Source organism: Malus domestica, chromosome 01 (assembly GCF_042453785.1).
Source record: "Malus domestica chromosome 01, GDT2T_hap1".
Lineage (NCBI taxonomy): Eukaryota > Viridiplantae > Streptophyta > Magnoliopsida > Rosales > Rosaceae > Malus > Malus domestica.
The window spans coordinates 26,828,069-26,888,781 of record NC_091661.1 but is presented as its reverse complement, the minus strand read 5'-3'; the positions used below and the strand labels follow the sequence as shown (position 1 = coordinate 26,888,781).

Genomic DNA, 60,713 nt, shown 5'->3' with positions numbered 1-60,713 from the left:
CATATTATTTACCTATATTCCTCTCTCTCTCTCTCTCTCATGTTCATATCAATTTTCTCTCTCCACTCTCTTCTCTCCTCACCCCTCCCCATCAACTTTATCTCTCATATCTCCTTTCACCTATTCTCACTCCCTCATGTCACTCTACTCTCACATGTAAACAAAATACTTTTTATTTTTTTGTTTTATTTGAACATTGTTTCATTATTTTTTTAGAACAAACTAAATAATAATATCACAAAACCAAATATGAAGAAAATTTTTATTTTTCATTTTTAAAAGCAATGCTAATTTTAATTTCGAAATAATGGTTTTAACTTTAGTTTGGATAAATTATTATGTTTGTGTCATGTCATATGAACACTGACCATTTTTAGAATTGAACAATGATTATTTCTATAATTGAACACAAAATATTTTTAGAAAAATTAATTAAAATGATTTCAAAATTTTGAATTTTAACTAAAAATCACCTAACAACTTTATTTAATGATAAGCACCAAAGAAAGAAAAGAAAAAAAATTCAACCAAAAGCACATGCAAGGTGCACACCAATCTGTGTTCAGTTTCAGAAATAGTGTAATTCTCATATTCAGTTTTAGAAATAGTGATAGTGCTAGTGTTTAGTTTAAGAAACAGTGATAATACCCATGATCAATTTTTAGAAATAACCAGTGTTTAGTTTTAGAAATAGTATTACCAATATTCAGTTTCAGAAATAGTCAGTGTTCAGTAGTCAACTGTAGGGATGGTTTTTTTTATAGTGTCATTATTTCTTCACTACAAAAAAATGCAGATGTTTTTTTTACATTACAGCAAATTAGAATTCACCCTTGTCCAACATAATTTAGCATAGAATGCAAGATGTAAATTCGTGGGTTCACAAAATGTTTACCATAAGAAAATATTTATATTTGTAAAGTATGATGGTTTTTCGCTTTTACAATTACCATTTGTAGCATGATATCCACAATAATATTTGAATGCAATGAACTCAAAAAACCTTTAATAATCTTGAAAATAATGAATATATATTCGGTCCATCATAATTGAAAGGGACTTGGGAAATGAAAAACACAAATATTTGTAATTAAGGTAGTGCATTCATGTAAACTTTATGTAAACACAAATATTTGTCCCGTTAGATGGATGGATGTGGGGTCCCATCAGAACCGTCCATCACTTTTTATGAACTAAATGACTATAATTATTGGACAAAACTTTGCTGCTTAAAAATTAGCAGGAAGTCCTGCTGAACAGCCACTGTGGCTGCTTACCAGTTTGACATCTGTCCATTATTTTTTTTCTTTCTTAAGAATGTTATGTAATATTAAAATATCAAGTAAAGGACCAAAATACCAGTTTGACATCTGGGTTCGGTTTGAAACGGTTCGGTTTTTTGCCAAAACCGAAATCGAACCGAAATTTCGGTTCGGTTCGGTTCGGTTCGGTTCGGTTCAATTTTTTTTTGGTTTTTTTCGGTTCGGTTTCGGCCCGGTTCGGTTTTATTTTATTTTATTTTATTTTTATAAAATGTAAACTTTCATTAAACTTACATACATATCAAAAGCCCACAACTAAACACAAACAAAAAAATGGGCCAGCACAACAACCCAACCCAAGGGTTGAGCCCGAAAAAGAAAGAAAAAAACTGAAAACCTAGCTGCTTAGTTCCCTTGCTGCCGTCGAAGCAAGCTCTGGCGACCATGAACCAGCAATCCAACAAACACCAGAGGTGAAGACCATGAATCGCGATATCCAATCATGATTTCCTGCCTTTGACGACCCCTGAGCACAAACAAACATAATTTTCCTTCAGCTTATGAATTAACAATCACAAATTTTGCACCTTTATGACAATAAAAACATTATTTCCAGTGTTCAAATAGACTGAAACATATAATAGAACCAACCAACAAAGCATGTAGGTCTGATAGGAGCATATTTATGCGACTTAGTTAGCTTGTTCTTGTGCATTTATGTTGTATTTCCTTAGTTATTTTAGTGTTCAAAGTTATTTTTGTGTGTTTTCAAACTCTAAGTACAAAGTATGCAAGAAGATGCATTTTGGAGGCCCTTGGAGCATGTTTCGGGCTTAGAATGGATAGCAAATGCATGGGCCAAGTGGATGGACGAATTTGAGAACTAAAGAGGCCAAGAATATGAAGAATTATGGTCCAAAAGATGAAGAAAACAGCCCAAAAATCTGTCACCCCAACTTGCATTCCTTGCCATGCAAACCACATAGAATTCCCTTTGGATTCCATGCCATGCTTGATCACTCTTGTCCCCTACATAATTTCTAATTTCATGCTTCAATTCATTTAATTATTACACTCAATTGCTTGATATCTCTTGTTCCCTTCACTCATTAGATTTTAGACAACATTTACATCCATTACATGCACCAATTGATGCTCCATCATTCACATTTGGAATCCAATGCCATGTGCAACACATGTTGTTGCACCTTTGACCCATTTGTTGACACATTTCACCTCCCTTTCCATCTCTATGCAATGTACACAATCATTCATGCTCCCTAGCTACAACACCACTCCATTTTACCCTTCACACTTTGCATCATTACTTCATTTTCACCCTTGGACCATTGCACACCACACACACAAATTGCCATGCATTTCATCCTTAACCTAACCTGATTTTCTAAGGTTTTTTGGGGCCTATAAATACATGTTTACACCCCTTGGCCAAAGGACAATCCCCCATATTCATCATTTTATCACAAAAATTCGTCCATACACACCCTAGGAAGCAAAACACCCCAAAAACACCATTCTAGTGCCTAGAAAACATAACAGCCACTCCACCTTCTTCCACCCTCTTTGCCTAGTTCTCCACCACCCTCCAACCATCAAACACTCCTCCACACTCACCCTAAACCCTTCCATACCATTCCCCATCCATTGTACATCATAAAACTACCCAAAATCTGTCCATAACCCAATCTGCCGCAAGCAAGGGAAATGAGGAATCTTGGATGCACTTGCTACCAAGTTGGAGCATTTTAGGTGTTTTCTTTCCTTTGATTTTAATGTCTAATTTTATGTATCTTTGCTTTGTGAGTATGAGGAACTAAACCCCTTTTAGTTAGGGGGTGATTCGAAACTATGTTCATACTTGCAATATGATTTGATTACATCCAGTTGTGATTCATAAGTTGTGAATTCAATTTACTTATCCGATCGTATAAAAAAATGATTTTTGTATGTTGGTTGAGAGTGCACGCTTAATTTTCATGCATGAATTTAACGCTAGAATATAAGGGAGTTTCACCTAATCGTTATGAACTTATATTCACAAGTAGTGAAGGTTGCTAGTCACAATCACGTTAAGTAAATTCTTGGCATAAGTTTCATGCAAATCATAGTAACGAGTGCCTCGTCAATGCTTATGTTTTTCATAGAACTTAATGATTCTTGCTTGTATCTCTATTATGCAATTCATGTAGGGAACTTGTAGGGAATGTTTTGGGTTGTCGTATGCAATCATCCAATCCAATAACTTGTGGAAAAACTGAGGGTTAATTAGTGCAATTCACGGTTAATTTGGGGCGTTGAGTATTCATAGCTTATCGAAAAGCAACTTGAAATCGTTTTGTATGCAAGTGTGACATGTGTGGAGAAGAACCTCCTAGCTAGCATTCCATCCATAAGTTTCATTCAAATTCATTTTACAATCTGTTTTGATTCACTTAAATTTGTCTAAGAATTTGTTTACTTTGTTCTTGTCTTAATTTAATTATTTTCGTCCAAAATCAACCCCATCTTATTTCTTTGAGTCATATTAATTAGAATTTGTCTTAGATTATGTTTTTAAGTATTTTAGTTCATTAGAAAACCAAAATTCGTCCAAGTTTGTGTTAGAGTCCCAAACCTGCCCAGATTGTGTGTTTAAGGTAGTTTTGAGTGTTTAGGGGCTGTTTTGAGTCTTTTGGTTTGTTTTAGTGTTTTAAAGTATAGTTTTGCATTCTTTGAGTCTAGTTAGTGTTTTAAACTTTGTTTTTACGTTTTCAAGTCAGTTTCCAAGTGATTTAGCAATCCCTCCTAATCCCCGGCCTAGAACGATCCCTACTTACATACTTTACTACAATTGATAATAAGATGTCAAATTGCAAACCAGGAAGGAAGGAAGGAAGGAAGGAAGGAAGAGATGAAACGAACCGCATCGGCGGAGGAGTTATCGGCATCCATTTCGGGGCGGAGCTTGGCGTAGAGTTGGGGGCTGCGGTAGACGGAGCCGGGGGCGAGACGACGTGAGATGACGGGAACGACCTTGAAAGAGGCACGCAGCAGAGATCGAATCAGTAATCCAAATAACAATTGAAACAAATATCCAAATACACAAATCCAAAAACCAAATGCAAAAAAGGGATTATAATTGTCAGATGCATACAAAAATCAATAAATCATCGAAATCACAAGCCAAAAAATAAAAGGAAAATCAAGGTTCAGTGAAGGGAGAGAAGATGAAATTACCCTGCTTGTGACCGGCGCCTTTCTCGACGGTATGGCACTGAGCGCACTTGGTCTTGAAGATTTTCTCACAGAGAGTGATTGAAGTTGAAGACCGAGAGAGAGGGTTACTGGGTTAAAGGGTGTTGCGGCGGCTGTGGCTGCCTAGGGTTAAAGAGTTTAACACGAGAGAGAGGAGGAGAATGAAAAAAAAAAAAAAGGTGTGGCTGCTGTGGCTGGCTAGGGTTAAAAGGGTTTTGTTGATTTCTCAAAAAAAATTTAAAAAATTCTTTGAAATCTTGAGGCATGAGGGTTCGAACCCATGCCCTGCAGTTTGAAAAGCTTCACAGAAACCAACTTGGCTACAGGTTATGTTTTGTTATGATTGTATGACTAAACTATTTATAATATTGAAAAAAAAAAAAAAATAAATATATATATATATATATCGGTTCGGTTCGGTTTGACAGTTTCGGTTCGGTTTTTTTTCGGTTCGGTTTTTTTCGGCCTCGGTCCGGTTTGGTTTTCGGTTTTTTTCGGTTTTCGGTTTTTTGAACCCACCCCTACCGTCCATCACTTTTTATGAACTAAATGACTATAATTATTGGACAAAACTTTGCTGCTTAAAAATTAGCAGGAAGTCCTGCTGAACAGCCACTGTGGCTGCTTACCAGTTTGACATCTGTCCATTATTTTTTTTCTTTCTTAAAAATGTTATGTAATATTAAAATATCAAGTAAAGGACCAAAATACCCTTATACCCCCGTTCAATTTGTCCAGTCTTCTCTCTTTCCTCTCCTTTGTTCACAGACCCCAACTTTGTTTTGTTCCTCTTCTTGGCGAAAGCACATGCACCCACCAGTTTTAATTTTCAAGTTTAGGCAAATTTAATTAATTGGTTCTTTAATTTTTTTATGCAATGTTAAAAATACTTGTATAAAATATTAGAATAACTATTTTAGAAAGCAGTTATGCAAATTCAAAGACAATTACAAGTTATTTTAACTTAAGATAGTACAATTCAAAAGGAAAATGGTGCAACCTCTACTTCAACTTTCTATACTGCACAAAATTTGCCAAAAACAAAAAGAAATATCTTCCAATTTTTTCTTCATGTTGCAGGAAGCCAAAATAATATGTGGGCACTCCACACCTCCAATTTTCCATTTTACAAAAAAATCTACAAATTAAAATCCTGCTCAATTTCCATTTTGTTTGGCTCTTTCATCTTGTGACAAGGCATGAAAATTTGTTGTTGATTCCTACAAACAAAAAGTCAAGCGGCTAAATATATGATAGGATCAACATTTTGTACACATCTATATTTGTTTGTATGTATTATAGTTGTCATATATGTAATACTCACATTAAGCAGTTGAGTGAAAGAGACATTTTGTTGCCAACATGTAATCTCGTCCAAACTTCCAGAAGTTAAAAATGAAATCTTGGTTCCCCTCGGTAAATCCTATGAAAGGCAAAAGCAAAAAATAAGCAAAAGCAAAAAATAAGTGTTGAAATTAATATATTAGAAATTAAAAACGAGATAAAAGAAGTTGACAAGCTAAAAATTCTTTCAGAGTAAAGCAATACATTGGTGCACTGAATTCCCTGTGTAGCTTGAAAATGTTGTTTTGAACCAGTACCAACATTGACATATCCCTGCATTTATGTTTAAAGAGTAAGTTTGAATTCTCAAGCTCAACTCTTATGTCTAGAAATTAAATTTTGATATAACTTTATTAAAATTAAAAGAGTTTAAAGTCCTTACTTGAGGCAAGCTATCAAATAAATGAGCCTCATGTCCTACACCCTGGAGTGTTGAACTTTCACCTGTGCAAGTAAATTCCTACAAAAAATTTTGACAAAAAAATTAAATTATATTTGTAAGATAACACATTAATCACTTATAACATGCACATAATACAATTTATGTACCTCCATAGCTATTTGTCGTCTTGCAGGAGTTTTTTTACTCTTCGATGTCGACTTAGACTTTTTTTGTTCAAGCGGGTTCTTCAGTCGACCGCATGGACGTCCAACTGTAGCTTTTCTCTTAACTCCACAAACAATTGTTTCACAATTATTAGGCTCAACCATTATCTCAACATGTTCTTTACCAGTTGAATCAACCTTGCCTTTCAAATTTTGAACACCACTTGTGCAATCTTTTTCACCAAGGCTTTTCTTTATTTCTTCCAAGCCTTTAAGCATCTCAATTGAACGATGATGTGCGTACTCAGTTAACTTGTCATGTTCTGCAGCTAAGGAAGCAATTTCACGAAAATTGCAACGCAAATGGCTATAACGCTTTACCATGGACTCTTTAGGATTATCATGAGCACCCACTCCATGGTAATCTTTCATACTTCTAGCCTTTGCCGCTCTTGTCCATCGATTTAATATGTAATGGGATGAGATTTTTTTCACATTCTTCTTATCAAGCACTTTGATTGCATGACCACATAAAATCCCAACAAAAGAGAATTTCATACAGCTACAATTAACTATTTGTGTTGAAGCTTCAAATTTAACCAAGTGTTCTTGACGTTTACTAGCACAAAATACTATGTACTCCGTACTCGTCTCGGACTTATCAACTTTGTGAATACTACAACCAAGAAAGCATGTATACTCTTTTTGGAAAAGTTTAAATACCTCAGGGGTATAAACCTTCACCGCTTGCTGCAACATTTCTACATTTGCTAATAATATAGGACTAGTCTCCATCATCTTGAAATCAGCAAGTAATTCTTGATATCTTCGATCTGCCAACACTATCTCATAATGCTCAAAGAATCGTAGAAAATCATGTTTAGGCTTCAAATATTTTTTTAAGACATTGTTCATAGATTCACTACGTTGTGTGCTTTTCATGTCTGCAGTGAAAGTATGCCGCCCATACACCAAAGCCCACTTTTATCACAAGTTAAATATGTCACGCAACCAATTGTTGTCTTGAAGGCTATATTTCTCAAGCATATTATTCCATGCTAGTAGCCACTCATTTTCATTTTTATAATCATATACACATGTGCTGAAATCATGAGCAAATTCTGTTGATCTATGAAAAACATGGCTCAAATTCTTGGCTGCATTTTGATAAATGTGCCAAACACATAATCGATGACAAGTTTCAGGAAAGACTTCAAATATTGCCCTTGACATTGCAGCCGATTGATCTGTAAGAATTGTTCTTGGTTGTTACCGAAAAGAAGTTGTAGTTTCATCATACAACAAAGCTGCACCAAACACTACAGTTTGCTTATGATGGTTAACTCCAACAAATGGTGCAAATGGTCGACCATATTCGTTGGTTAGATAAGTGGTATCAAAGCACACAACATCACCAAATAGATTATAATCACTTACTGAACGTGCATCAGCCCAAAATATATTTGTGATCATATCATCATCATCAACTTGCATCGCATAAAAATAGGAAGAGTTTTCCGAGTGCATTTTTTGGAAATACTGCAATATAACACCAACATCTCCCTTTTTCATTTTAGTCTTTCGCTTGCTATGTATATAATTCCTATAATCTTTATCCAAAAAGCCAAGATTGTCACGACCTCCAACTTCTATGCTCATTAGGTCCACAGTTGCTTTAATAGGTAATCCTACATTTTCTGCATCATTAGCGTGTGCTTTTTGAGCCTCAGACATACTTCTATTGATCTTAAGCATATGCTTCATTGGTGTTGCAATCAAATCATGATTATGACCTTCCTCAAACGACACAACCCTAAATTTTCCGTTCTTCTGAAGTAGACAAGTCATATGTGCTCGGCAACCAACTCTTGAAATTGGTTGCGAATAAGTTACAACTTCACGCCGTTTGTCTTTTTGTCGGTAACCTTCTTTTGAGCAACAATAACTTACTCGTGACACCAAATTCATCTTGTTTTTTGTCTGGTGATGTTTCCGTACATTGAAACCACTTTTTCTACCATAATCTACATAAAACTTATATGCATTATCACACGAACTAAATTCCCTTCCCAGTACATCTACATGAACTTTCGGTCTATATAGATTATTCGCAGGTGGATTATCAGATTGAGACTCACCTTGTAAATCAACTCCAGAATCACCACATGACCCATTGATTAAACGTGAAGTATCCATCTCTAGTAATCTGAAAAACAAAAATATTGTGAACAAATGAGTTTATAAACTTAAACAGCCACACATGAGTATTTTTTTTTCAAACGTATTGCTTGCAAATTGATGAATCAAAAAAGACAACTTTGGATTAACTACACAACCCAATGATTCAAATAAATGAAAAAGAATTAGCCACTTTTCAAAATAATAGATTATGGGTTTGTATACGCACACTGTACAGGGAACAAGCATCGAATGAAAAGAAAATTAGATGCTTGGAAAACAAGTGAAAGAACAGTAACCCTAAATAACAAGAATTAGAGTTGTAATTCCTAAATATCAAAAAACCCACTAATTAAATTTGCCAAAACTTGAATTAAAATGGGTGCATATATACCTGATGTTGTTGATGAGATATGGAGATTAAAGAGAATCCATGAGTAAGAGGATTGGCTTTTGTCTAAGAAGATGAACAAAAGAAAAGTTAGGGTCTGTGCGAAATTCCTAAATATCAAAAACCCACTAATTAAATTTGCCAAAACTTGAATTAAAATGGTTGCATATATACCTGATGTTGTTGATGAGATCTGGAGATTAAAGAGAATCCATGAGTAAGAGGATTGGCTTTTGTGTAAGAAGATGAACATAAGAATAGTTGGGGTATGTGCGAAACAAAAGAGAGGGGAGGAAAGGGAGAAGACTGGAGAAATTGAACCGGGGCATAAGGTTGTTTTGGTCCTTTACATAATATTTTAATATTGCATAAATTTTTTAGAAAGGAAAAAAAATAGTGGACAAGTGTCTTACTGGGAAACAGCCACAGTGGTTCTTCAGCAGGAGATCCTGCTAACTATTAAGCAGCGAAGTTTTGTCCTTATTATTAGTCAGGTAAAATAAAGTAAACATTAAAGAAGTCACTTAGTACTACGGAATATTAGTATTCCTCTTCACTTGTAAGTTAGAGGTAATAGGTTCGATTCTCGTCAAATACGAATTTGAACCACATATATTGTTAGCCCATTATGAGGCTTAGCTCATCATCTTCTCTTAGTATAAATAATATCGTTTGCTTTCTCACCAAAAAGAAAAAAGAAAAAAGAAAAAAGAGAACTTGGCATAGGATGATGATGCCAAAATAAATAGCCCCATTTAAGGATTGGTTTTGCACGGGCATTTAGTTCGGATTTTTTTTTCGTCTTGTACTTATCATTAAATAAGGTTATTAGATGACTTTTAATTAAAATTCAAAATTTTGAAACTCTTTCTACTAGTTTTCCTATAATAAGATCTTGGAATTCACATGTTAACAAAGAATGTGCTATCCACTCACCCATTGTTAATTTCTGTCATTTAATTCATCCGATATGATGATCGAAAATTAAAAAAATGTGTGAGAAGTAAAATTGAGTATGTGGATATCTTCTGTAATTTTCCTTCCAAAAGAACATTTAGTGGTGGGATTTACCAATGCGACCTGTTTGAACTGCTAAAGGACCCAAATTTTATCTCCTTACTGCATACTCGTTGAATTATGCTTCGATGCTCATTAAAGTTGAACCACAAATCGAAAGCTATAATATGTGGAATCACCAACAATAACTCCCCACCCTACCAAGGGATGAAGTCAGAAATATGCATGGATAGGAGAATCTTCAAATAACAAAGTCACAAATTAAAAAACTTAAGAATGTATTAAACAAACACTTATATATTAATCCTTAAATTTTTCATACAATATATTACAATATCCATCGACGCGTTTTTATGTTTTGTAAGCGTTATATGACAATCTCATTATCAATACCATCAAATATCTCTCTCTATAAAAATATTCATGTTATCATTTATCCATTGATCTTCCATATAATTTCACAACCGATCTTCAAAATTTTCATGGCCGAAAATGCTCTTTCAACGATGAAAATATCACATAGAAGAGTTAATACTAATAGCACAAATAACTAAAGGGTAAATTACATAGTAGCCCCTCAGGTTTGAGCTCTATTGCAATCTCATACAACATTTTTAAAACATTTCACTTTCATACCTCAAGTACTATTTTATTTCAATTTCATACAACCGTTAGATTTTCCATCCATGGATCTGTTAAATGCTGACGTGGCTACCACATATATGACACGTGGCTGCCAAATGTCTGCCACGTGGCAAATAAAATAATTTTTTAATTTAAAAAAAAAAAAAAACATATCTGCCACTTTTTTTTTTTTTTTTCTTCTTCTTCTTCTTCTTCTCCCTCCTCCTCCTCTTTCTTCTTCTCTTCTTCTGGGTTCGGTCCCTTTCTTTTTTTTCTTTTTTTTTCTCTTTCTTCTTCTTCTGGGTTCGGACCTTTTTTTTTTTTTTTTTCCTTCTTCTTCTTCTTCTTCTTCTCCCTCCTCCTTCTCTTTCTTCTTCTCTTCTTCTTCTTCCTCCTTCTTCTTCTGGGTTCGGTCCTTTTTTTTTTTTTTTTTTTTTTTCTCTTTCTTCTTCTTCTCTCTCTTTCTTCTTCTTCTTCTCTTTCTTTTTCTTCCTTCTGGGTTCGGACCTTTTTTTTTTCTTCTTCTTCTCCCTCCTCCTCCTCTTTCTTCTTCTCTTCTTCTTCTTCCTCCTTTTTCTGGGTTCGGTCCCTTTTTTTTTTTTTTTTTTCTTCTTCTTCTTTTTCCTCCTCCTCCTCCTCCTCTTTCTTCTTCTTCCTCCTTCTTCTGGGTTCGGACCCCTTTTTTTTTTCTTTTTTTTTCTTCTTCTTCTTCTTCTTCTTCTTTCTCCTCCCTCCTCTTTCTTCTTCTTCTTCTCTTTCTCTTTCTTCTTCTTCTGGGTTCGGACCTTTTTTTTTTCTTCCAATTTCAGGTTTTAAAAAAAAAATATATATATATTTTATTTGCCACGTGGCAGACATTTGGCAGCCACGTGTCATATATGTGGCAGCCACGTCAGCATTTAACAGATCCATGGATGGAAAATCTAACGGTTTTATGAAATTGAAATAAAATAGTACTTGAGGTATGAAAGTGAAATGTTTTAAAGATGTTGTATGAGATTGCAATAAAACTCAAACCTGAGGGGCTACTATGTAATTTACCCATAACTAAAAGAGCACATTTTTTTCACACAAAAAACCTGAGTGGGGGCATCCGCCCCCTCTGAACTCAAGGTGGCTCCGTCCATGACCCTACCCATAAAAACAGAATATACAATTGCAATTGTTTCAAATGCACCCAAAAAAAAAAAGGTACCAAAATTTCTATTTAATTATTCAATAGCAACAACTTCGTCAGTTTCATTTGTTTGCACACGAAACTGATGAAATAAAACACATGGGCCACAAATTGAAACACCAACAAAAAATAACTGCAAATCCCTCAAACACAACAAGAAGCAAATTTCAGCCAGAAAAATAGACAAAAGCTCCAATGATGTAGCTTATTGTATCAAACCATCCAAATACCGGAACTTAAGAAAAAAGGTGATTAAATAAGTACATAAACTCATACACTAATCTGGTTTTCATATATGGGATGAGATATATCCGTGATTAAATAAGCGTCCTCATTTGTCACGTTGGTTGTTTTGTTTTCATGAACTCAACCAGCTGCAAATGCCGCCACCTGATTTAGCTCAAGGGCTTTCTTTCTCATACACTTAATTGGCATACTTCCAGTTGATGACTTTCCATATGTTCTTCAGATAATCTGGTCTCACATTCTTGTACTGCAACTCGAAAAACAGATGTGTCTTAATTCAAACTTGCATATTGCATGATACACGAAAAGGATAGCAAGAAACTAAAAATATAGACAGCTAACAAGAGCAAACACCACTGACATGTATTCTACAAAAATCATCATTTGACTTGGTAAAAAGTGATGACAGTTTTAAATTGAATAAACGATGAGCTTGTTTTAGGTCTCCGTGGCATTTCAGATGCTAATTCAAGTACTGACAGAAAAAGATGGAGGCTGTGTACAGACACCAAACATAATAGGAAAAGAGAATCGGTGTCACTTCGTTAGTGTCTGAAGGAAGGCCTAACTATAAACTTTTCATCGCACGGAAAGACCTATCCCTCGTAAACAATTCAACTCCAAGGAGCAAAAACTGATTTGTCCTTCAGAAAGACAGTTTTAAGAACCCTCCTACCCAATCCACTTGTACTCCACAAAATACACAATATCTTAGACTTCCAAGGCTCACCAATTAGGCAATTAAGAGAGTGTATCAATATGTATTGACTCTTATATACTGCACTTACAAACTGATAAGTGAAAATAAGTGAAGGATATTCCTATTAGGAAAATATAGATGACGCAAATTGACTTTGCTCAAATTTACCTGTAAGTAGTACGCATGCTCCCAAACGTTATTAAGGATCATAGTGTAAGAGATAAAACTTAGAAGTGTCAATTTGTAAATACTTCTATAGTTTGTTATAGTTGTTATTGTTTAGGCTGTAAGGTTTTGTTGTAAATGTGCTGTCAATCATCTGTGTGATGAGGTGTGTATAAATACCTATCTGTAATCTTATTTGGAAGTTAATGAGAAGATAATTTTCCTATCATGGTATCTCTCGCCTCTGTCTAACGACCGACTTATCCTTCTTCTTTGTCTTCCGCTTCCTCTATTTTCTTCTCTAAAACCCTAAATCGCAACCATGGTGGCTACTGCTTCTCCTTCCTCAGGCTCCGACTCTCAAGCACATCCATCTCCAGTCACAAATTTGTACCCTAATTCTTCTGGCACTTATCCAATTGCGTCGATCACGATCCAAAATATTGGTTCCATGGTGCCAATCAAGCTCACAACAACCAATTATCTCACATGGAGTGCTTTGTTTGCTCCGATCTTTCGTCGTTACAATCTCATTGGAATCATTGATGGATATGTGCCTGCTCCGCCCAAAATTGTTCAAGATTCTTCTGGTACTGCAATCTTGAATCCTAATTATGTTGTTTGGTTCGAGAATGATCAAAATATCCTCATTTGGATCAACTCGACTCTCTCTGATTCTCTGATTCCGTATACGATTGGTGTTAATTCTTCTCGAGAGCTCTGATCCAAGCTTGAATCGCGACTCGCTGCGGCTTCACAGTCTCATGTACATGAACTTCATTCAAGACTTCGCACAATCACCAAGGGTGATTCCACCGCAGTTGCATACCTTCAACAGATTGAGGAGATCATTGATGCTCTTGCCAGCGCTGGAGCTTCAATTGAAGATTCTGAGCTTCTCTCTGTAACGCTTCATGGACTTCCTTCTGATTATGACTCCTTTGTCGATGCGATCCAGTTTCGTCTTGGATCTACAACCATTGATGAACTTCATGGTTTACTACTGAGCAAAGAAATTCAACTTGCAAATCGCAAGAAATCAATCGCCTCACGATCTTTTCAGGCTTTCAATTCCTCTTTTGGATCCTCTGCTGGAATTCTTCCTCTACCTCCTTAGAACCCTAACTCTCAGGCGTTTGTTGCTCAAAATTTCCCCAATTTCAATCCGCATCAAGATCGTGGTCAAGGTCGTAATTTCAATCAACATTTCTAAAACCCTAGGTCCAACAACCAACGCCAGAATTACTCCAACAACAGGTCTACTAATCAGCGCACAAACTACTCTCGCAACAATTATTAGAGGAATAATCGTGGTGGTCGATTTGGTTCCAACTTCTCTGGACACAGGCTTACATGTCAAATTTGTCGTCAACATGATCATGAGGCGGCTGAGTGTCCTCATCGCATAAATCCTCAATTTGGCTCTACGACATCTCACTCTGCAATGTGTGCTAACACTGCACCCTCATTTGCTACTCCAACTTAGCTTCTCGACTCTGGTGAAAGCTCCCATATGACCAATTCAGTTGCAAACTTGCAGAGTTCAAACCCTTACACCGGACCCGAGTAAGTCTACATTGGAGATGGCAAAGGTTTGCCTATTCTTAATTTAGGTTCTTCTACACTTTGTACTCCTCAACATACTTTTGCTCTTCGAAATGTCTTGCATGTTCCTGGTTTAAAGCAAGATCTGTTATCTGCAAATCAATTTACAATTGATAACTGGTGCTCAATTACTCTCTATCCTTTTCACTTTATTATGAAGGATCTTTCTTCGGGGAGGATGCTTTTTAAAGGTCCTGTGAGAAATGGTTTTTACCTCTTCACTGCCTCTAATCCAGCTGTTGGTCATCATCAACTCTTTGCTGCAACAGTCAAAACTTCTTCTGAGGTGTGGCATCAAAGATTGGGCCATCCCTCATTCAAAGTATTCAATAAAATAGTCTCTAAGTCTAGTCTTCCAGTTTCAACTAGCATGACTCAGTTTTTTTGTTCAAATTGTGCAATGGGCAAAAGTTCCAAATTTCCATTTGTATCTGTCTCTACTACTACAACTCGACCTCTGTAACTTCTACATACAGATGTATGAGGGCCTTCTTCTGTCATGTCTGTCTCAGGTTATAAATATTACCTCATATTTGTTGATGATTAGCCGACCCCACTTAGTGGGAAAAGGCTTTGTTGTTGTTGTTGTTGTTGTATTTGTTGATGATTACACTAAGTACTGCTGGTTTTTTCCTCTCAAGTGTAAATCTGAGGTTTTTCAAAACTTTCTTGAATTCAAAGCATTGGTTGAGAACATGTTGAATACTTCTATTGCTGTGTTAAGATCTGATTTTGGTGGAGAGTTTTTAAGTTCTGTATTTACTCAGTTTCTTAAGACTAATAGTATTCATCACCAACTCAGTTGTCCTCACACACCAGAGCAGAATGGGTGTGCTGAGCCCAAACATAGGCATTTAGTTCAGATTGCTCGCACTCTTCTGACTACATTTAATGTTCCTCGCACTTATTGGGTTGAAGCATTTTCAACAGCAGTGTATCTCATTAACCGGTTGCCCACTATGACCAAATCTTCTCATTAGGAACTCTTATTCAAGCAACCTCTTTCTTATGTTACTCTCACAGTATTTGGTTGTCGATGTTTTCCCTGGTTAAAACCCTATACCACATCCAAATTAGAACCCAGAAGCAAACCTTGTGTCTTTCTAGGTTATAGCCTTAACCATAAAGGGTATAGATGTCTTGATCTTTCCACACGGCGAGTATACATATCTCGCCATGTTATCTTTGATGAGTCTTATTTTCCATTTCAGCGCCTTTCTGCAATCCCCACCCTACCAACTTTCTCCATCTCCTCACCTTCTTCAATTCCTTCTACATTAGTTTTTCTTACTCTCGGTTCTTCCCCATCATCACCACCTGCACATTCACCTGTATATTCTAATCCTATACTCCAACCTGCACATTCACCTGATTCTGCAGTAGCACATTCTTCTGCCTCTGAACCTAGCACTAGCTCTCACCCTTCTATCTCATTCCCTCCTATCCTTTCCATAAACACTCACCCATGCAAACCCGATCCAAGTCTGGTATAGTCAAACCCAAAGCCTATGCAACTACCAAACATCCAATTCCTTCTCATATCTCTGCTGATTTCTTACCTACCACTTATCTACAGGCTTCCAAACACTCTCATTGGAGACAAGCCATGCAAGAAGAATATAATGCTCTTCTAAATACTGGAACTTGGTCTCTTGTTCCTTCACATCCTTCACAGAATCTGGTGGGCTGTAAATGGGTATTTCGAATCAAAAGGAAAGCTGATGGCACAATAGATAGGTATAAAGCTAGGCTGGTTGCTAAGGGATTTCACCAACAAGAAGGTTTAGACTACATTGATACCTTCAGTCATGTTGCCAAGCCTGTTACAATTCGGCTTCTTCTGACTTTGGCAGTCCATTATGACCGATTTCTTAACCAGTTAGATGTCAGCAATTATTTTCTCCATGGCTCCCTCTCTGAAAATGTTTTCATGTAACAACCATCTGGTTTTCAGGATTCCACTAAACCTACACATGTTTGTAAACTCCATAAGTCACTCTATGGTTTGAAACAAGCTCCTCGAGCTTGGTATGAGAAACTGCAAGGTGCCCTTCACTCTCTCGGGTTTACTGGATCTCAGAATGATCATTCATTGTTTGTGAAAAATGCTCCGGTTTTAGTATGTGTTCTGGTTTATGTGGATTACATCCTCATCACAGGTCCATCATCATAGGCATGTCAAGACACAATTGCACAACTCAGTGCCTTATTTCCCATTAAAGATCTGGGTCCATTACACTTCTTTCTTGGCATTGAAGTAAAAAGATCATCGGCTGGAATTCTCATTTCTCAGACCAAGTACATTTTGGATTTACTAAAGAAAGCCAACATGGATGGAGCAAATCCCTGTTCTACACCATTAAGTACTTCCAAACTGGATTATACTTCTCATTTCCTCTCTAATCCACAGGACTATAGGTCTTTTGTGGGTGGTCTACAATACTTGACATGGTCTCGACCTGATCTCTCTTTTGCGGTTAATCTTGTCTGTCAATATATGCACAATCCTAGAGAATCTTATTTTCAGGCAGTTAAGATAATCTTAAGATATCTAAAGGGTACTCTTGATTTGGGTCTCTGGTTCCCAAAATGCTCAAAACCTCTCAGCATTAATGCATTCTCTGATGCTGATTGGGCTGGTTGTGCCTTAGACAGAAGATCCACAGGTGGCTATTGTATTTTTCTGGGAAATTCCCTCATCAGTTGGAGTGCTAAGAAACAGCCAATAGTGGCTAAATCCTCCACTGAAGCTGAATACAGATCCTTAGCTAATACTGCAGCTGAGATCACTTGGATATGTAAGCTGTTTGTTGATGTTAATCTGGTTTTTCCTTGTTTTCCTAAATTGTGGTGTGACAACATTTCAGCTATCTCTTTAGCAAAGAATCCCATCTTCCATGCTAGAACTAAGCATGTCGAAATTGACTATCATTACATCCGGGAGAAAGTTCTTTCCAAAACTGTCTCAATTCACTACATCTGCTCATAGGATCAGGTTGCCGATATCTGTACAAAGTCCTTCCCTAAACCAAGGTTTCTACTTCTCAGAACCAAACTATCTCTTCAGTTCCCTCATATTAGTTTGCGGGGGGATATTAAGGATCATAATGTAAGAGATAAAACTTAGAAATGTCAATTTGTAAATACTTCTATAGTTTGTTATAGTTGTTACAAGCAAGTGTACCCGCGCGTTGCTGCGGGGTTTAGAAAATTGTTGAAAATGTAGAAAATGTAGAAAATATATGTGTTAAGGAGTAGTGTTTAATATGTACATATATTACATTCGTGTGTTCTGATGTTCTTTACAAATATATATATATATATATATATATATATATATATATATGAAAATAAATATTCATGATATTGCATTTAAAATAATTAATTAATTACCAAAAGCAATACTACACATTGAGTGACGATTATATCCCTCTAAAATAACTGACTCACTAACTGCCTCTTGACACTACACTGAGATGGTTTAATCTTGTAACACATGCTACCATCTTCATATGACATTGATTGAACCTCACAAACATATAGACAAATCATGTGACACTTGGAATCACCTTAACTCTATATACTCTAACAAATTGAACCCGAAAATAGAAGGCCTTGAATTTCAGTGAAGTATCAATAAGCTGTCCACAAAGTAGGGTGATCAAAGAACATATATAAAAGCATACTAAAAATTGATATACCTCCAAATAGTTCTTCTCGTGGAAATAATTGATTTCAAGTGCCCGCATGCTTTCTTCCCACACATTGCTTAACAATCCATGAACCCTGAGGAGAGAAGAATCAGTTAATAGTTAAACCTTGAATTTCATACGAATCATCCCCCTTGATAAAACTCTGTAGCAAGGGTGTATCTTCGACTGGAGAATTCATCATATAGTATAATGCCAAATCATAAGTAGTTGAACTTGGACCTAGTTCACATAGATAATTTGGTAATTAATGGTAGGCAACAGGGAAAAACTGCAAAGAATAATAGAAAAACCCATGAAAGACAGATTTACCTGAATGTTCACTGGTATATTAAGATTTTGTAAACAGACACACTTCACTCGCACTGGTATATTAAGATTTTGTAAAAACGCTTATTGCTCATATCCCAGCCGCTTTCTCTATCTGCACAAAGCATACACAACTTTGATTGAGACCTGCTGATGAAAGAGTAATGAAAAACATATATATGTTGGATTGATTCTGGGAATATGATCAAAGATCGAAATATGAACTAACTATCAAGCAAGAGAACAACTTTATGAACTGCTTTAATGTATGAGCCAAAAGCACTTTCTGGTCTCAGCATGAACTGGAAGTTGCAATGCTATTTATGAAGCGTTTGATACTCATACTCAAGGGTCCAAAATAAATTAACTATAAAATACGGATCTTTTGGGGATAATTTTTCCAACATGAAAACTTAGGGCTTCTAATTGAAAATGATCAAAGCTAGTTAAAGTTAAAGAGATTATCATAATTCATTCAAATCTTTTAGTCCACGATCAAAGGAGCAAACCCTTCATAGATTTTTAGGCAACAATCAATAATAAATAAAATTAAGAGGAAACCAAATAAAAAAATTGGAGACTTTTAAGAACCAACATAATCTACAGAGAGTTTAGAGAGAGAGGAGAGGGAGGGGGCTTAACATCCTTCAGAGCAACCAAAACTTTCAGATAAAATCACACCAAAAAACCCACAAATTTAACGAAAATTTGAGCACAACCCAGAAATTTGAAGGAAAAAAATACGAAAAATTAAATAAAACCCATTTATATTAAATCAAATATTTGAAGCAGAATCTTTACATACAATACATGAAGAAGGTACCTGAGTTGTTGAGGAATAGTTTGAGACCAACATCGACGCCGACCTTCGCCGGAATCGTCGCATAAACGCAGGAAAACTTTGAGGAGTATTAAAAAAATCCTCATCGAAACCGTAACGAATTGAGGCATGCAACGGGTGTTTCTTGTTCCTGAGATGAAAGGGAGACGATCGGTAAAACGTTGAGGTCTGATTTGCCGGCTTTCAAACAGAAATAGCCTGTCGTCGTCAGCTGAGTCACGGAGGGAAGAGATATGGAGACTTGTAATAACACAAACTAAGGGAGGAATGGAGGAGCCCTCCAGACTCGGTGGGGATCTTTTTGGTTCAAATTGAAGTGAGCAGGAATGAACAGATGGAGGAGGAAACTGAGTTTTCTTGCTGTGATGTCGAAGAGAGTGAACGACAGCTCAATAACTCAACACCGAATGGCAGACATGTAATAACACAAACTAAGCAAGGGCAAAATCGGAACTACACTGTTCTTATGAACAGTGATTCAGTTGTTTTTGGGTTTTAGTATAGATTGAATGAATTGTTTATGAACAGTGATTCAGTTGTTTTTGGGTTTTAGTATAGATTGAATGAATTGTTTAGGCAGTAAGGTTTTGTTGTAAATGTGCTGTCAATCATCTGTGTGATGAGGTGTGTATAAATACCTATCTGTAATCTTATTTGGAAGTTAATGAGAAGATAATTTTCCTATCAAACGTCAATACCAAGCAATGGAACCAAAGATGCTCCCTTAGTAACCAATGGGTCTTGTCACAAGTTAATCAAATTAAAGAATATTCAGGCGAAACAAAAACCATAACTGTGTGCTGCATATGATATCGGTCAACTGCTACCTAGTTCTTTGGACAAAGCGATCCACAACAGAAACCTTTGTAAATCCCAAAGTCCTTAATGTTGAATAATTCTTGAGATGGGGTAACAAGAAAACAACTAATCTTCAACATGAGTTCTATTCTGGAGCTAAAGTTTTAGATTAAGTCTAACCGTCATAAATCAACAGCCAACAGTAGCCTACAAGATTACTGGAAAGAAGATATACCATTCCGTAAGGAACTAATAGTAACAGTTCATGAGGAGTCTAAACTACATCGTTCTGAGAGGCTATCATTGTTATCAATGTAAGACAACAGGCAGTATGGATTTGTGCAATTTGAATATGGCTAGAATTAATGTTAAGTAGACCTAAAAGGAAATACTGAATTACCAGGCGTAGATGGTATTGAAGTGAATATTTTGGGGTTTATTTGATTTGCAAGGGTTTCAACCACAAGTTTCTTCAACTCTTTGTCTAGAGCAAGCCGCTGCCAAGAAAGATCAAACAAGCATGTGAACAGGTTGAATATCGATTGAAGCATCTAGTTGAATGACATGGAATAAATGCTGTAAAATCAAGAAGATGCCATCCAGAACCTGCAAAGCAGCGCCTTCTGCATTGATCTTTTGCACCAATGTTTCAAAAGATCCAAAATTTGTGTCAACAGCGCAGCCCAGGTTACCATGACGGGGCTCCCCACCACCACCATGCTGCCATGTCTATATTAGAGTTACACACTTGTGTGTAGCGTCTCATACAGATTAAGGATTGCAGAGATTGATTTCAATAATACTTGTACACTAATAAGGAGAGTGTATTATTAGGATTTATAACTAAAGCAATCCTGATACGATTAGTAAACCTAATCAGATATGAATACTAAAGTTTAGGTGATAAAGTCTTGTTCAAATAGAATTACATGATGGGAAGTTCCCTACTCGGATTCCACCTCTTTTACCATATAACAAGGGTCCCTACTCTCTCACTTGATACATAGAAATAACCCTTCTAGCCCCCATTGAATAGAGTTGTGATAAGGTGAGTGAAAGAGAGTAGAATATCATTTGTCTATGCTATGGAGTTGTCACGATACAAGGAGAAATGCAGACACTCAAAAGATTGCTCAACGGAGGTTGTAATTCAGATAAGTGTTTTTAGTTGATTATGATTTCTTTTTTTCATGTGGTATTAGAATCACTCATAATACGACTAAAGACCTATTTGGTAAACCCTAAAATTTATTGTTGACTTTGTATTTTAGGTAGGATTCCTAATTGATATCAATTTCGTGTAATCTCGTGTTATTAGTTTTCTTCCTATTACATTAGGGTTGTACACCTTGTATAAATACCTCTTATTGAGAAGAATAAAATTATCATTCAAGCATTTTTTTTCTTGGTATCAGAGCCAAGTAAAAAAAAAATCCTAGCTACGATATCATTGCTGCGGCTCAGCCGTGTTTGATGCGCCGTCCTTGATAAGCGAGCGACTATTGTCGTTGCTACCATCTCTGAATTCGGAAAAAAAAAACAGCGAGCGACGCCGTCGTTACTGACCCGAATCCGTCTAATCGTTTCACTCTGTTGTGTGACACTATCAGACCAGTTGGCCTGTTTGCTTCTGATACTGATCTAAAACCGTGAAGGATTGCACGGATTACAGCCCAGACGACTTGTCCCATTGCACAATACCCGACTCGAGGTCTGACTATCCGAACGCACATGACCATCAACTCATACCCGCTCCACCTGCAACACAAATTGCTGCACCGCGAACCAACCTCACCTGCTATCCCTTATTTTTTGGTCATCGTCGATACTCCTTGACAGGGCTCCTACTCGGCCAAAATCTTTGTTCTCCTAAAAGCAATGGTTGAGCCGCACCGCTAGAAGATGAAAAGAAAAAAAAATGGCAAAAGACTATTTACTATCCTCAAGTTTCGTGGTTTTCAACATTTAGTACATCAATTTTTTTTCGTCCCAGAGTCATACCTAAAGTGTAAATTTTGGGACATTCTCATACATCCGTTAGTCAAACTGTTAAGTCTTCCGTTAAATGATGACATGGCGCTCAAGTGGACAGTGATTGGGCGCCACGTGTCAATAAGTGTTCCATGTGGATATTAAAAATAAAAAAAATTAAATTAAAAATTACAAAAAAAAAAAAAAAAAAAAAAAAAAAGCTGTTCTTCTCCTTCACCCACCACAACCTAAACTATGCCTCCCCCGTCGCCTTCCTCACCACCTCACTAGAACCGAGCCCTCAATTTTCCCCCTTTCTCTTTCCTTAACAGCTCTACTCCTTTTCGGACCAGCGACAGAGATCTGCGATCACTTGAACGCGTAATTTCACATCCCTAACCCTAATTTCTGATTCCCCTTCTCGATCTCTCCGATTCGATTTGAGAGCAGCTGAAACGACGTCTCCGCGATGGGTGATTTCAACCTCGCACTCGTCATCGTCGCCATTGTTCTCTGCATCATCATCTTCGTCTTCAATGTCTACCTGCTCATCAATTACCAGATCTCGTCCAACCCACAACAAATTACCAAAATTTAGAGCAACGCACCTGACGATTGAGTGTGGTGGGGTCGTGCCTGGACCAGAAGAGATCGAGCAGGCTCTTAAAGTTGCACTCTTTAGGATCGTACTGCACTCTCACAACCTCCGAATGCTGGGTGGTGCCAGTACACACGTCCTCGTAACTCGGGTTGTGCAGAAACCCCTGGGTGTACCCAACCTTGGTCTTCATCATGCCGGGTACTCGCTGAAACTCCAGCTCGACACCCTGGAAGCACTGTCTCCAAAATGAGTGAACTGCTGACCCGTGAAGACGCCGGAAATAGTGTGCGCACTGGGGAACGCGTTCTCCACCCACATGAGCCAGAAAAGCTCAACAACGATGAGAGAGGAGGCTCGAAGACCCTGCTGGGAGTAGCCATTGGTGAGAGAGTTCCAGGAGATGACGTCCTTGTCGGAAATGGCGTCAAATACAAGGTGAGGTCCGGGCAAGTCCCCGCATTTGGCGTAGAAGTTGAAGACGGCGTTGGCGATGTATACGCAAGATATGGGACCGACTTTGATGATGTGGGCGTGGACGGACTTGCCCTTTTAGCAGGTGAATTGGACGATGACAGGCTGATGAGGGTGTGCGGATGAGAGAAGGGAGGGAGAAGGTGTGCCCAGAAACATTTTTTATTTTTTTTTTTAAATTGAGTGGGTCGGGGTTAAGGGAGGGAGAGGATTGGATTTGCACATATGGGTGGAGGCCGATAAAGGAGCGATAGGAGGACGAAGAGGTGGGCACGGGTGGGATTTGGGGAAGACGAAAAGGTGGGTGATGGGAAGGTGGGATTTGGGGAAGATGAAGTTTTTTTTTTTTTTTTAAATATACATTTTTATTATATTTATTTATTTTATAAATAATTTATTTTTAATTTTCACGTGGATGACACGTGGCGCCCAGTCGTTGTCCACATGGGCTCCACGTCACAGTTAACGGAAGACTTAACAGTTTGACTAACGGATGTATAAGACTGTCCCAAAATTAACACTTTAGGTATGACTCAGGGATAAAAAAAAAATTGATGTACTAAATGTTGAAAACCATGAAACTTGAAGGTAGTAAATAGTATTTTGCCTAAAAAAAAAAAGAAGGAAATTTTTTAGCCCACAAGTTGTTTTGTTTTGAGGCCCACACGGGATATTTTTTTTTAGGTTTAAATCCTATTGTTTTGTTTAGGTTTCAAGTTTGACTTATTTTTTGGAAGCTTGGGCCTTATCAAGTTAAATCCAGATCACCCCGAGAAATGACAGTCCAGGCAAGTGCTCATCCAAATCGAACTGATCAAACTGAACAGAGTTGGGCCATTAGTCACCGGCTCAATGCTCTTGGAGATTCCTCCTATAGTCTGCTTAGCACATGCCCTCATTGCAGCCTGAAAGGACATTCGATAAATCGATGTTTCGAGCTTATTGGCTATCCTGATAATTGGGACAAGTGTCACATCCTAGCCCGGGACGGACCACTTCTCGAGCCCGCTCCACCACCGTAGCATGATATTGTCTGCTTTGGGCCCCGACCACGCCCTCACGATTTTGTTTCTGGGAACTCACGAGCAACTTCCTAGTGGGTCACCCATCATGGGAGTGCTCTCGCGCGCTACTCGCTTAACTTCGGAGTTCCTATGGTCCTATGGAACCCGAAGCCAGTAAGCTTCCAAAAGGCCTCATGCTAGGTAGGGATGGGAATATACATTTAAGGATCACTCCTCTGGGCGATGTGGGATGTTACAATAAGACTCGTGATCTCTGATGTAACAAGTCACGTGCATTGATTGTCAAAGCTAAGGTAAATTTTGAACATACAAGTAATGATGGTAAGGCTTTAATGGTTTCTGCATCTGTTAAAAATAATACATGGATAATCGATTCTGGTGCTACTGAACATATGACTTGTGATTCTAGACAGGTCGAAACCCTAAAACCATCCACCAAAATTGTCGTCAGTGTCGCCAATGGTAATCATGCCTCTATTATTGAGGAGGGAACCGTTTCCCTTTCAGATACCCCTAGTCTTGATATTGTACTTGTTGTTCCTTCTCTTAACTATAATTTATTATCTGTTGCTCAAATAACTGTCGTCCTGCATTGTCTTATGATTTTTTGGCTTCTTTTTGTGTTTTTAAGGACATTCGGACTCGCAAGACGATTGGTTATGGTATTAGGAAAGGGAAGCTCTACTACTTGGAGCTGACATCAAACAGTTCCTGAATGTTGACTTAAGCTCTTGTAGTGGAAGGAAATCTGGGGGATAGGAATAAAGCTTCGGAGATTTGGTTGTGGCATCGTTGACTTGGACATGCTTTGTTCGGCTATCTGCTGAGGCTGTTTCCTAGCCTGTTTGGTAAGCATGATATTTCTAACTTTAAATGTGGTGTTTGTGAAATGGCTAAAAGTCATCTTACTTCGTTTCTGCCTAGTTTGAATAAAAGTTCAATCCCGTTTATAATCATTCATTCTGATGTTTGGGGACCATCTACAACTGCTACACTTGGTGGTGCTCATTGGTTTGTTACTTTTATTGATAACTACACACGTATGACTTAGGTTTGTTTGATGAAGTCCAAGAGTGAAGTTACTTCTTTATGACTTGGACTCGATCGGATTTATCCTTTGCAGTTAATCAAGTATGTCAGTTAATGCATGCTCCAAGGGAAACTCATTTGTAGGCAGCCAAAAGAATCTTAAGGTTTGTTTAAGGTTCTCTCACACAAGAATTATGGTTTAAAAAGGGTTCATTTCATCTCTCTGCCTTCTCAGATACTGACTATGCTGGCTGTCCATTTGACAGAAGATCTACAAATGGTTATTGCATTTTTCTGGGATCCAATTTGATTAGTTTGAGTGCCAATGAGCAATCCATTGTTGCTCACAGTTCCACAGAAGCTGAATATAGGTCATTAGCTCGCACTGCTGCAGAAATCACTTGGATTTGCAAAGTTCTTAATGATATTGGTCTACCACTACTTAAAGTTCTTGATTTATGATGTGATAACATCTCTGCAATCTCATTGGCATCAAATCCAGTCTTCCATGCTTAAACTGAGCATGTCGAAACTGATTACCATTATATCAGAGAACTTGTTCTTGTTCATTTGATCAAAGTCCAATATGTCTGCAGTCAAGATCAACTTGCAGACATTCATACTAAAGCTTTGACAAAACATAGATTTCAGTATTTGCAGTCCAAGCTTCCTCTAGGTTCTTTTAACGCCAAGTTAAGCTTGAGGAGGTGTAAAGAGTAATCAAATAATAGGTGTAATGTTCTTTCTCTTCTGTATAGTTGTTATACTTGACTATGTAATTCTTAACATTACTGAGGGTAAATATGTAAAGTGTTAGTTCTATTAACACTAGGCCATATCTTCCCCTATATCGACGATATATCCCCGATAAATGCGATATCTTCAATATTTTGCTGATATTCTTGATATTTCTTGATACCTATAACAAAACCCAAAAAAATTCAAAAGTTTTGAAGCAAATTGAAACCCAAAAGATTTTTTGGAGGTATGTGGGCAGTGATTAGATATGTGTGAAAGCTTTTGGCAATATCCAATTCAAAAGATTTTTTGGAGTATCCGTTAATTATTACTATAAAGAATCTATACACAATGAATTGAGGGGACATACGTGTCTTATCTGAAGAGAAAGAAATACACAAATCCAAATATTAAATTTCTGGTCAAATATATCTTTAATACCCGCAAGAAAACGATGCACATGTGTCTGAGCTTCTTGTGGAACTCTTTATCATTTAATATTTGTTTTGTTTTTTGGTTGTTTCTTTTTCACTTTTTGAAGTCAGGCAATTGGCAATATGCAATGCACTGCCCATATACCTCCAAAAAAATCTGACTACCTTTATTTCCATCAAAGCCAGAGAATCATCCAAATGGAATCCATAAAATAAAGTCTGCAAAGCCCATATACCATTGTCCCCCAACCCCCAAAACTTCCCATTGTTATCACGAGAGAATCCCTCTTTAAATCAGAGGCTGTTTTACTTTTTTTGGGGCACCAAATCTTCACTTCTCTTCTTTCTCTGCGAGCTTTTCAATTTTTATTTAGTTTGTGAGCTTCTTTCCTTGTTTGCAAGTTCTCTTTGACTGCTGTTTCAGGTATGTGGCTCTCCCTCATGGTCTGTATTATTTTTATGATAAATTTGATATTGTGAGTTAATTTAATATATTTAAGTGTGATAGATTAAAAATGGCAAGTAGTAGTAGACCGAGTGAAGCTAGTGTGCCTGGTGGTCTTGATGTGGCATGGAAATATGCTCATCCAATAGAAGGCAATAAGCATGGCACAATATGCACATTTTGTGAATCCACATTTCAAAGTGGTGGAATTACACGGTTAAAGTATCATTTGGCCGGATTTGATCCACATAAGAGTGTAAAGAAGTGCAAAGAAGTACCACCAGATATTAAGAAGGAGGTAATTGCATGGATAAAGGATAAAGAGTCTAGCAAACAACATAAGAAATCTGTTGAAGAAAACATAAGATCTACAGCAAGATGGGGATATATGGGCAATAAAAGTAGCAATCCTGTTGATGATGATGAGGATGGATATGTATATCCTTCAGACATGCACCCTGCGGAGAAAGAAGATTACCTTGCTGCCATTAGAGCGTCGAAGGAAGAAGAATGGTTTAGACAAGGAGGAGTTTACGGAATGGGAAGCAAACGATTTGCAAGGGGAGCAAGTGGTAGTAGTCAACCGCAATACCGTCGCACTCAAAGCCTTCGAGACCCACTCCGATCTCGTCCGGTACCAATGCCACACAAGAACACTAGAACAAAACAGAGAACAATCAAATGCATGATTAGAAACTCGACAGAGGTACTTGGAAGATACTATAACAAATTCTTCATACTTGAGAATGTGGTTCCTCAAAAAGCAAGTTCCCCTCATTTCAAGAACATGATTGCTGCAACCCAATAAGCAAGTTTTGCTTTATTCCTTATGACTTTCCTTTCTTGAACTTAAATATTCTAAACACACAAATTACTAATATGAGTTCGATTATATTAGGTCAAGGCGTAGCCACACCATCGCCGTATGAAATAAAGCATAAGTACTTAGATATGGAACACACAGACATGCAAGCCTATGTGGAAAAAGTAAAGGAAAATTGGGGCATGTATGGATGCACCATCATGAGTGATGGATGGACTGGCCCGATGAGGTTGTCTATAATAAATTTCATGGTCTACTCAAACGGGAAAACAATTTTTTTGAAATCAGTGGATGCTTCAAATAAAACTAAGGATGCAAAGTACATCGCCAAATTGTTGAAGGATGTCATAAAAGAGTTTGGGCCGTCGAATGTTGTTCATATTGTCACCAACAATGGTTCAGCCTTTGTTAAAGCTAGAGAGATAATGATGGAGCGGTATCCTATTTATTGGACTCCTTGTGCTGCACATTGCATTGATCTAATATTTGAAGATATTGGGAAGCAAGAGTCGGTGGCTAATGTCATAAATAAAGCTAGGAAATTAACCAACTACATTTACAATCATGGTTGGCTATTGGCTCAGATGAGGATCTTCTGTCAAGGAGATTTGTTCCGACCCGGTGCAACTCAGTTTGAGATAAACTACATCACCATCAATAGCATCTTAAATAAGAAAGCTGGGCTGAGGCAACTTTTTACAAGTGAGGAATGGTATAATAGTCGATTCAATGAATCAGAAGAAGGGAAGAGAATTGAAAGTCGAGTCCTTGATCATAGATTCTGGGATGCCATGAAAGGAGTGCAATCCATCTATGAGCCTTTGTATAGCATCCTGCGAATTGTTGACACAGAGGTAGTTCCTACAATGCCTATCTTATATGATATGTTTCACATAATGAAAGAGAAGATTTCTAAGTTGAAGGGAAAAAAATGGATTCTCAAAATCATCAATCACAGATGGGATGTCACATTATCTCGTCCATTACATCAAACTGGTATGTTTTAATCTCTTAGTAAAAACGTGCATCAATTTTTAAATTTATACAACAGGCATTAACTAATCTTCATATTTGTAGCCCACTACTTGAACCCTAAATATCAATATGAAACAGGGGTTGGCCATAATAAAGAGTTACTTTCAGGACTCCAACGCGTATTTGAAAGGTTGAATCCAACTGCGGATAGAGGTTTGCAAGCATTTGGGGCCGAGGTAAGTGAACACAAAACAATGTATTCCTCATTAAGTTTAGTTTTATGCATACTGAACACAAAACATTGTGAATCCAGGTGATAAATTTTAGAGACTGTAGAAAGACATGTCACACTGAGATGGTTGTCAAATAAAGAAAATCGATCCCCCAGCAGAATGGTGGAATCTTCATGGCGATTCTGCCCCGAACTTGCAAAAAATTGCTATGCGTATATTGTCACAGACAGCATCATCATCGGCATGTGAGCGAAATTGGAGTACATTTGCTCTTATTCACACGAAACAAAGGAACCGCCTCGCATAGGCTGGAAAAGATTGCCTTTTGCTATTATAATATGAAACTTAAGCTACGTGATGAAGAGGCCAAAATGAACAAGGTTGCAGAAAATGACTACATAGACCTTCTTGACATTGCAGGGCAACCATCTGATGATGATAATAATCCAATTCAACAATGGATTATGACAGCTCACTTGGATGATGAACAAGGCAACCCTGATGCCGTTATAGCACAACATGCTACCCAAGAAGGAGTTGATGTTGATAGAGTCATATCCGAAGATGTTAGGAGTTGAGATACTTCATCATTTGAAAGGGATATGCTTGGCACTCAGCAAGGTCAAAGACGTCCCTTGAGAGACGACGCCGGTACTAGTAGAAAGGAAAGTTCATCCAATTCGTTAGATAATGATGGAGGAAGTAATGCTGGATCATGAGGTAATGAAGAAGGAAGACAATATAGCCCATTTACTATCGAGGCTAATTTTACTCATGCCACCCAAGATAAGGATCATGGATGTAGAGAAGCTGGACCAGGCATTGGCGCAATTGAGAAGCAATACTCAGGGAAAAAAAGCCAACCAATCAATCCATCTAAAGATGACATGGCGATCAGTTTTGGATCTATGAACATAGGAACTAGACCTAGTACTAACTCAAATGAATCTTATGATGGCTATGGGTATGTTATGTCTGATTATAGTAGAACTAGTTATGGAGCTCAAGATGATGAAACAGACTATAGACCTACTAGTTGGGTTAATCCTAACTATCCCATGTATAGGAGGACATTAGGGAGCTCAAGAGAGACATATGTGCACCATGTTCAAACATGGCTTACAAACTGCTCGGGGTTACATGACTTGGTATGACTATTGTATGAATCTAGATGGTTGTTCCTCATTGTTTGAACCTCATAGGAGCTCTTCATTTATGTAGTTGGATGATCGGATCATATTTATATATATTTTTACTTCAAATTCACTCGTCTTTTCTTAGTTAGTTCCTTATATTTTTGAGCTATTTACGTTATTTTTGTGTTTATAGGATTTGTTATGCAAAGAAAATAAAAAATAGAACAAGTGAAATTTTATGTAATAAATTCGTCAAAATTGTCTGTGTAGATCAGCTTTTAAATTAAATTAAAAAATATATAATAATAAATAAATAATAATAATGATGTTTGAATGTTTTGTAAAAGAAAAGAAAGAAACAGAAATAAGAAAGGGGAGAGGGCACGGACAGAGTGGAGAAGGTAGGTGGAAAGAATAGAAAAATAGTAGTGGGGAGTAGGTCAGAAATAAAAGAATAAAAGAGTGGGGGAGCTGAGCTTCCCGGGGGCTTTTAAAAGAAAGGAGAAAAAGAAAATAGAGAGGGCAAGTCAGAGGGAGAGAAGCAAAAGCTGCCTTGCGGCAGCAGAAACCGAAGGGGGAGCTGACGTGCAGAGTCCACACGGACAGAAGTCAGCGGGAGGACAGGGGTCAGCACGCGAGAAGAGTTGCCTTGGCAGCGTGAGAAACCGAGCAGAAATAGGGAGGAGAAACAGAAACCGAGGGAAGGCAGCAAGGCTGCCAGAAAAAGAAAATAAAAAAAAGACCAGGTCAGAGGTGCAGCAAAACAAAGCAGCACGGGGGGGAAGAAACTGACAGTAAAGGCAGTGAGGACTGACGCAAGTCAGAGGGAGACGGCAGCAGAAGAAAAATAAAAGGGTTGTATATTTTCTCAAACTCATGTTTTATTTCTGTTTTAATAATGTGTAACTAAATTTATTTTGGCTAGAGGTTAATTCAAAGTCATGTATATATTTGTAATATGAATTGATTACCTTCAGTTGTGATTTCATAAGTTGTGAATTCAATTTACTTATCCGTTCGTATAAAAACTGATTTGTGTATGTTGGTTGAGAGTGCACGCTTAATTTACATGCATGAATTTGATGCTAGAATATAAGTGAATTTCACCTAATCGTTATGAACTTATATTCACAAGTAGTAAAGGTTGCTAGTCACAATCACGTTAAGTAAATTCTTGGCATAAGTTTCATGCAAATCATAGTAACGAGTGCCTCGTCAATGCTTATATTTTTCATAGAACTTAATGATTCTTGCTTGTATCTCTATTATGCAATTCATGTAGGGAACTTGTAGGGAATGTTTTGGGTTGTCGTATGCAATCATCCAACCCAATAACTTGTGGAAAAATTAAGGGTTAATTAGTGCAATTCACGGTTAATTTGGGGCGTTGAGATTTACAATTTATTGAAAGAACAACTGAAAATCAATTTAGGTTGCATATGTGTCATGTGTGGAGAAGAACCCTCTAGCTAGTCCGTCATTTATCATTTTACCTTAATTTTATGTTTTTGTCAATTCTGTAATTTAATTAAGTTTAATTTACTTTTCATCAAAACCAAACACCCATCCATTATTAAATTATATTATTTAGTTAGTTTTCTTTATTGTTAGTCTTTTAATTTAATTTCCGTCCATTTCAGTTCCTAGTGTCTATTTTGATTGTTTTTATTATTTTGAGTCATTTTAAGTGTGTTTCGAATTATTAGAGTTTTTAGCCTAGTTTTGTGTCCTTGAGTCTTGTTTAATATTTTTAACTTTGTTTTTTATGTTTTTAAGAGGTTTTAGCAAGCCCTCCTAATCCCCGGCCTAGAACGATACCCTACTTATACTTATACTACAATTGACAAAAAGAGGGTTTAATTTGTGTGTCAAGTAATTCTCACATCAAATTTTGGCGCCGTTGCCGGGGATTAGCAACTTTGCTAATCCTTTTATTTTTGTTTTTGCTTATGTTTATTTGTGTTTGTGTATGTTACTTTTGATATTTGATTTATTTTTCTTTCTTTGAATTGAGGTACAAATGGAGCAAGACCTGGATTCTACTAGCATTCAAGATCTATTGGCACAGCTCACTGCTCAATTAACTCATAATACCGAACGGACCACAATGCCAAGTGTCCCTACACTTGATGTGCCCTATGGGCAAGGATATCAAGGTCCTCAATTTTCTGCAAATGAAGATGTTTGGGGATATCAAGGCCATAACCAATCAAGGGGCAACATGTTTTCCAATGCTTACAATTCAGATTGGAGAGATTATTCAGATTACATGTGGGGAGAACCTCAACAATTCCAACAAGGTGGATATTGGCAGCAAGAAGACGCGTTCTATTCAAGACCTATGCAGCCACCACAGCATCCCCCACAACAATTCCAATCGAATCAAAGTATGCCCGTGGATTATAATCAAATGCTTGAAGAATTAATTTCTTCGGTACAAGGTTCACAAAAAGAAGAACAATTGCCGCCATCGGAAGAGTTCTATCAGTGGCCATATGAACCGTCACAGCCACCACAACAATCAACCCAATTCAATTCAGGTACATCCTTGGATAATGATACACTTAATAAGTTACTCACCTCTTTGAATCAGGGAGTAGAAAATCAAAACCAGGAGATGCAAGACCGAGTCAAAAGAGTGGACGAATTGGAGATGCAAGTTGGGCAGATTGTGGAATTCATGGCACAGATTCGAGATCAAAGCGAACTTTCCAACTCAAACATTGCAAATTCAAAGGCAGAAGTTGAAATCGATGAAGCTATCACTTTGGAAGGTGACATGAAGGATGAAGCTGTCCCAGAACCATCCAAACACAGCCCGAACATGGATGAATTGCTGCTGCAAGCAGAAGAGGAGGAGGATGACCTGGGACAAGCCACAACTATCATAGTAAACCTGGTCAAGTTCAAAGTCCCGGAAATGTTCAAAAATGTGGTGTTTGTCATTGAGTTTGTGCCGGAAAAAGAAAGTAAGCCATCTTCTCCAATTTTAATTTTTATTTATACTAACATTTTTCTGATTTTGATGATTCAGGCACCCACTCGTGAATTCAAACCATTGCCGAATCATTTCAAGTATCACCTCCCATTAAAAGATAAATTCCATGCTTTGGAGCCGAGGGGAGTTTAAAGGAAAGATTCGTCCGGCTAAAGACGTTAAATCAAGCGCTTCTTGGGAGGCAACCCAAGCATTCAACGAAGGGAGACTTTGAAATTGCTCAACAAATCTTTTTCCGATCAGATTTGCATTCCTAAACCCTTCTCTTTACTGCATTTATTTTACCTTGTTTAAGTTCATTAACTGTTAGTTTACTTGCGTGTGAATCTTGTTTAGGGTAGATAAAGTCTCTTTACATTAATTTACATATATAAAAATAAAAAAATAAAAAAATAAAAATAAAAAGATAAAATTTAAAATTAATGATAAAAAAAAAATATATACAAAAAAAAAAAAACAAAAAAAAAACAAAAAAAAAAAACAAAAAAAAAAAACAAAAAAAAAGTACAAATATTTTACAATGATGTAAACTAATCGTATTCATTGGTCGGGTGGTGCTTCAGTAGTAGGCGGGGCTTCTGCAGTCGGCGGGGCCACAAAAGGAGGAGGCGGCTGAGGTTGATCAGTTGGAGCTTCACTACGCGGTGCTGCTCCAGAAGACGAAGGCAGATGTGGTTGGAACAAACCCACAAACCTCCGATGATCAAGTAAAATTTGACCATCAGATTCATGTATCTGGTCAATTTTCCTCTTCATGGTTGTGGCATAGTTGTGTGCAAGCTTATGCAATTGTTTATTTTCATGCTTGAGTTCTCTAATCTCCTCTTTGAGACTCTGTATTTCAGCCACCAACGATTCAACGTGACGGGTTCGGGCAAATAGGCGTTGGGCCATGTTGGACACGGAACCCGCACACTGCACGCTAAGAGCCAGAGACTCCTTAACCGCCAATTCATCAGACCGTCTAGCGAGCAGTCTGTTATCTCTTGGGGTGACAAGGTTCCGGGCCACCACCGCAGCTGTCATATCATTTTTCATCACCGAATCCCCCACGGTAAGGGGACCGGTAGGGGATATGAAGGATGGGCGCCATATGTTGTCTGGTGAAGGCGGAGCTGCCTCTTCACCAAGGTTCAAGTCAAAACGACGATCGGAAGGGCCAGACATTTTTCAAAGGTGGTGAAGAAAAAGGAGAGTCTGACTGATCAAGATTTTGGAAGTGCACGAAGGGAGGGTTTACAAGAGGGAGCTCAAGTGTGTTGTGGAACAAAATTAGCGCCTCTATAAAAAGAAGAAATCGGAGAGGCGCTCCTCAGAAATTGAAGAAGCGTCCTCTCGCAAATCGAAGAGTCGGGGCTCCGTTCTCAAAAGCTGGATTCTTTTCTCAAAAGAGGCGTTTAATTTCTTAAAAGTTGGGCTTGCTCAGAAACCACGAACCGAATCCCGAATTTCGAAAGATCAATTCGTCCAGACGTGTTGTCACCCGTCACAGGCAAACTCAGTTCTGCGAAAATCACGGGCAGTCTGTCGAAGTGCCGATTCCAACCATCTGTCTCTCTCAGCCTAGTCAGCATTTGTCACATGCAACTGGCAGCTTTGCGGAAATTACGGGCAGCTTTGTCAGAAAGCGCGTAATTTGTACTATTCATCCATCCACCGGCTGCCGACAATGAGTGAGATAACAGTTCCGGTTGTGAAGAGAAGTCCTATAAGTTTCTACCTTCGCCTTCCACAGCAAAGGCACACTCTCTCAGCACTTCGCTCTCAGCACTTCTTCATCTCTGAAAATGCATTCCCAAAGAATCCTCCTAAGTTACTCTGTGTTCCTAATTCCTTGGGATACTCCTGCGAAGAACCCATTTCAAAGCAAAAGTATTTCATATCATAAAGGTTGAAAGCAAGAGTATCTCATATCATGCTTTCTCCTTCCTTCTCCTTGTTCCTGATTGCTTACCAAACCCTGCTCTCGAGTACTCATCATCTTGTGCTTTCGCTTTGGTTCTCACTTATAAGGGAAGTGAAGATGATACCTCGAAGCATGTGGAGACAACGTGCTGATTCATCCTCAGCTAGGGACAAGGAGAAAGAGAGCAAGAGGTGGGCACTTGGAAAGATTGAAGAAAGAAACAGACCAACACCTCTCCCTCGTGCCTGCCCGCCATGCAGAGGAAACAAGCAGAGAAGAATGCAGCTCGTACAATCAACCCAGCACAAGGAGTCTGAGATGAAGAACAAGAGAAGCTGCCACATCTGCTTGGAGAACAAATAAGGAACTGCAACATTCCCAAAGAGCAAAGCTCCGCCGTACAATATCATCAAATAGTAAAAAGCTAAGTGTCACCCCGTTCAAGAGGAAAGCTGTGGAAAGTCAACAAGCACGGCCAATGATCACCTATTAGTTCTATTCATTATCTTTTATTTTCATTTTCAATTTTTCGTTTGCATTTTTCTACATTATCTTGCGTCCTTAACTGAATTATTTCTTTTCTTTGCAGGAACTTTTGGTTATTTCCACCCTTGAAGTTGATTGCAGAATTTTAGCTTGGGGGGTCATCGCTTGATTTTACTGCAAATTAGGGAAGTTTTCAGTCCAATTGCTTTATTTTATTTTTTTTATTATTTTGTTTATTTTATTTATTTTTGCATTATAGTGTTTTCTGACATTGGGGACAATGTCCAGTTTAAGTTTGGGGGTAAAGAGTATAAAAAATGACCAAATTGAAATTTTTTTTTGTACCTTCAACTACGAACGAGTTTCATTTGTTTCCATGTTGTTGCTTTTTGTTTTCTTAATTAGTTTTGTTTTCTTTTAAAAGAAAAAAATAATAAAAAAAAAAAAATCGGAAAATTTAAAAATCCAAAAATATTGTCTTGTTTCCCTTATTGTTTTGAATTAGATTTTTGTTAGTTTCCCGACCCAATGATATAATTGGATCAAATTTGAACCATGATCATCAAGAACTTAGTTAACATGTGTTTTGTGAAATTCCTAATTCTCTTGTTAGTTTTGTACATGTTTGATCATCTTTGAAAAAACCAAATGCACATAGCCTTGTTGATGTGAAACTAAAGCATGACTTAAAGCTTCATATGTGAATTTAGTGACCATATACATCCTATGTGAGTTTTTGAGCCGATTGAAAGTGTGTGCATTTTTCATACACTCCTATTCTTTCATGTGTGATGAACTTATGTGAGATACATCTCTAGAACTTGCGTAACGATCTTTCGAAATGTTTGTCATTGATTGCATGAACTTGGAAATGATAGAGGCATTAGGTTTACCACTATGGCCCAAATAACCATGTTTCCCAAATAAAAATGATATCATTAGATTGCCAATTTGAGCCGTGTTTGTTGAGCCTTTTATTTCTTATCACCATATATGTCTACCCTTATACCTGAAACATTTTTCCTTACCCTTTCCAAGCAAGCTAGTGAGCAATGTGAGATCGTCTTATGAAAAATGTTTGTGAAGTACTTTGAAGGTGTTTGGCAAAAGAATAAGTGTGGGGGTATTTCATGTTTGTAGTTAAAAAAAAAAAAAAAAAAAAAAAAAAAAAAGAAAAAAAAAAAAAAAGAAAAAAAGAAAGATTGTATACAAATGAAATAAAAAGTTGTTTAATTTTCAGTTTAAGGGTGTGGTTGGAGGTTTAAGAAGAATCGTTGGAGAGCTTGAGTTCTTATAAATCTAAAGAAAAGAATTGCTTGCAATGTAGCTTGGAACTTGTGTTTTCCTATTCTATCGTTTCAATAACCCTATCCCTAAACCTCATTACATCCAATAAAAGTCCTCTTGATTTAAGTTTTGCAATTATGACTGTGGAGAAGTGATCTTTATGCAAGCTTATGGTAGAAATTTCACATTTGATTTCTTTGAGCGAAACACATTTAAACTAAACACATGTGTGATTGAGTGCATATCCCGTGAGAAGGTCGCTAGTTCGCATATGATGATTTTAAAAATAAAAACTTGAAATTGCATTAGCATGGCTATCTCACACACTACACCTCAAGGATGATTCAAAGATTACTGCTAATATTTGAATAAGGAAGATGAACTTGGATTAACTTGTTTGGTGCTAGCTATGGTTCTTGATGATTTGTGTTCTCAAATGAAATTCTATGAGGGTCACATAGGGGGAAACTAATGTTTTTCATGTTAGTACTTTTTCATGTTTTCTTTGTTTTGCTCGAGGACTAGCAAAAGCTAAGTATGGGGGTATTTGATCGGATCATATTTATATATATTTTTACTTCAAATTCACTCGTCTTTTCTTAGTTAGTTCCTTATATTTTTGAGCTATTTACGTTATTTTTGTGTTTATAGGATTTGTTATGCAAAGAAAATAAAAATAGAACAAGTGAAATTTTATGTAATAAATTCGTCAAAATTGTCTGTGTAGATCAGCTTTTAAATTAAATTAAAAAATATATAATAATAAATAAATAATAATAATGATGTTTGAATGTTTTGTAAAAGAAAAGAAAGAAACAGAAATAAGAAAGGGGAGAGGGCACGGACAGAGTGGAGAAGGTAGGTGGAAAGAATAGAAAAATAGTAGTGGGGAGTAGGTCAGAAATAAAAGAATAAAAGAGTGGGGGAGCTGAGCTTCCCGGGGGCTTTTAAAAGAAAGGAGAAAAAGAAAATAGAGAGGGCAAGTCAGAGGGAGAGAAGCAAAAGCTGCCTTGCGGCAGCAGAAACCGAAGGGGGAGCTGACGTGCAGAGTCCACACGGACAGAAGTCAGCGGGAGGACAGGGGTCAGCACGCGAGAAGAGTTGCCTTGGCAGCGTGAGAAACCGAGCAGAAATAGGGAGGAGAAACAGAAACCGAGGGAAGGCAGCAAGGCTGCCAGAAAAAGAAAATAAAAAAAAGACCAGGTCAGAGGTGCAGCAAAACAAAGCAGCACGGGGGGGAAGAAACTGACAGTAAAGGCAGTGAGGACTGACGCAAGTCAGAGGGAGACGGCAGCAGAAGAAAAATAAAAGGGTTGTATATTTTCTCAAACTCATGTTTTATTTCTGTTTTAATAATGTGTAACTAAATTTATTTTGGCTAGAGGTTAATTCAAAGTCATGTATATATTTGTAATATGAATTGATTACCTTCAGTTGTGATTTCATAAGTTGTGAATTCAATTTACTTATCCGTTCGTATAAAAACTGATTTGTGTATGTTGGTTGAGAGTGCACGCTTAATTTACATGCATGAATTTGATGCTAGAATATAAGTGAATTTCACCTAATCGTTATGAACTTATATTCACAAGTAGTAAAGGTTGCTAGTCACAATCACGTTAAGTAAATTCTTGGCATAAGTTTCATGCAAATCATAGTAACGAGTGCCTCGTCAATGCTTATATTTTTCATAGAACTTAATGATTCTTGCTTGTATCTCTATTATGCAATTCATGTAGGGAACTTGTAGGGAATGTTTTGGGTTGTCGTATGCAATCATCCAACCCAATAACTTGTGGAAAAACTAAGGGTTAATTAGTGCAATTCACGGTTAATTTGGGGCGTTGAGATTTACAATTTATTGAAAGAACAACTGAAAATCAATTTAGGTTGCATATGTGTCATGTGTGGAGAAGAACCCTCTAGCTAGTCCGTCATTTATCATTTTACCTTAATTTTATGTTTTTGTCAATTCTGTAATTTAATTAAGTTTAATTTACTTTTCATCAAAACCAAACACCCATCCATTATTAAATTATATTATTTAGTTAGTTTTCTTTATTGTTAGTCTTTTAATTTAATTTCCGTCCATTTCAGTTCCTAGTGTCTATTTTGATTGTTTTTATTATTTTGAGTCATTTTAAGTGTGTTTCGAATTATTAGAGTTTTTAGCCTAGTTTTGTGTCCTTGAGTCTTGTTTAATATTTTTAACTTTGTTTTTTATGTTTTTAAGAGGTTTTAGCAAGCCCTCCTAATCCCCGGCCTAGAACGATACCCTACTTATACTTATACTACAATTGACAAAAAGAGGGTTTAATTTGTGTGTCAAGTAATTCTCACATCATTGGACACTTATCTAAATTGTAATCTAATGACACACCCCGTCCCGAAGGAGGGCATGCTGGCCGTCACGTGAGAGTGACGTAACCATTTGCACAGTACGGAAGCTTTAAGATACAATTTAAATTGATACACCCGAAGGTGAGTCCTAATTTTGTCCAATCTGTCAGAACACCGTCGAATTCCTCGTAGTCACCACACCTTTGTGATTCCTGAACCTGGAGGGGCGCAAAACCAAAATTGAGTGGGTCAGTAAAACAATTCTTTTCCAAATCCAAACATTTCTCAAAACGTTGTAACCCCTCTCCGTAAAACCTGTATACTTTCCCAGAAATGTAAAATATAAATATACATATATATTCTCAAAACTTCATTTTTACTATCTCAACATTATCTCTTTATCAATCAGGCCATGCCATGTCATCTCAACATTTCTCATATTAATTATGCCATGCCACATCATCTCAACAGTAATAAGGTATGAATGCATCAACATAATCATATCAGGTGCAAGAAAGTAATCAACCGTAGGCCCTCTAATAGCCCTATACGGTTGAACCTAGAGCTCAAAATCTATCATTATCACTCTACCGGAGTCACCTCTGTGACCCGTCCGGCCTTCTGCACACAAGTTACGCTCTAGTGCTTCTCATAAATCATCTGTGCACATAATCTAAGGTCACCCACCAGTCGGAATCTCACTAACACTCTCGCGACTGGTCTGTCGTACCCACTCCGCGTGGACTGTACGACTAGCATCTACTTGGATCCAAGGCGAGCGTGCGATGCGGTGAATACTATAAGCACTAAACCATGGTGCAGGATTTGAGCTCAATATATATCATCATCATCATAACAGTAATTAAATACTCATCTGTGCGTCCACCGCACCATTTCATACATATGCATCATAAATCAATTCTTACCTGTGCGTCCACCGCACCAATTCATACATATGCATCATATATTAATTCTTACCTGTGCGTCCACCGCACCAATTCATACATATGCATCATATATTAATTCATGCATGGCATTTCAACTCACATTTCTATATACTTTTCATATCAATTCTATGCATGGTATTTCACTTCCCGTTTTTCCACATAACTCATATGCATTTCATTTTAAACATAATTTCATGCATTTTCAATTTCTGGGAAAACGTTAAGTATATATATATATACGGAAAACAAAACTGCCCACTCACCTGGAGTTCGCCCTACAACTCCCTAGCACAATACGCCAAGGCGTCATGACGATCGGCGCCTAAAACAATAATCAATTCCAACCTCAGAATTCATATCGATAGAATATATAACTTATATAAAATACGTCACTACGTAGTTCAATCCGGAAGATCCACCACTCAGATTTTAAATCCATAACTTCCAGAGGTCCACAATATATCTCTAGGATAACATCCTAAAATTTCATTACCATCCAACGGTCGGATCTCCGTCAATTTCCAAAACTAAGTGACGGTTAACATTTTATATTATGGACTTACAATTCCAATTCCGGAAGATCCGCAAATCGGATTCCCAATCTGTAAGTTCCAATAATCCTCAAATATTACGTATTACAACGTATCAAAGTTTGGTGATGATCCAACGGTCGGATCATCAATTCACATTTTCACCTAAATGTGAAAACTATAAAACGTTATTTGAACACCTAACCAACAATCTTCAATAACTTTCTCATACGGTGTTCAATTTAGGTATATGAATATACCACAGTGATCTACTCGACGTCACGGACGTCGACATATTTTTAAAATAATTTTATTTTTATTTTTTATTTTTACTGTAGCACCTTCTTCTTCCTTGGGTCGCCGGACTGGTTTTTCCGGCGGCCGTTTTCCGGGCAGTTTTTCAAATTGCTATAACTTTGTCATTTCTCAACGAAATCAAGTGATTCAAAAACGAAAGTTGTAGCCCTTGAAGAGACAAAGAGAATGGTACCTTGCACAACACCTAGTTCGCCGTGGTTTGGCCGGAAACTGCCTCGAAAGCCTCGGAGGTCGCCGGAAACTGGGTATTTTTCAAATGAGTATAACTTCTTCAATACTCAACGAAATTGAGTGAAACAAAAAGGAAAGTTGTAGTACTTGACGAGACGAAGAGATTGATACCTACCTTGACTCCTAACTCGCCGGGGATTCGCCGGAAAACGCCTCGAAAGCTCCGGCCAAACTTTGAACTTGTCGATCTCCGTGTTCTTATGTCCAAAAACTTCCAACGAAGCACTCCGAGCTTCCTTGGGACCTCACCAAGCTTGCTATGAGCTTGGATTGTCCTAAAACAAAGTCAATTCGAAGATCATGAACAGTGCACTTTCACGGGGAGTTTAGAATCTAGGTTTTCCGAAGTAAAACTTACCTGAAATGGATACCAACGTGATCGTGAAGTCCTCAGGATTCCAATGGTGGTCTCAAACTTGACGTTGGTATAGATTTAGGGTGGTTTTGGTGGTGGTCCGTGTGAGTTCGAAGGAGAGAGACAGAGAGAGTGAGAAATCGTGAAGGAAGAGAGAGAAAGACAGTGAACGGGAAATGAGGAGGGTTTTGAGGGATGTGGGGATCCCACGTGGTCCTTATTCCAATCTCCAAACACCAAACTTTAACATTTTAACCTAAAAATCTAAGTTCCATCCTTATTAAATTCCATTTTATTTTCAAACTTAGGAACCTAGATAATTAGCAACCTGAGCTTCACAAATTTAGTATTTCTTAAGGGCAATTTCGTCCATTCACAGCCACGAATATAATAATTTGGAACGGGCTGTGACAATCTTCCCTCCTTATAGAATTTCGTCCCCGAAATTCCAGCAACCAACCAATTCATCAACACTTATACCAACCTCGGTAAGTTTCTTTCATCCGATTCTTTTTCTCCCACGTAATTTTCTTCCACTGAATGATTTCCTTCACAAAGCTTTTACTACTTACTCTGTCTTAATTCTCAGGACCTTCTTTTTCCAATCCAAAGTCGTCCTTGGTTCCTTATCAAGTCGAATCCAATTTAATTCTCAATAGTTACACCATAATCCCATGTGACAAATCTACCACCTAGTGACAACGCATCGAACACAAAATACATTATGTGTCTTAGCCAATTCTGAAGGCATCACAAACTTGTATGCAACTTCATCGATTCTTTTAATGATCAAAACGGTCTGATGTGTTTAAATCTTATCTTGTCTACTTTCCAAATCTTACTATTTCTTTTCATGATGAAGTTTCCAAAAATATAAAATCATCTACGTTATACACTCGATTAGTGGCATATCCATCTGTTAATCTCTTTTGTCATTCCTGGCTACTTTCAGGTTAACTTACTCACCTGAATATTTTGAGGAGACTCATCCATAGTCTCAGGGCCCGTAAGAACTCTTTTGACAACTTCTGTCCAACACAAAGGTGTACTATAAGGTAACTTGGTAACCAAGCTTCTTATACGCTATCCAAAACTTAGAAGTAACCAACATACCCAAAAACTTAACAGTGTACATCGTCAAAATTGCTTTCTTTAATTCCACATAATTTGGCACATACGTCCCATTCTCTTGCATAAACATACCATCCAATTCTGCCTCGGTTAATTCTTGAATTCCTTCGTCAAGCATTTGAGTCTCGAGTACGACCTTACCAAATAGACTTAACTTGAAATTTAACAAGTATAACTTCTTCTCGATCTTCCATTTTTAATTTTTCTTCCATTGGTTTTCAATCCACAAGATGATACTCTTGGCAAACGTGCCAGACATTAATCTTACTGTAGTCTTCTCACCAAGTGCTTGAGCTAGAACAAACTTTACGATCACCCTGATCGTACAATCATGTTTATTAAGCAATACAATTCACATTCGCTGCCTCCTATCAAAATCCTTCCAAGTAATGGATATTGAAGACTTTTTGGATTCGTAAAAAAAAATCTTGCATTCCCACTAAAATATAATGTCTTCATAACTTCACAGCAAGAATGGTAATCATGACTTCCAAGTCACCCGTAGGGTAATTCATCTCATGAGGTTCCTTTTATCGTGAAACGTATGCAATCACCCTAACATTTGCATCAACATGCCTCCAATACCATTCAAGAAACATCACTAAAAATTTATGTTTACCACTATTCTTTGGGAATACCAAAATACGTGCATGAGTGAGGAAATACTTCAGTTGTTGAATCCTTTGCTCACAATTTCCTTCCCACTCATACATAACCTCTTTTCTCAACAGTCTCGTCAATGACAAAGCAATGACTGAAAAATCTTTCACAACCATCCAAGATAGCCTGGTAAGCTAAGAAATTCCGAATCTCAATTACAGCTCGTGGTTGTTCCAATTTCTCAATTTCTGCTATCCTTTAAGGATTCACTTGAATACCTTAAGTAGACATAACAATTCTCAGAATGCCACTTGATTCATTTAACTTTAGCCTTTGCTAAACTTAGCATACAACCAACGTTCTCTCAATCTTTGCTTCATCGACTTAATACGTTTACATGCTCTACTCTGGCTCAGAATATGCCAGAATATCTTCAATGAAAATGATATCAATTTATCAAGGCATTATTGGAATACTTCATCCATCAACTCATAAAACAGCATGAGTATCCATATAGCATCACCAAACTTCATAAAGACTATAACAAGTCCAGAAAACCATCTTATGATCAACGTCACTTAAAATATTCAATTGGTAGTAACCAGATCTCAATTCAATCTTTGAATCTTCGCAATTACTTCTGAGCTGGTTAAATAAACATCAGTACATCACCATGGATAACGGTTCTCAATCGTTACCCGACTCCATTGTCTATAATCAATGAACAGTCTCAAGATCCATTTTCTTCCTCACCAACAAACTGGGGCTCCTCAAAAGTGTTGTACTAGGTTGAATAAAACTTTTATCAACCAATTCTTTCAACTGAATTTCCAATTCCCTTAACTCATCATGAACCAATCTCCAATATAAATTTATACCTGGCAACAAATCAATAATGAACCTCATATCTCTGCCTGAAGACAATCCAGGTATACTTTCAGGGAAGACATCAAGAAAAGTCTAACTCTTTCGACATTATTCACACTACTCCAAACAACATCATTTAGCACCACATGAGCTAAGTATTTTTGGGCAGCCTTTCAAAACAATCTCTTTACTTTCACAGCATAAATAATGGCTGAACTCACTTCACTTTGCATGCCCACTCATTAAGGTAACCTCTGATCATCCAGATCGATGGAAAGTGACTGGTTTCCCGTAACAATCCATCTAGTCACAATTATAACCAACCAATCTAATGGAACAGAATTAACTGATACAATACATACTTTATTACTACTAAGCATTCTGAATAAGTACAACACTAACATAAAATAACCTACCGGTTTGCTTGCTTAACGAATCCACAAATGAGTTATTAATATTACGGTCTGCAGCCCGCAATACTGATAAATCATCGTTGTCTCGATAAGTAGGCAACCACTCTCAAAGATATAACATTACTATTTTGTCACTCAATGCAAAATACATACACTCGTCTCAACTGCATTTATTTACCACTCTCTAGGTAATATCATACATAATAAGAAATATATCAGCCGAAGTCAACTAGAATGACCAATACGGTTGATTCAACTCTTATCTCAATAATACGTCGGCCGGATCCACTCCGCGTGGTCGGTACGGCCGAGCCTATAACTCACAAATTTCGCATGTGTCAATCGAATCCACTTCTCGTGGCCTGTACGGCTGAACATATAACTCATCAAATTTCTCTGTACTCACAGTCAATCCGACCAAACTACTAAGTTTATAACTCTTCTGAATCGACACTATGATATCATGGAAAACTGTTGGGTACAACTGATTCTAGGGACGATTCACAATTCTGTGTCCCCTCTGTTCACATAAACACATTCATTAATTTCACACTTCCCAAAGTGTTAATTTTGTACCTGCTGCACAAGGTACATTTCCTTTACTCGAGACACCTTGTCTCAAATATCTGGGATTACTAGTATATCCATCACTTTTACTCTGACCAGCGACATTAAAACCTCAGCTGGAAGAATTAACTCTAGCTTCACTTCTTTCGAAGCTCTGAATCTTTCTATATCCTTGATATGACGAATCATTAACTTTATCGTCTTCTTTTAATTCCCATTCTTTTCTTATTCTTCTTTATTCTCGTTGCTCATGTTCTCAGAGTCCTCAAGGCTCAACAACATCTAGCATACTCCTGATAAGAACTACAATGGATAGTGGTCACCCAAAATACCACTTCCCTTTTGCCACCCAGCTTAAAACAACATAGCACCTCCACCAAATTAACAACAATATCTGGATGGAACGAGGCAAGTCTGAAAACTTTCTATAATATCCCTCGATCATCACCTTCCTTGTCTCATATTTGTAAACTCTTGTTTACTACCATCGATAAATGCCGGAGGGATAAACTTTTCCTTAAACAAGTCCTTAAACAATTTTAAATCGGCTGTTCCTCCGGTGACAACAAATCATACTCCTGTTTCCACCAGGATACAAATTCATACCCAAAACCAGGTAGTCGTCTCGACCCCCTGTCAGAAGGAAGATTCCTTTGACTTGCATAATCTGAAACATCTTTTCCAAATGGTTAAACCGTTACTTTGTTCCCTCAGGTTCATCATTTCTCTTAAGTGATTCAAGTTCAACTCATTACCCAACTTAAAATGTCCATTTTGATAATATACTGAATCACCATAATAATAGTTTCCCCCTAAACCGCTAAATCAGGGAGACTAAGTTCCTCTAACTACGTGGCTTGCTACGAGGCGGTGTAGTTCTGACAGAATTCACTAGAAACTTCTCCAGATGTCCAAGATTGCAACCATGCTCTGATACCAACTGACACACCCCGTCCCGAAGGAGGGCATGCTGGCCGTCACGTGAGAGTGACGTAACCATTTGCACAGTACGGAAGCTTTAAGATACAATTTAAATTGATACACCCGAAGGTGAGTCCTAATTTTGTCCAATCTGTCAGAACACCGTCGAATTCCTCGTAGTCACCACACCTTTGTGATTCCTGAACCTGGAGGGGCGCAAAACCAAAATTGAGTGGGTCAGTAAAACAATTCTTTTCCAAATCCAAACATTTCTCAAAACGTTGTAACCCCTCTCCGTAAAACCTGTATACTTTCCCAGAAATGTAAAATATAAATATACATATATATTCTCAAAACTTCATTTTTACTATCTCAACATTATCTCTTTATCAATCAGGCCATGCCATGTCATCTCAACATTTCTCATATTAATTATGCCATGCCACATCATCTCAACAGTAATAAGGTATGAATGCATCAACATAATCATATCAGGTGCAAGAAAGTAATCAACCGTAGGCCCTCTAATAGCCCTATACGGTTGAACCTAGAGCTCAAAATCTATCATTATCACTCTACCGGAGTCACCTCTGTGACCCGTCCGGCCTTCTGCACACAAGTTACGCTCTAGTGCTTCTCATAAATCATCTGTGCACATAATCTAAGGTCACCCACCAGTCGGAATCTCACTAACACTCTCGCGACTGGTCTGTCGTACCCACTCCGCGTGGACTGTACGACTAGCATCTACTTGGATCCAAGGCGAGCGTGCGATGCGGTGAATACTATAAGCACTAAACCATGGTGCAGGATTTGAGCTCAATATATATCATCATCATCATAACAGTAATTAAATACTCATCTGTGCGTCCACCGCACCATTTCATACATATGCATCATAAATCAATTCTTACCTGTGCGTCCACCGCACCAATTCATACATATGCATCATATATTAATTCTTACCTGTGCGTCCACCGCACCAATTCATACATATGCATCATATATTAATTCATGCATGGCATTTCAACTCACATTTCTATATACTTTTCATATCAATTCTATGCATGGTATTTCACTTCCCGTTTTTCCACATAACTCATATGCATTTCATTTTAAACATAATTTCATGCATTTTCAATTTCTGGGAAAACGTTAAGTATATATATATATACGGAAAACAAAACTGCCCACTCACCTGGAGTTCGCCCTACAACTCCCTAGCACAATACGCCAAGGCGTCATGACGATCGGCGCCTAAAACAATAATCAATTCCAACCTCAGAATTCATATCGATAGAATATATAACTTATATAAAATACGTCACTACGTAGTTCAATCCGGAAGATCCACCACTCAGATTTTAAATCCATAACTTCCAGAGGTCCACAATATATCTCTAGGATAACATCCTAAAATTTCATTACCATCCAACGGTCGGATCTCCGTCAATTTCCAAAACTAAGTGACGGTTAACATTTTATATTATGGACTTACAATTCCAATTCCGGAAGATCCGCAAATCGGATTCCCAATCTGTAAGTTCCAATAATCCTCAAATATTACGTATTACAACGTATCAAAGTTTGGTGATGATCCAACGGTCGGATCATCAATTCACATTTTCACCTAAATGTGAAAACTATAAAACGTTATTTGAACACCTAACCAACAATCTTCAATAACTTTCTCATACGGTGTTCAATTTAGGTATATGAATATACCACAGTGATCTACTCGACGTCACGGACGTCGACATATTTTTAAAATAATTTTATTTTTATTTTTTATTTTTACTGTAGCACCTTCTTCTTCCTTGGGTCGCCGGACTGGTTTTTCCGGCGGCCGTTTTCCGGGCAGTTTTTCAAATTGCTATAACTTTGTCATTTCTCAACGAAATCAAGTGATTCAAAAACGAAAGTTGTAGCCCTTGAAGAGACAAAGAGAATGGTACCTTGCACAACACCTAGTTCGCCGTGGTTTGGCCGGAAACTGCCTCGAAAGCCTCGGAGGTCGCCGGAAACTGGGTATTTTTCAAATGAGTATAACTTCTTCAATACTCAACGAAATTGAGTGAAACAAAAAGGAAAGTTGTAGTACTTGACGAGACGAAGAGATTGATACCTACCTTGACTCCTAACTCGCCGGGGATTCGCCGGAAAACGCCTCGAAAGCTCCGGCCAAACTTTGAACTTGTCGATCTCCGTGTTCTTATGTCCAAAAACTTCCAACGAAGCACTCCGAGCTTCCTTGGGACCTCACCAAGCTTGCTATGAGCTTGGATTGTCCTAAAACAAAGTCAATTCGAAGATCATGAACAGTGCACTTTCACGGGGAGTTTAGAATCTAGGTTTTCCGAAGTAAAACTTACCTGAAATGGATACCAACGTGATCGTGAAGTCCTCAGGATTCCAATGGTGGTCTCAAACTTGACGTTGGTATAGATTTAGGGTGGTTTTGGTGGTGGTCCGTGTGAGTTCGAAGGAGAGAGACAGAGAGAGTGAGAAATCGTGAAGGAAGAGAGAGAAAGACAGTGAACGGGAAATGAGGAGGGTTTTGAGGGATGTGGGGATCCCACGTGGTCCTTATTCCAATCTCCAAACACCAAACTTTAACATTTTAACCTAAAAATCTAAGTTCCATCCTTATTAAATTCCATTTTATTTTCAAACTTAGGAACCTAGATAATTAGCAACCTGAGCTTCACAAATTTAGTATTTCTTAAGGGCAATTTCGTCCATTCACAGCCACGAATATAATAATTTGGAATGTGACATCTAATGTTTAAACAAACTATGGATTTATTTATGCATGGTTTATTCATTCTAATAAACATTTTATTAGAAAATTTTTCGTTAACGCGCATTACATACCACTTATATTTCATCATATGTATATCTTATTATTAGTAAATTTTGAGTTTTATTTGTTCAATACATTCATTGATAATGTACATAACATCTATGAAAGTTTTAGACCAAAATTATGTGTTTCAATGTCTATATCTGTCATTTTTGTTGATTTTTTCCCGATACCTAAAACGATAACGATATATCCCACGAAATATCAGTAAATTGGAGTCCCGATATTATTTGCACGGCCGATATTTTAATCCTTGGTCTCAATATAGCTGACGCTTTTGAAAATAACAGATCTTGGTTTCTTTGAACAGATTTACAGCTTGCTTGTAAGAGTGCTCGTCCAATGACAATACCTTATGTAATCAGAACCATATAAACCCACAGAAACTAAAATCAAGAAACGACAACATAAACAAAACAAAAAATTCAAAAAGTAAATAGAAGTACAGTTTATATACTAAACTTTACGAACAAAATGACATTTACAATAAGAAAGAACAAAACAATAATTTCGATCACAATCGAAAGGGGACAAAAAGTTGCAACTTGGCACAAATTAGTAAATCGTTCTTGGAGAACACCAGAATCGCTGCTCTCGGAATTTGAATTGTTGGAAGCTAAAACTTCAGCCTTAGCATCTTCCATCATCACCATAGCAGGTGGACTCATCTAAAGCCTAGCTGAACCAAACCAAAGTCAAGGTTACCAAAGTTAATTCCAACCATTAATTTCTATAAAATCATACCTCAAAAGTAAAACAAAACAAAATTGAAGGGTTTTACATGGATAGGGCATGAGTATGCAGAAGTCCAAAGTTCTAATGATAATGTTGTTATTTACACACCTGAGGGTGAGCACGTTGGAACAAAGAGGAAAGTCCACTACACTAGGGTGATGACAAAAACTGGGGGGCACCAAGGGGGGGCAAAGAAGACGAAAAAAGTGGTGCGCCACACGGCATTGACATTTGACATGAGAAAGTGCCAAAAATTTAGATGGTGAGCTAACGGAGCATGTTCTGTGAAAGAAGGAATTCCGCCCTAAGCTAGGCTATTACATATTAAGGCAAAGACTATTACAAGACTGATTTGAATGGGAGCAAAACTGTGAAGGAAAGAACTCACGAAACAAGATGATAGATTGTGGAAGTAGGAGGAGCGTTTAAATCAATCGATTCAGGCTGTGTGGTTGAAACGCTTGAATATTTCTATCAATTTAATAGTTTGAAGAATGCTGGGAACAAGTAAGTGATAATTGTGTTTTGCTTTTGGTGCTTTGGAATTTATATTCAGTAAATGACTAGAATGATGATGGTTAATGCTTTTTTGTTACCTTATTAGTCGGGTTGCCCAGTTGGAGAATATAACGGTTGGAGATACAGACTTTTGGAGACGGCTCATTGACAAGGAAGGGTGGCTGTTAACGGATGTAAATCCGTAAACCCTATTCTTTATGGAGTGTTTCAATTCTGCTGGGATTGCATTGGTGTGAAAGTTTAATTAAAAATTGTGTATTGCAACATATTCATTTATAGATGTATCTCTTCCGGAAGCATGACGAAAAGGCTTGGAGGGTAGGGACAATGTTGAGCACCAATATAAACGATTGATTTCTGGTAAACTATCCAAGAAAATTTCTGCTAATTATGTAAATTTGGGCAATTATGATGCTGAGTGTGATTTTGGGCACTAGATTATTTACAATCGTACAATCAGCGCGACTACACAGCGAGGTTAACTCAAAGAGCAACCAAAGGCCATAAACCTGAATCGTCCACTCCATTCTTACCTAGTCTTTTAAAAACGGTGAAGAGAGAGGGAGGAGCCATTTTCTACATCATGGTTGGTCAATGATGAGAGGGTGTACATTCTCCTCAACCTCTATAACCATTGGATTGTTGTTGAGATGAACTTGAAAAAGAATCATTGTGTACGAATCGATGAAATCAACAATGCACTCTTGGAAAACGACGATGAAATTGACTCCAATCTCATATGTGTTGCCCGATGTCCTCCGAAGCATGTCGATGGAGGTGAAGGATGGACCTTGTCCATCGTTGTAACTTGTATGATTGCATCAGCTGTAAGATTTGAAAAACCAAGACAAAATTCAGTAAAAAAATGTCGCTTCGATCGTGGAGTTGTGAAGACGTGGAGGCCCATTCCTCCCATTTATGTTCCAAAGTGGAGAAGCTCTCACACAAACCCAGAGTTAAAATACATATAATTCCACTAATGCATTGTACCACCCCTTCTCGATTCCTCGTCTTTTACTTTTTTACTTTATGAAGGATGAGGGTTTCAATGATTAAATCTTCCCAATCAATACCACGTCCTCTCTTTCCGAATCAATACTTTTTTGCTTTTTTACTTTTTTTACTTGCTGAAGAGGTACCTCTTCAGAAAGGCAAATATCGTTGCGGTCAATTTGCTGCTTGGCAACATTTATCTTTTCTTTCCTCCTCTTAATTGTCACACAACCATTAACAAAAGACGGAGGCATATCATCCAATCCTACGTCTTTCTCTTATTTTCGGATTTGGGAACTTGGGGCTGATTTTCTCATAAAAGTTGTGAATTTTCTAGGAAAAATTGGTAGGAAAAGATAAAATTAATTTAAGGGTTTCAATCTATTTCTCAATTATTCTTCTCCCAATGGAGGATATATATATATATACACAACTATTCTCCTTATGACACAAAATATTAAAGAGAGTAACAACCAAACTAGGAAATATAAATAAACTTCTAATCAACTTAAAACTTTGACTCACGCCAACATTCCCCCTCAAATTGGCGCATAGATATCTCCTAAGCCCAACTTGTCGTGTGAGTCTTGAAACCTCCTAGTCGAAACCACATGTGTTAAAATATCTGCCAACACCGGATGTTCATCTGTCTTCAACCTCGATAACCATCGGATTGTTAGCTACTCATCTGTCTTCAACCTCGATAACCACCGAATTGTTAGCTATCTCTCACGCAGCCTAATTATCACAGTACAATAGCATATGACTATTGGGCTTAAACCATATCTCCGTAAGCAAAATTTGAAGCCACATGAGCTCACAAATACCATGCGTCATTCCCCTGTACTCAACCTCTATCGAAGACCTTGCCACCACATTCTGCCTTTTACTTCTCCAGGTTACAAGGTTACCAGCTACAAACGTAAAGTAGCCTGAAGTGGAACACCGATCAATAATATTTCTAGCCCAGTCTACATCAGTGTACCATTTCACCTCTATATGTCCATGCTTCATGTACATTAGTCCTTTCCTCGGAACCCCCTTTAAGTAACTCAAAATTTGCATTATAGCCGCCATATGATCCTCACTTGGAGCATGCATAAATTGACTCACCACATTTGCTGCGTAAGCAATATCAAGCCTTGTGAGTGATATGTAAATCAACCGTCCTACTAACCTTTGATACCTCTCTCTATTGTTAGAACTTGGTCCTGATAGATAGCAAGATGGTGATTCTGCACAATAGGTGTATCAATGTGTTTACACCCTAGCATACTAGTTTCAAACAAAAGATCCAACATATACTTTCGATGTGATAAGTATATTCCCTCCTGAGACCTCGCAACTTCAATCCCTAAGAAGTATTTAAGTCCCCTAAGGTCTTTCATCTTAAACTCAGAAGACAAATATCCTTGCAGCGTTCCAATTTCCATTGTATCATCACCCGCGACGATCATATCATCCACACATATAATAAGCAAAGTCACTTTGTCATCCTTGCGCTTAAGGAACAACGTATAATCTGAGTTACCCTGTCGATACCCATACTTCTTCATTTCTTGGGTGAATAGCCCAAACCACGCTATAAGTGACTATTTCAGACCATACAGTGCCTTTCGAAGTCTACATACTTTCCCATTGGAGTTTGCTAGGCCATATCCTGGTAGAAAATCCATGTACACCTCTGACCTCTTCCTTTAAATCTTTTCATGCAGAAATGCATTTTTTACATCAATGTAATAACCCGTCCCTAATTTTACAGTTTTATTAATTTTAAAAGTGTGAATTTATGAAAATGCCATTTGAGGCGAAATTGTAGACTTTCAATGACCATTGTATTGTGAGACATATAACCCATTATGTTAGCATGTCCTTGTAGTACTCGTTACGAACGCGTTGGCTTAAGCGGAATCAAATTTGGAGTTACAACAAAGATTTTACGGAACTACGAATCCGAAAGATATTTTTGTAAAAGTCTTATTTTATATATTTACTCATATTTTACTATTTTATTATTAATTTATTAGTATTTTATTATCATTCTATTTTTATATTAATATTTATGTGCGATTTTTGCACGTTCCCGTAATCGCATACTTCACTATATTCAAATTTACATATTTTATTTACGTTTGTTCTTTCTTCATATCTTGTATATGTGTTAAAATTGTGAAATCCCAAAAAAAAAAAAATCAGATGCTGCTAGATGGCTAGGCATGGGTTCGGTTTAAATCGGTTCGGTTTTTTGCCAAAACCGAAACCAAACCGAAATTTCGGTTCGGTTCGGTTCGGTTCATTTCTTTTCGGTTTTTTTCGGTTCGGTTTTTTTTCGGTTCGGTTTTTTCTGGTTCGGTTTCGGTTTTTTGTTTTTTATTTTTTCAAAAAATGAAAAACATTGAAATTTTAAATTTTAACATATCCAACACAATCATAACATAAGCATTCTAACTAGAATAAAAGACAATGAAAATAAACATTTAAAGTTGAACTAAAATCATCAATCAAGTCTTTCAAAGTCCAAACTAACAACATCACAACACAAAAATCGTACAAATGACTTAGAAAAGTTTAATTGTATGATGTTGTTCAAAGAACAGGGTTGTTTGCTTGTAACTGCATGTTGACAACTTGATTAGTAAAAGTAATGTGTGGGTGGATTTATTTAGTGTGTGTTGGATTCTTTTTCATCACAAATTACCCAAGTAATCTACCCGAAATAAATATTTATGGATTCTGTTACATGTTATATGAGAGTAGATTTGGAAAAGAAAGATGGGGTAGAAGTAGACAGTCCTATAGAGATGGATGTAGGTACTTCAGGAGGAGGTTTGATTCCGGAACCTTATATGGGGGAGAAATAATAGGTTAGGGTTTAGAGTTTTTATAGGCAACACATTGAGTTTAGCACATTTTAACTTACAAATTGGGTTTAGAAAATAATGCCCAAAACAAATAATTAAATAAAAAAAATTAATTTAATTAATTCGGTTCGGTTCGGTTTGGTTCGGTTTCTAGATCATTAAAATCGAACCGAACCAAAAGAATTCGGTTCGGTTCGGTTTTTTCAATTCGGTTCGGTTTTTTCATTCGGTTCGGTTTTTTCGGTTTCGGTTCGGTTTGGTTTTTGATTTTTTTGGTTTTCAGTTTTTTGAACCCACCCCTACAGATGGCAGCAAAAAAGAGGGGAAAAGAGAGTTGCGGGAGAGAAAATGATAGAGGCAAACCAATCAGGAGGGGGAGAAATGAGGGAAATGAGAGAGAGGGATGAGTAGCCAATCCGGGTTCTCCTTGACTCGGTTACAACCCAGTTACGAACCAATTTTTAGCAATGGATTTTGACGATTTTTCATCATTTTTCTGACGATCCAAGGGTCACCACCGCCTGCACACGACTCCACGACCCTCATTCTTCAAGTTCCATCCCAAATTCGAGAGTTTTTGGCCTCGGTTTCGTGATAATTTCACCGTCGGCACTGAGGGAGGATCAACGGAAATCAACCATTTCTGCAAGCACCACCATCGACCACCACCCTTGTTCAACTCCCCTTGAGGCCTAGATGAAAGCCTAAACAACTTTGGGAGCAGTGGAGCTGCGAATTTGACGAATCGAAGAACACCCATTTCTAGGGTTTTCGGCGGATCAAGGCGATTTCAGGCGTCTTCCTGGCCGAATTGGACTTTGACCCAGGTATGAAAGTTGTTCCCCTTGTCGTGATCTACAATTTAGTAAATTTCAGTAATTTTTAGACTTGGGTGAAATTTTCCTGCGGGGCTGCCGGTCGCTGCATGTGGTGACGCATGGCCAAGGAACCCCCCTAACCCTCCTAGGCTAAATTCAATACCCCCAATTCCATATATGACGTCCGATTGACGAAATCATGTCATTTGAACCTAGTTTTGTTAAAGGCCGCCACTTGATCATTATATGAATTGATGATCCGATCGTTGGATCGTTACCAAACTTTAATAGGTTATTATTCGTAATATTTGAGGACCTTAGTAACTTACGAATTGGGAATCTGACGTATGGATCATCCCAAGTTGAATTTCTAAGTTTGTAAAACTAACGTTGACCGCCACTTAATTTTAGCGATTGGTGGAGATCCGACCATTGGATCATTTTGAAATTTTAGGATATTGTTCTAAAAGATTAATAAGACTCTTGGGAAGTTATGGATTGGAGATCCGGTCGACGGATCTTCCAGATTGAGTTGGGTAGGATTGTCGACCTATGAGTGACCATGTCGACCGAGGGTTGACTTTTGGATAAAATGTCCCGAATCGTTTGTAAATGATGAATTTAGCATGACTAGAGACCCAATAGAGTCTAGTGGGCCTATCTTGGTTAATGAGCTATTCAGTTGATGCTTACCTCGGTTTATGTGATTGGAACGCCTTATTGTGACATGCATATGTGTATTTAAATTCTTGATAATATGAATGATGTGTATGATTATTTTTATGACAATGTGAACCTAGAATCTTATTAGAAGTATTATGTAGAACTTTTATGTTTATATGACGGGATAGTTAGTGGTCATGAGAAGTTGATAGTGCAGGTGCCTACGTTGTAAATCATGGGGATCGAGGTAGAGGTAGATTATGTGTTAAATGGATTGCACCAGATAGCAATGGTACTTAGATTGTGTGTTGAACTGATTGCACCAAATATCAATGGTACTTAGACGGTTATGCTTGGTATATCCGCGATAGGAGACCATACGTATTTCAGGGGTGATGATGCTTAGTTTATCCGCGATGGGTGATCACTACATGCACGATTAGACTATGCTTATGGTTCTGCTTGGTTTATCCGCAATGGCATATGAATTCTAGGGGTGATTATGCTTGGTATATCTGTGATAGGTGATCACTACCTAGAGTTAGGACGTGGTCTTGCTTGGTATATCCGCGATAGGGGACCACACGTTAGACTATGCTTATGGTTCTGCTTGGTTTATCTGCAATGGGGGACCATACACATTCTAGGGGTGATCATGCTTGGTATATATGCGATAGATGATCACTACCTAGAGCTATAGGATACAGTCATGCTTGGTATATCCACGATGGAGGACTGTTATGAGTGATCATGCTTGGTATATTCGTGATGGGTGATCATTGTTTGCACGTTTAGATTATGCCTATGGTTCTGCTTGGTATATCCGCAATAGGGGACGGGTGATGATGATTAGTTGTACTTGGAACATTTTGATAGGCAACCTCATTTTAATTGGATTCCATTGAGAGGTGTGGAACCCTACTCTTGCTTATTTCCATAAGGTTAGTCCGGCCTTAGATTCAAGTGAATAGTAATTGCTCAAAGTAGGCATTGTGTTTATAAATTAGATTTACCATGTTATTATTTATAATCTAAGTGGGGAATTGTATAGACTTCTTTTATTAAATTTTGTGAGGTGATATATGATCTTATTGATTGATTAACGTAATTAAATGTTAATATTGTGCCTCCTTGATTCATGGAATTGGTTAATTGAAGTGATTGTGGAATGATGTTGGATATGATTGTTATTAATATGATTAGATTAGTTAATCAATGTGACTAGAGGATAATATTGTGCTTTGTTGGTTCTTTGATATGTTACATGCTATGAATTGCGATTTTATGTTGAAAACATAATGATTTATTTGATGAATGGAATGGAAATCTTGAATGTCATGTGGGTTTGTTATGTAGATTTATTTGATGGATGTAATGGAAATCTTGAATGTCATGTGGGTTTGTTATGTAGCTTCAATCGAGTAATTAGTACTTGTCAAGTCCAAATAATTGATTAAGGAATGCCACACTTTCCTATTAGAACGTTCTAGGATAAGTGTCGAGTGTAGTGAATGGTGAACTACTAATAGCTTGATTCCTATTTAGGGTACGTAGGCAGTCTAATGAGGAGATTAGATGCAGCCATAAAGCATACGAAAAATTACTACGAAATTGGAATTTGAGTTGTGCTTTGTTCATAGCCGGAGGCGAGGTACGTTTGAGATATGGGTACTTGGTGACGTCACATGTCAATTCTGGACGTATGTCGGGATCGAGTCGTGACAAAAATGGCTTCGTAACCCTCGGGTGTCGACCAACACATGCCCATCCTAGTGTTTAGAGAATATCGGGAGCAGGACGTGTCATCAAATTGTCTCAAAGGCCAGTCGAAGTTTGCAGCAAGTGACAATAAAACTCTAATGGTATTCATTTTTGCAACGGGAGCGAATGTTTCCAGATAATCAACCCCAAAAGTCTGGGTAAACCCTTTCGCGACTAACCATGCCTTGTATCTATCAATTGTTCCTTCCGCCTTATGTTTGGTAATGAATACCCACTTGCAACCCACTGATTTTTCCCCCTTAGAAGTGAAACCATACTCCATGTTTTATTCTTTTGTAATGCTTCCATCTCAACTTGCATTGCCTCTGTCCATTTCGGATCTTTCAATGCTTCATCCACTCTGGCGGGTATTTTTATAGCTTCCATCTGACGAACAAATGCATAGTATTTTGGTGGGAGTCAATGAGTGGAGACATAGTTCGCAATGGAAAATCGCACCTTCGCCTCTGGAGAATACCTGTCTCTAGTAGTTTTCCTTGATTTTGTCGAGGAGGTAACACATAAGATGATTTAGTAATATCTGAATGAGTACTTACCTCATGAATATTTGTTTGATCATGGTCGTGTACATGAGGAGTATGAGGGGGGTTGTCGTGTTAAGCTTCTAATCCGCTGGCATTGTTATGTATTTGTGGAAGCCCACTACTCGGGCCTGCATTATTGACCAGCATCACATCATTCAGCAAGCTGGGCCCACTTGGGCCATCAGACATTATCCCATGATTATTCATACTTGGTCTGCCAATACTAGCCATTTCATGACGCCCACTTAGGTTATCATTAAGCATGCAGTCTTGCGGCCCACTTTCAGCAGCAAGGTCTGCATCTTGGTCAACATGATCTGCGTCTCGTTGGTCAACACTCGGCCCACTTGGGCACTAATCAGTTTCTGCACTCGGTCCTGGAAGTCTCGGCCCACTTGGGCTGGGGCTATCACGCCTAGAATCTACAAGTGGTACCATCTCAACGACACCAAACCCATCATAATCGTCAATTATGGTTGTCTCCCCCTGAGGAGTATAGTGAGGAGGAAAAAATAATTTGTCTTCAGAGAAAGTAACATTCATGGTGATGTATGTATGCGGAGTAAATTGATGATAACATCGATATTCCTTTTGTTGAGGACTAAAGCCAAGGAACACACACAGCACTGCACATGGATCAAGCTTGCTTCTTTGATTTTTGTGAAGATGGACATATGCCACACATCCAAAAATCGGAGTTCAAGATGAAGATTGGAATGGAGCAAAACATGATCAGCACGCACAGCCAATGAGGGTTCTAAAAGAGTGAACATGCGATGGCATTCGGTCCAATGATTTCTTGAGTCCAGATATCCTAAAGTCAATAAAAAGACGGAAACATTTGCACAACACAGTTTAATTGTTCGGTAACTTGTCCCACAAATAATAAATGGCTAGATTGTGCAGGAACAAGTAAGCAGTTGCGTAAGGAGAGGCTAGGAGTGAGTGCAATCGAACCCGCTCCTGTAACTTGGGCCACACCGCCATTAGCAATGACAATACTATCTCGAGGTGGTGGTGTTGTAGAGTTAAAAAGAAACCAATCATAAGTCATATGATCAGTGACTTCGAAATCAATCATCTAACTTGTGTCAAGATCAACAAATGCAATTAAAGTTGTGCTCATGTTACCTGGATTATTGGGAGAATTAATTAAATTTAAAAGGGACAACTCTTGGCCCAAACTGTCTGGATTCGGATCACTTGTACTGCCCAAATCATGATGGTTGCTGCTGGTGGGCTTGACATGCCCATAATCCCTGCACTGGTGTTCCTGATGTCAGAAACTGGCCCCGCATGTGTGTCAGCATGCGTTGCTAATTGTCCCACTTGGGTTTGGGCTTGATAATCAGGCATGGAAGAGATTGTCGTACTTTAGAGTCTAGGTTAGCTGCGTCTCTTGCTTCAAGACACTGGGCTTTAGTTTTCCTAGGTTTTGTTGCTTCTTTTCAGTGAAATAAGCGGCAATGTCTTTTGCTTCGAGACACTTGCTTCAAAAAAAAAAAGGAAAAACTAATGAAAAGAATTTGAAAATTTTGAGTTTTAAAGGACAAAAAAATGGTAAAGTGAATAGTACAAGTTTGACTTTTTAGTGTAAAAATATGATTTTTAGTTAAAGTGAACAGTACTGCGGGCTTTTCGTTAAAACTCCAAAAAAAATGAGTTTCTTCTGGGTTTTAGAGACTTTCAGCCACGGTAATGTTGGAAAAATTGTTTCTTTTGGTTTTCAGATATTTGCAGCAACGGTAAAGAGAAAAAGTTAGAATCGGAACTTGCTTTGGTGTCAAAATAAAATTAATTTTAAGGTTTCAATCTATTTCTCAATTATTCTTCTCCTGATAGAGGAAATATATATACACAACTATTCTCCTTGTGACACAAGGAATATTAAAGAGAGTTACAACTAAATTATGAAATATAAATAAACTCCTAATCTACCTAAAACTTTGACTCACGCCAGCAGGAAATATGAGTGTTAGGACAAGGAAGTGAGAAAGCGTTGTGTTGGATTGGATTTGGGAGATTTTTTCGGCAAGAAGGAATGATTCTTTCTTCAACCTGATAGAGCATATGAGACAAACATCAGAGTACGAGAGAAGAGAGAGTTTTAGATTAAGGGTAATTAAGTCTTTTTCACTTCAATTATGTTAATTTTATAAGAATTAAAAAAGATAGGCTATATTTCATTAGGCGTCTTTCAAAATGGTTACATTTCCAAATTTCTCTTCCCCAAACCCTCACCGAATGACACAACCAACCCACCCCAATCCGTCCCAAACACGTAGGACAAAATTACCCTTCCTAAGTTACCATCCTGACTGTCAGATTTTAACCCTGGATAGGCAGCCTTGTCATTTTAACTCACCCAGGGCCGAGCTTATACCAAGCAACTAACGAAGCCCACCAAAATAATGTGGCCAGCCCAAACCCCAACTCAGCCACATATTTGATGGCAGTGGTGTAAATAAAGCAAAATAAAATGGCAAACTTGTTACTGTAGCTAAGCTATAGCCAATTCCTCTCAAACTTTCGAATAGATAACAAGTTTTTGCTCTCAATTAGAACTTACAATTTATTCGTCAAATCTTTACTAAAGTGTATATTTCAAAAGCTAGTGCATGATACCAGATTACCTCAACTTAGTAATACTAATAAGTTAGCTTGAAGAATGTGGAATCAAAGGAAGCATCCAAGAAACATATGTGTTGTACTCTTTTTTCTTTTCTATGATTTTTTTCCACTAGATTTTTTTAGCAAGGTTTTAATGAGGCAACTGATATTAATATATGGTCATCCAAGTGGGTGTTGTGAATGTGGGTGAATGGCCCACTTGATGACTTTGGATTCCCTTCCCTAAAACAACCCAAAGTCATAGATTGGTGGGATTTTAGTCCTCTACCATTTGCCTTTAAAACACACAACTGGCAGAAGGAAAAAGTGGGTAGAAGAAAGAAAAGAAAGATGAGAGAAGAAGAGAAGAAAGAAGATGTCACGCCCCGATCCCGACAT

General features: G+C 37.6%; 3 protein-coding genes and 3 long non-coding RNA genes across 7 annotated transcripts; 1 reads left to right on the top strand and 5 right to left on the bottom strand.

Moving 5' to 3' along the window:
• Positions 1 to 5,519: 5,519 nt before the first annotated feature.
• On the bottom strand, positions 5,520 to 8,603 carry LOC139190515 (uncharacterized). Its single transcript, XM_070810856.1, has 6 exons — positions 7,681 to 8,603; positions 6,411 to 7,083; positions 6,244 to 6,321; positions 6,066 to 6,134; positions 5,842 to 5,940; positions 5,520 to 5,537 (listed from the first exon to the last, which is right to left on the bottom strand). The coding sequence occupies exons 1-6, from the start codon at positions 8,601 to 8,603 to the stop codon at positions 5,520 to 5,522; spliced, it is 1,860 nt and encodes a 619-aa protein (XP_070666957.1).
• A 3,210-nt stretch (positions 8,604 to 11,813) lies between these two features.
• Positions 11,814 to 19,870, bottom strand: LOC103445448 (uncharacterized). 2 transcript variants are annotated; one of them, XR_011583216.1, is made up of 4 exons: positions 19,353 to 19,870; positions 18,533 to 18,644; positions 12,909 to 18,442; positions 11,814 to 12,287 (listed from the first exon to the last, which is right to left on the bottom strand). It is a non-coding gene; the product is annotated as an uncharacterized lncRNA (long non-coding RNA). The 2 variants fall into 2 exon arrangements; XR_011583215.1 differs by having other exon boundaries at positions 12,909 to 18,296.
• Positions 19,871 to 22,473: 2,603 nt separating this feature from the next.
• LOC114826418 (uncharacterized) lies at positions 22,474 to 22,933 on the bottom strand. The gene is made up of 2 exons (XM_029106579.1): positions 22,748 to 22,933; positions 22,474 to 22,683 (listed from the first exon to the last, which is right to left on the bottom strand). Exons 1-2 carry the CDS (start codon positions 22,931 to 22,933, stop codon positions 22,474 to 22,476), a joined length of 396 nt encoding a protein of 131 aa, XP_028962412.1.
• A 4,900-nt stretch (positions 22,934 to 27,833) lies between these two features.
• LOC114826420 (uncharacterized) lies at positions 27,834 to 29,491 on the top strand. Its single transcript, XM_029106590.1, has 3 exons — positions 27,834 to 28,701; positions 28,819 to 28,916; positions 29,144 to 29,491. Exons 1-3 carry the CDS (start codon positions 27,834 to 27,836, stop codon positions 29,489 to 29,491), a joined length of 1,314 nt encoding a protein of 437 aa, XP_028962423.1.
• Positions 29,492 to 39,018: 9,527 nt separating this feature from the next.
• Positions 39,019 to 41,637, bottom strand: LOC139197702 (uncharacterized). The gene is made up of 5 exons (XR_011583213.1): positions 41,451 to 41,637; positions 41,208 to 41,367; positions 41,034 to 41,102; positions 40,277 to 40,335; positions 39,019 to 39,284 (listed from the first exon to the last, which is right to left on the bottom strand). It is a non-coding gene; the product is annotated as an uncharacterized lncRNA (long non-coding RNA).
• A 4,296-nt stretch (positions 41,638 to 45,933) lies between these two features.
• On the bottom strand, positions 45,934 to 48,539 carry LOC139197708 (uncharacterized). Its single transcript, XR_011583214.1, has 5 exons — positions 48,319 to 48,539; positions 48,076 to 48,235; positions 47,902 to 47,970; positions 47,145 to 47,203; positions 45,934 to 46,152 (listed from the first exon to the last, which is right to left on the bottom strand). It is a non-coding gene; the product is annotated as an uncharacterized lncRNA (long non-coding RNA).
• Between the last annotated feature and the right edge of the window lie 12,174 nt (positions 48,540 to 60,713).

Coding starts and splice junctions, on each gene's coding strand:
- LOC114826420 (XM_029106590.1), top strand. CDS start 27,834: ATGGAACACACAGACATGCAAGCCTATGTGGAAAAAGTAAAGGAAAAT. Junction 28,702..28,818: donor TCGTCCATTACATCAAACTG/GTATGTTTTAAT, acceptor AATATGAAACAG/GGGTTGGCCATAATAAAGAG. Junction 28,917..29,143: donor TGCAAGCATTTGGGGCCGAG/GTAAGTGAACAC, acceptor TGTCACAGACAG/CATCATCATCGGCATGTGAG.
- LOC114826418 (XM_029106579.1), bottom strand. CDS start 22,933: ATGATGAAGACCAAGGTTGGGTACACCCAGGGGTTTCTGCACAACCCG. Junction 22,684..22,747: donor CCACCACACTCAATCGTCAG/GTGCGTTGCTCT, acceptor ATTGATGAGCAG/GTAGACATTGAAGACGAAGA.
- LOC139190515 (XM_070810856.1), bottom strand. CDS start 8,603: ATGGATACTTCACGTTTAATCAATGGGTCATGTGGTGATTCTGGAGTT. Junction 7,084..7,680: donor GAAACTACAACTTCTTTTCG/GTAACAACCAAG, acceptor TCTTGGTTGTAG/TATTCACAAAGTTGATAAGT. Junction 6,322..6,410: donor GACGACAAATAGCTATGGAG/GTACATAAATTG, acceptor AATTTTTTGTAG/GAATTTACTTGCACAGGTGA.